The sequence below is a fragment of the Sinohyriopsis cumingii genome, chromosome 5 (assembly GCF_028554795.1).
Source record: "Sinohyriopsis cumingii isolate HCF-2022 chromosome 5, ASM2855479v2, whole genome shotgun sequence".
Classification (NCBI taxonomy): Eukaryota; Metazoa; Mollusca; class Bivalvia; order Unionida; family Unionidae; genus Sinohyriopsis; species Sinohyriopsis cumingii.
Window position 1 is genome coordinate 110816862 of NC_142965.1, and position 72089 is coordinate 110888950.

The 72089-nt window shown below is 38.1% G+C and overlaps 1 protein-coding gene across 2 annotated transcripts; it reads right to left on the reverse strand.

Annotated features, from left to right (window-relative positions):
- Positions 1-4958: 4958 nt before the first annotated feature.
- Positions 4959-38779, reverse strand: LOC149799989 (uncharacterized). Of its 2 annotated transcripts, XM_089959522.1 has the most exons (8): positions 38375-38779; positions 35750-35871; positions 33878-33986; positions 32619-32742; positions 15181-15340; positions 11183-11306; positions 10583-10640; positions 4959-9244 (listed from the first exon to the last, which is right to left on the reverse strand). In XM_089959522.1, the coding sequence occupies exons 5-8, from the start codon at positions 15273-15275 to the stop codon at positions 8175-8177; spliced, it is 1347 nt and encodes a 448-aa protein (XP_089815648.1). In that variant the 5' UTR covers positions 15276-15340; positions 32619-32742; positions 33878-33986; positions 35750-35871; positions 38375-38779; the 3' UTR covers positions 4959-8174. The 2 variants fall into 2 exon arrangements, with proteins under 2 accessions (XP_089815648.1, XP_089815649.1); XM_089959523.1 differs by lacking the exons at positions 15181-15340; positions 38375-38779 and having other exon boundaries at positions 35750-36519.
- Between the last annotated feature and the right edge of the window lie 33310 nt (positions 38780-72089).

A 72089-nucleotide genomic window follows, 5' to 3' on the forward strand; every position in this document is an offset into this window, starting at 1 on the left:
GGTTATGTACATCGGTATTATTTACGCCTATCAAAATATATGTAGTGGGATCAACCATTTAGTTGCATTCGGGTAATGTTTGTGAGGATTTATGTATATAAATTATTCGTTGGAATTACAAAATGATTAATGATAATTTGGGAGCAAATCACTATTTTGGATTATTTGTGAATTCAATTAAATACATTTTGGAAAATTTCACTGATACATCAAGACTGTAAGCACTTCGTCATGTTCCAGGTTCTTGGCATATCAGCACCTTCGAGATTTTAATTCTTCCGGAACATCATTTGAATTCTTTCGGAATATATATATATATATATATATATATATATATATATATATATATATATATATATATATATATATATATATATATAATTTTTGTAATAGGTATGCAATTCTAAAAATGAGACGTAATTGATGAAAGTACCTTAAGACTTTTCAAAATTTTCAAATTATGAAAGTAAAAAATGATATGATCAACACGAAGTGAATGGTTACTTATAGTAATATCAAGCCAGGATTGTCGTAAATGTACAAAAGCGTGTAATCGACAAGTATTCGGAAATATCAAAAGTTACATGGGTGCCAAGTTGCCTATCAAAATATATTGTTGTATCCATGTTCTGTAACATTTTGAACCGCTGATCAGTAGGGACGATTCTTTCATAGGCGTTTTGTGTAGAAAATGTGTCATCTACACATTAAACCATTATGATGTATGATTTTTGTTGGCAAATAGTCCTATGACTGGTAGAATTCTGCGCCCTACGTGAAACCCGAAACAAAGGTGAGATGGAAATGATCAGTAAAAGCGAGCTTTAGACCATGGGCCACCGGGATTCCTCAAGGTATATAAATACACTCATTAAAACATGACGTGTTTTTTGCCTGTTTAGCTGGGGTTTTTTGCATACAAAAAAGAGATTAACAATCCTTACCAGAATTTATTCTTTATCTGTCTGCTTAATTGACCATATATATATATATATATATATATATATATATATATATATATATATATATATATATATCTTTGCTTCGACTTTAGCTACCACAGATGATAATATATTTTGCTTGTGTCACTCGTGTATATTTTTGGACTATACTATACTATCATCGATGCGGGTCTCAGGTAATTTTCGTGCATATTAACTGTGCTAACGTTATTAAATTATGCATTTATTATTATTATTATTATTATTATTATTATTATTATTATTAACTTTGAAATTTCCAATAGTTGGCGATGTAGTCAAATTAGCTAAGCAATGCCTAGGATTTGTCACTAGGATTGCTACATTACGTCTGTAAATACAGAAGAAATGTTTTTACGATATGTAAGGGCGATGCACTTGGCTAAATCATCAACTCTATTAAGCCTCGAATTACAAACAGGCAAATATAACGCGACAGAAAAATAAAGACTCCAGATAGTGAACTTATGGAAGAAAGATATAAAAAGGCGCACACCTCTAACCCTATTAGCAGATCTCGACGGACACTTAACACCGGGTAAATCAAATCTGATGGCGTAACAACGGATATGGGCATTTGACTATACTAGTCTCTACACATGAAGATTAGGAAACATACGCCTGAAGTTACATGTGAAAAGATTTGATTTTATCTTCCGGGTTGACAAGAATGGATGTTTATTCAAAACCAGTTTCTATTTTATTTTCTTCTTTTAAGTTGTTTGATGGACGATCCTCATATTATGGCGATTAAAATGCTAACTCTCTCTCTCTAGATTTGGATTTAAAAAGCACGAAACAGAACGACGTTCGAGGTTTCACCGCCGCCGGTTTTATTTTTATAGATAAAACGATAGATAGTTACTTACAAGAAAATATTTACCTGCCATTATCCTTGATTTCGTCTAGTGTGCCACACAGCCAAGTCGTTGTCACTATCACAAAATATTTTCAGTTTGGTTGCTTTTTATTTTAATATTAAACTGTAAATTTTCTTGTTTGCATAGGTGTTGACAGTGTGGGCATCCACGTAAAAAAGAGATACGTTGATATTAGAGTGAAGTATTTCAAGCTGAAATTATGAAGAATTGATGTAAGCTGAATATATTAACAGAGAAGATGTTGCTATTCAATAACAAAACCACATATCTAAGCTCAAAATAAAAAAGGTCATTCCAAAATAAACACGATTTTTTTAGGCAATGACGGTGACCCCATAAAAGGTATCCAGTATGATAGATCTGTATTTAAGACTTCAATCAACTCGATCTTTTGCATGCATAGTAAACGTTAACTCAAGGTTCCTTTTGTATTTTTGATATATTTATACATCTAATAATGAGATGTACTTGACACAATAAATTACAATAAATTACAATAATAAACAAAAAAAGAAAACACTAAAGAAACACGTGAAGTGCAGTGGTATTCACAAGAAAGCCAGTGACCTGCTACTATATAAAAACAATTAATCAGCAAGAAATCGGACATCACCCAAACTGGAAATCTACCGTTTCGCTAGTAGAAATGACATGGTGCACACTATAACATTCGACCTTTGATCTTTGTCATGACCGCAGCCCTGAAGGAACGATACTTTGATTCAGCTGTGCGAAAAACCTGATGATATTCTGCTAAATGAGCGGAAAAGGTCACATCTGACAAAAATACATTATCTAGGCTGATTTTCGGATTAAAAACCTAAGATTTTGTGCAAGCGTTAAATTCTGTGAAGTGTAACTATAAGAGACGTTAAACACAATTACTTAGAAAAAAAGAATTCCGATTCCTTAACATATCGTATTTTTTATTAAGCATAGTTGCTCCCCCCCCCCCGTCTCACTCTCTCTCTCTCTCTCTCTCTCTCTCTCTCTCTCTCATACACTTCCTCTCCCTCTCCTTTCTGAATGAATATATCTTAAAATGTGCGACCACTGTTGACCCTATACTATACATATTTATTATCAATGAAAACGCGCCGTCATAAATACACAAATATGAATTCCAAACAGCACGATTCAGGCTTCAAGTATAAACCTTTTATAATTAGTTTTCCACATGGGTTATGAAAAAATGTGATTGAATGAACTTAGATGACCTTTGACTACTAGATATTCCGTCATCCGTACGGTATGGTATGATAATCATGTCTGAAAACGATGCAGAAGTCAGGTACTGAGTAGTGTCGAATGCAAAGCGAAATTAAGTAAAAATCAAAATTAGAGTGCAACGTTTATTAAATAAATAGACTGCAAGCCTCCCAACACATACAACAAAAAACAAATAAAGTCAACCAATATCCTTACAAGTAAACTCACAAACTGTAAAATCTTATGTTTAAAGACATTACGCTCAGAAGCCTGTCGGAGCGTTGTCATAATGGTGTAGTACATTCACCCCAGCCAGGAATGTACACTGTAACAATGAGCGCAAGAAATTATTCTGTTCTTCATTTTCGTTTAAAATCGTTCATTAATTTGCTAAAATACACAGTAATATGCATTATATGTATAATCTAAATGTGTTAAAGCCGCTCTCCTAAAATTATTTAAGTTTTCAGAACTTCTTTTTATAGATGTAGTAATATGGTCGTTAATCGTAGAACTTTTTATAGATGTATTAATATGGCCGTTAATCGCAGAACTTCTTTTTATTGATATAGTAATGGAGCTGTTAATTGCAGTGGGATAAACAAATCAATGCAAGTCGATGGTTTTGTTTTAAACATATAGAAACAAAACAAAACGTGTTTTCAGTAGATATAAGTAAATATTTCCCCCTTGAAGTAGAAACACAATGTCCACTTTACTCGTGAAATATTTCCTTATATCTACTCAAACAACGTGGATATCCTCTTTGTATTATAAGTATCAGGAGAATAATTAGGTGAAAAAAAACGAAATTACAATGAACATGATAGAAAGCTGTCTTGCTCACTTGATTGCGAGATACACATATTTAATTAGTTGGGTAAGTTTATCTTCTGATTGAGAAGACACGAGAGATTCAAACTTTCAAAGAAAGAAGTACATACAAATGACATAAAAATTTTATGGATAGAAAAAATAAATAAAGAGGAAGTGGTACCCTATTTCAATCATATCATACTTTGATTACATATTAAACAAAACCTTAGTTCTCGTATATTCTCGTAATGCGATCTAATTCTACAGCAAGATATTTAAAACTATTAATTTCTAATTGTATCCTTCGAAATAAATTGTTTTATTCGTACCATAATTGTGAAGTTTACTAGAATTAGACAGGGTTCCTTTATATGCTAGCATAAACTAACAAATTCCTCGCTAGATTAGGATTACACCCCCGGACTCGCTTTAACAGTTCCCGGACACATCCAATTCCATGTTTCCATCCAATTAGTATAAACCAAATATAACGTTTAAACATCATTAAACGTATCTTTCCGTATTAAACGGATATCAATGAAAATGTAAACGTATACACTTGACGAGGAAAGTTAAATCCGAATTTTAATGTTCAGCATAATACTCTTCATCTAACTCTCATGTGTATTTGTATGTAATAAAAATAAAATACATGCATACTATTGGTTGTTTTTTCTTCTTAGGTAAACTGCTTGTTGCATACAAGTGTCATTATAAGGAAGCCATTTATGCAAGTCATAATATAACAGATACTGGGAAGTCAATATATTTCGTGGCTTACCCATTTCTAAGAATTGCGTAGCAGTTAGACCCCTTTCAAAATCTACAAATAGGTAAGTTCCGGCGAGAATGTCATTTCTCAGCTCCTTCCTCTCACGAAATTTGATACTCACAAAGATACACAGAATTAATTCATTGTATGCTTACGAATCACAATATAACACACACACACACACACACGCACACACACACACACACACACACATGTGTTTTGGAGAGAGGGATATATAGAGAGAGAGAGAAAAATAGAAAAGTTTAGAAACCATTTTTTGAAGCAACAGTAAAGCCAAAGGAACATATTACATTTACTTTATTGAGGAATAAAATGAATGAAAGTGATAAATATGCACTAAGCCTAGTACCAGACATATTCAAAATGAAGAGATACTAAAATATTACAGTATACCTTCAGGTCTATATATAAGAAAGCATTGAATTAAGTCAAGTATTCCACGACTGGCAAAGTGATTGGAGTAAAAAATAAATAAATAAAATAATCCAGAGAGCTAATTACTTCTAAGTATCTAATTTTATGTTTACCTTTTATATACTCCAAATTTTCGTCCTGACACCTCATCAGCGACGTAATTACTGGCGCAAAAATAAATGTGTTTGAATGACATGGACGAAATTTCTTTTCTCTGTATCACTGCTTCTCTGGGACGCCTGGCTTGTTGGTTCTTAGTAAAATATTTGTCAGATAGGATGCTGTTATATTTCATACTCTGTAAAACTGTTAATTAGTCTTTCTTTAACTTAAATGTAACATTTGTATTCTAATTAGCCTTGCATGTTTAAATACCACACATATTAGACAAACTTCTTTCGTTTTGATCAATGCCTTATTAAGACGAAGCTCTTACATATTTTGCTTCTACAAAAATGTTTTCTTCAATGAAACGTTCTGACTGAATCTGTTTTGTGCAAGTTTTCCAGTTATATTATTACTATTCCATGATGTGTCACTAGCCTTAAGCATCTCTTGAAGACAGTTTTTTAAGCTCTATTGCTATTGTTAAATGACGTTTTGCTAACTGTCCGCATTCTTTGTAGACAGTTTTTCCAGTTATATTGCTGCTGTTAAATGACGTTTCACTAAATGTCCTCATCTCTTGTAGACATCTTTACCAGTTCTATTGCTACTGTTAAATGACATTTTACTAAATGTCCGCATCTCCTGTAGACAGCTTTTCCAATTTATTGCTACTGTTAAATGACATTTTACTAAATGCCCGCATCCCTTGTAGACAGCTTTTCCAGTTCTATTGCTACTGTTAAATGTCGTTTCACTAAATGTCCGCATCTCTTGTAGACATCTTTTCCAGTCCTATTGCTACTGTTAAATGACATTTTGCTAAATGTTCGCATATGTTTTATGCATCTTTTCCAGTTCTATTGATACTGTTAAATGACATTTTACTAAATGTCCGCATCTCCTGTAGCCAGCTTTTCCAATTTATTGCTACTGTTAAATGACATTTTACTAAATGTCCGCATCTCTTATAGACATCTTTTCCAGTTCTATTGCTACTGTTAAATGACGCTTTGCTAACTCGCCGCATCCCTTGTAGACAGCTTTTCCAGTTCTATTGCTAATGTTAAATGACGTTTCACTAAATGTCCACATCTCTTGTAGACATCTTTTCTAATGTATTGCTACTGTTAAATGACATGTTACTAAATGTCCCCATCTCTTGTAGACAGCATTTTAAGCTCTATTGTTACTGTTAAATAACGTTTCACTAAATGTCCGCATCTTTTGTAGTCATGTTTGCAAGTTCTATTGCTGCTGTTAAATGACGTTTCAATAAATGTCCGCATCTCTTGTAGACATCTTTTCCAGTCCTATTGCTACTGTTAAATGACATTTTACTAAATGTCCGCATCTCTTGTAGACATCTTTTTAAGCTCTATTGATACTGTTAAATGACGCTTTGCTAACTTGCCGCATCCCTTGTAGACAGCTTTTCCAGTTCTATTGATACTGTTAAATGACGTTTCACTTAATGTCCGCATCTCCTGTAGACAGCTTTTCCAATTTATTGCTACTGTTAAATGACATTTTACTAAATGTCCGCATCTCTTGTAGACATCTTTTTAAGCTCTATTGATACTGTTAAATGACGCTTTGCTAACTCGCCGCATCCCTTGTAGACAGCTTTTCCAGTTCTATTGCTAATGTTAAATGACGTTTCACTAAATGTCCGCATCTCCTGTAGACATCTTTTCCAGTCCTATTGCTATTGTTAAATGACATTTTGCTAAATGTCCGTATCTGTTGTATACATCTTTTCCAGTTCTATTGCTACTGTTAAATGACGTTTCACTAAATGTCCGCATCTCTTGTAGACATCTTTTCTAATTTATTGCTACTGTTAAATGACATGTTACTAAATGTCCCCATCTCTTGTAGACAGCATTTTAAGCTCTATTGCTACTATTAAATGACGTTTCACTAAATGTCCGCATCTTTTGTAGTCATGTTTGGAAGTTCTATTGCTGCTGTTAAATGACGTTTCACTAAATGTCCGCATCTCTTGTAGACATCTTTTCCAGTCCTATTGCTACTGTAAATGACATTTTGCTAAATGTCCGCATCTCTTGTAGACATCTTTTCCAGTTCTATTGCTGCTGTTAAATGACGTTTCAATAAATGTCCGCATCTCTTGTGAACATGTTTTCCACCACTTTGACTATTAATTCATGAGGCATCACATATAAATCATACATTAGTCAGATGATTGGAATAACTATGAAGGAAATAAACCATCTTTGATCAAATTTGCTATTTCACAACGTGATTACATAAATAATACACACATTCTGCTAATTATTAATATGGTTATCTTTCTCCGCATTTTTCAAAGCTGTTTTTCAAGGTTAGGGACTTTTTATTTTTCACCCTTATAGTTTTAGTTTTAGACATCATTGCATCTATACCTTGCGTATACATCTGTTTTTCTGCTCTTGACTAAATCCAAATATGCCTTCAAACAACGTGTAACGTCAATATAATGATTTCGACCCAGGCACTGATCTCAGACAACGTGTAACGTCAATATAATGATTTCGACCCAGGCACTGATCTCAGACGTGTAACGTCAATATAATGATTTCGACCCAGGCACTGATCTCAGACAACGTGTAACGTTAATATAATGATTTCGACCCAGGCACTGATCTCAGACAACGTGTAACGTCAATATAATGATTTCGACCCAGGCACTGATCTCAGACAACGTGTAACGTCAATATAATGATTTCAGCCCAGGCACTGATCTCAGACAACGTGTAACGTCAATATAATGATTTCAACCCAGGCACTGATCTCAGACAACGTGTAACGTCAATATAATGATTTCGACCCAGGCACTGATCTCAGACAACGTGTAACGTCAATATAATGATTTCGACCCAGGCACTGATCTAAAATGACTAAATGTAGCAAATGTTAGCGCAAATGAATTCGAACAAAAAGCCCACAATCCCCACCGATATAGTTAATGTATCATTCCACATACATGTGCATGGCCAGTGAGTTATCTAAAACAGATGTAATTTCTCGTACAAACTCCTCATAATACATGTACTCGACGGGAAGATCCAGTTGGTTGGAACAAGTATGGGCGATGGGACGTCTGAAGACTCCTTTCAGATCATGGTTGAAATTAATTGTTATCCCTTCTTCTGGAAGCCTGGTGTAACCAGTCACAAACTGCAAAAATGTTCTCAAAGACTTCTTATTTAGACTCTCTACAAACTGTACAAGATAGGAATACACTTCACTTTCTTTATCCGACAACTGCCTAGTCGGAACCAAAATGCTTGCAGCTTTTTCTGGAGTTGGTCTTAGCTTTTCCGCGAGCTTTCTGAGAGCTCCTTTGGAAAGGCAGCTCCAGAATACTTCTACGTGAATCTCAGGCATCCCTTCTTTTATTTGTTGTAAATGACGTGAAGGCTCGTGAATTAGAACTTTTACAGCTATGTCAGTCAATTTCTCCTTGATATTTGCTTGTGTTGGTAAGCATCTATGTCCATGTGTGTCGAATATACGTATTAAAGATTCCTTTTCGTCCCCTGTAAGACTCGCAAATTTCGTCTGAGCTTTTTCCATTAACAGTCTCTCCTCGCTGCTCACGAACATTAAATACTCTTCCAGCAAAAGGTCCAGATCAGACATCCACGATTTGCCGCCATGAAATGCAGAAATGAGACACGCTGCTGATATGTTGAATGGTAGAGTTCCTGTCAGCGCAACAGTATGGGACAAGATTCTCCCTATGACTTTTAGATCCGTCTCTACTTTTCGAATTTGATCCAGATGTACATGAGGAACTAAGACGTCCTTGCCATGGAAATATTGACTTGATGCTGCCGTCCAAAACGAAGCTAGCAGATCCTTTGTTACGCCACCATAATCCCACCCTCTCTCCCCTTCAAAGCTCACGCATAGTTCGTACATCGCAATACCGGGATGTTTGTCATACAACTCTATGACTTCGTTTAGAATGGTATCTCTGTCTATAATGGTAATCTTTTCTCTTCTTGGGTTTAGAACATGTCTGAATCTTGAGATAGCTGAAATAGGTGCAAAATCCATGATTGATTTTGTACGTAGGACAGATATGAATATTATGTAAGCACATGCTGTAGTTAGATACATTCTGCTGGTTTTAGCCACATTACCGCTACTTATCAACAGCTTAATATCCTTTTTGCGTCGATAGATGTAATATCTGTATTACAAAAGCATGTGATTCTCATATAACTGTTTATGACCCAGTCATGGTAGTAATGTGGGAATTGAATCAGAAAATTATCCTTTAAATTCAAACATTCCAAAAACTAACATTAAAATGGTCACGCTCATATTTAGTTTTAAGTCATTTGTATTTTGTATCAACGATCGAACGGAAAAGGTTAAAAGCTTCAGCCACTTATTAGATCTGACTGCACTAATTATTTCTGAGAGAAGGAAACATTTTTTATTGGAGAACACTAAGCTACGGAGAAAACCATTTCCATTTTTATTAGATTGAAGTTAAGCTGAAAATACAACATTAAATATATTTATTTCGTTGAAGCCATACTATTCGCTATGCAACAGGAACAAACAAATATGCTTGCAAAGTATGCAACAAATTTCAAATGATAAAAATTCGTCTGATCCCCTTTAGTTGGGCACACCAAAAGTACAATGTATAGAGTAACATACTTAACGCATGTGCTTCACGAAAAGTAAAGGCGGATAACATTCAATATATCTCTGCCAAACATTACTTTAAAGATAGACGTCACGCATTCATGATCAAACGCATAAGATGGCAAGCAGTGTCAAATACATAATACAGCATAGCATTAAAAGAATAAGATGGCATACAGTGTCAAAAGGGATAAAATAGCTTACAGTGTCAAAAGGCATACAGTAGCATACAGTGTCAAAAGACATAAGACAGCATACGATGTAAAATGGCATAGGCCCTCATATAGTGCCAAAGCGCATAAGATAGCATGCCGTGTCAAAAGGCATAAAACAGCTTACATTGTCTGAAGGCATACGATAGCATACAGTGTCAAAAGGCATTTTCAGACACATAAGATATATATATATATATATATATATATATATATATATATATATATATATATATATATATATATATATATATATATATATATACATACATACATGGACTGTTGCGTGCAGGCAAGGTGGATGCGAAGACCGTGACTTAATATAAAGGATTTGACTTAGTGCTGTAGGACGTTACCGTGTTATTACGTGGGGATTAAGTAACGTTTGAGATACATTTTAGTTTCGTGATTTTTAGAGGTCGTTGAAAACTCACTGTCAAAAGCGATCCAATTGTCTTATGACATCGAGAGGAAAATGAGAGGAAAATGAAAACAATATACCTTCACTTAGTTCTGTGCAGTCGGAACTCGATTCGGTAAAACCACATTCTTCCAATTGCTTTGAATGACACCAAGAAAAAAACTAAAGTAAGTTTTGCTTTTCTGCATACTAAATGAATGCTCTTATAAATACTTAAATGTGTGCGATAAATAGAATGTATCAAGTATCTGGTGATTAATCCATCCATAACAGACTAATGGCATATACATGCAATATCAATATTCTCTGAGCAAGATGGCGTGAGTGCACTATGGGATTTCGGGACCAGTTATGGTTCAGAAAGCTTTACGATTTAGTGAAATATCTAAATACAGAGAACCCAAAAGTCCATAGAAAATGTGCCGTCTGTAGGAGGCATGTAAATGTGAGTTTAATTATGCAACTACGACACATATTGATTACTACCAAGAACTCGAAAGATAGGGCTTTATATATATATATATATATATATATATATATATATATATATATATATATATATATATATATATATATATATATATATATATATATGAAACATCTGAATTCATTAAACATTAATGTGGCAGTACTCTTGTTGAAGTCGCCTTATATGTAATAGCATGTAATATGCAAAGTACCTGACTCTGAGGCAGAGCAGATGCCACCATAGCTAGTGCTAGTGGCTCGCTTGCTTCCGTCAGTTGTGCTTCACTGATCTCGGTTGGTTCCACGTCCAGCTCTGTGATCTCGTCAGAAAGGGTGCTGGTGAAAAGTTAAGAAATTAAATGAACTTGGTGGCTTTGAAATGTGTGCATCTTTTAAGTTAATGGCAAAAGGCTTCAAATAGTACATAATATGGAATTACGCATGAATATTTAGCTGTTTATTAAACATAGACTTAAGGCGTAAAACTTATATATCAGCTACTTAACCATACTTATACAAAAAGGTGTACAGTTTACCAAGAGACCTATTATATTTAAATAAAATATTGGTGGTGTATATTTTGGGGTTAAAATGTTTGTAATTACAATAAGCTGACAGAATATTTAATGTTCCCTACATCACTACCTGACTTGGTCTCTAGGGCATTGCCTTAATTTGATTTGCATCCTGATTTTTATATATGATCGCTTACTTAAATGGCACCAACAGAGACACATACATTCATACATATTGTACAAAAGGCACTCACCATTACAAACCCCAAGATGTTATTGAATTACCTGCTTGCTTGTTGCTTTTACAAAAGAAATATAACATTGTTATATTTTCTCACAAAGCAAAAGTCATGGAAATGTAAAACAGCTAGAAATTTGGTTTTAATATCGAGTTCCAAAAGTTAATAATCGGGTACTTTGTCTAAAACTCATCAATTATGTTATTGATCATGAATAAACAATTTACCAGCCTTTTATATGATAAAGCGAATTTTAATTACAAAGTGAAATTTAGGATTTGTTGGTACACAACATGAACTGTATATACCTTTTTGCAAGCAAATTTAGGAAATCAAAAAGATCATCAAAGTGTATGTTTCCTGAAAAAATATTTTTTCGTTCTATTTTAAAATTTGGATCATAAGTTTGGGTATATTCCACAAATAATTTCTAAAGCGTTCAGGAACATAACAGCCGCATAATACATGCTCAATTTGTCCTATTCCCTTCTCATAAGAAAGATCATTTTTCATTAATATTTTAAAGAATTTTGTTCCTGACACTGGTGAGAAACGTGGTTGTTATCAGTTCTTTATAAATATATTTTGTTACGTCATAGGGGCTTAACTTTGTAACGAGACAATGTCAAACCCAACAAAATATAAATTTATTTCCCTAAAATATAAAACCAAACAAAGTGAAAGAATTAAAATCAATTTACTGCATGGTATGGATTCCTGTAAGTTTTCCTACATGTATTATCAATTTCACTTTAATCTTGAAACAATCTAAAATATTCCGAATGAAGGTTCTAATGTGCTTATGTGTAATATTGGCATCACTGAAAAAATACTGTTCTAATGTCAAAACATTTTATTTCAAGGTAAATCAAATGGAAGTAGAAAATCACAAATGTCCTTGAATTTTTCACGGTATTCCATAAAATTATTGAATATCGAAGTCCTTAATGTTCTCACAATAATGCAGCAAGGTAATTGTCCATTTAGACTGTTTTCCGTTCAGCAATTTAGCGAACAATAAAAAAATATGAATCATCCCGTAACGCTTACAAAACTGAACTATAGCTTAGGAATGAAACACTGTTTATTCAATTCCTTTATATAGCCACTATATACGCACCAAATCAACAATTCGTAATCAATATAAAAGATTTCAGGTATTTAAACTATTCTGTATTACGAAATATCTTCAGCAGTCATTATCTGACATATTTTATATTTGGGCCAATCAGCAACTTTGATTTGCATGATATCTCTAGAATACAGATGTCGTCCTAGGTTCATTTCATATTGGCATGACCTCCATTCAACTATTTTGTCGCGTGATTTGATCCATTTAGCTGTTGACGTGAACTTAGCAACTCGATTCTGATTTATGAATAGAGAAAGTACAGACATGTGCTCTTCTTATAGTACAGGCCAGACAAAGAATTTAATAATTAAAATTATGTCATTAACCGAAAGGACTTAAATCAAAACAATATTATAAAATATATATGAGATAGCTGTCCATTACAATTTATTCTTTTTTCTTACCTTAAAGTGCTAAGTTCATTTTTTTAAACTGCTTGACAACTATTTCCACTTTCAAAAACATGAATGATTTTTTCTCCACTTCCTCGACATCTGAGATCAAATCAAATTACTGTGAAAAAATATTAGGTTGTGTTTTGTGTTTTGCTTCATCAAACATTAATAGTGATCCTTGTACATACATATATGTCGACTAAATACAACATCGTTTGTGTTCTTCATCTTGTGTATGATTTCAAATTATCAGTGACAACTAAATTAAGAATATATGGAGGCAATTATTAGTAGCTAATGTTCCATAGCGATATAGCATAAAAATACATCACGCCAAGGTTTTTCAATGTATACAAAAGTTTATTTCAATTAAGTTCAAACCCCTATTATGAATAAATAACGTGCTAATTGACCTCCCTGGCGACAACCACTATTCAGCTTAAAAGACGGGAATAAAAGTCCATTATTAAAGACACAGTTTTCTGATTTATTGCAAAATACTCTACACAGTGACAAATGGATTAACCAAAGTTAACAGATTTCAGAGCATTGTCCAAACAACGTCCTTCTCAGCCGATTATGGAGTTTTTCAAAGCCTATTCATATGAGAAGACCCGATTCAATTTTCTTCTCAGGACAGTTCATTAGACCATCTACAATTCTTTTATTTTCACCAATAGATCTTCCTTTCAAAAGTTCGTTCTGGAAGTCAGAAATGATAAATCAGAGGACATTCTGGACCCTATTTCAAATAGATGCGATGCATTATTGTGATCTACATTAAGAGTGAGGTTGGTCTCCATAAAATCAATTTTCTGTCTTTAGTTTCTATTGGGATGCAGTGAACGATTACCTGAAACTGAAATGTTAAAACAAAACTTTATATAACAAACCCAGCATTTAGATACATAAACGGAAAAATCATCTTTCCGAAAGAATAGTAGAATTTAACTTAAAATCAATCGGAGCCAGGACTAATTTCATGTTCTTTTTATGACGAATGCGAATCCGCATTCCTCAAACATTGGGTAAATTTTGGTTACTATGTAGAAACATCTGCAGGGTCGATTTCGCAAATCAATAACGCTACATGTTCCTCAATACGTTGCATATTCACCCTCATATCCCTATCACACATTAATAATGTTTAAATCACAACTAAATAGCCCTATTATACGTTAATGATGATGCGATCACAACTAAATAACCATATTAAATGTTAATGATGTTCCGATCACAACTAAATAACCCTACTATACATTAATGATGATGTCCTTGCATTTCAAAGTGCAATGATGCATCTCGATGGTTCCATGTCATTGCAAGGTTTACCTTTTACGACTAATGGCAACTCTTTGTAAAGAGTAATTTGTACTATATAAACCCAATGTACATTTACGCTTGCATATACAGTAATTATTTTAATTAATGTTACTTGTAAATTGTAATAAGTGACAGCTAGAAGGCTGAACTGTTGGTTCTCTGCTTGCCACTTTACACTGAAGGAATTCTGGAGAGAACTCTGACCCGTACTGCAGTTTGAGTGATATATTTGGGTAATATACGTACGAATTATTCAGATATTAAATTTACTGGTTTAAGAAATATAACTTATTAGTTAGGAAAAGATCTCAAGACATATATTAGTTCAGTATTTTATGGTTATATATTCTTTGGCAACATTTTGCAAGATTTGGTCCATACCAATCTGTCATTTATACAAATCTAATTCTTTATCGAAGTGGAACTCACACTGTTTAGTTCAACGAATGAACAAAATTCACCATCTGTTAATGTTTAATTGGTTTGATTTATAAACCTAAAAAATCACAGTAATAGCTATGCATCTATAAGAAATGAATCAGTTTGATGGTGATGTTAAAACATTCTGTCAAGATACGTTTTCGTTTACTAGTTAAAATTGTTTACTGTGCACTGATCAAGGCGACTGCATCCGCCTCTGTTAGGTCGAACAATTGGGCTAAATCAGCAACCGGAAGTCCAAGCTGACAGATGATATCCATCTGATCTAAGTCACTTTCTGGTTCCGAATACTGTTCGGATATACCAGTAGCTTCTGCTTTAGATCCTGCAAAAAGTAACAAGACAGGGAATACAAGTTATATGAAATACACCAACGAGTCAGGTTTTCCCTCCACCATTTATACTGGCCACCATGTATTGAAAATGGCGTTAAACCCTCCTCCAATTACAACAAAAACAACAACAACAACAACAACCATGGGTTGTGAAGAAAATATACTTAATAAATACCTTTACTATGGTTCATTCTTCACATCTGTATGGCCATAGCATCGATTTTCATAACTTCAGAAACAACCACCTCTATGAAATACCACACATCTCGTTTTCCACGTGGAAATTTACCTAACAGTTTATCTGATCCTAATCCGGCTACTAGCAATCTGGCTAACTCTGTCATTTGACACAGATGTATAAGGTTTAATTTAGATTGAGTTATCTCCCTTTCGTCTTGATTGACCCGACCGTGTACATCTCCATCTTTTATATAAATAGATACTTGAAGATGACTTATATCGCTATCAAATTAGATAAAATCTGGTTCAGGACTAGTATGTACACTGAAATCGCACCTAATTAACATTTTATTCAAAGCAAGTAAGCTGTTTTATTTTCTACAGCTGTAAATACATTTTTGTCAGCGTGAACAGAACAGCATTCGTGTGTTACATGGATACACCAAAAGCAGCAGGGGGGGGGGGGGGCGAATCCGACATTTTGTCCAATCGTTATTTTGCTTAATTAATACTTCTGCACTCAGCGGATCCGGTGTAGTCAGCGCCTGGTAAAAAAAAAACGACGACGGTCCATCCTACACGACGGTGACGTCATTTGGTTTAATACACTTTTCTGCGAGCCGATCCCAGTTTTGTCAGCGTCCGGTAAACACAGCGACGACCGCGTCGATGTCATTGCCTCCCCCTGCTGCTAAGAAGTTATTTACAATGAAAATTATTTACAACTAACCGAATATTTGGTCAAGTCCGATACGATATCGTGTCCGAGGATCATGTAAATTTATCGTTACAAATCCATCTGGGGTCGACTGAGCATGACTAAAAAAGTTTCGAAAACCATTAAAGTCCATGTCACCGCCGCACCATGTCTGCCAAATATTTCGTAGCGTGTGTGTATCAACGCCGTTGAATACAGCAAGAATATTACAGTTGTCTCTGATTACTTTTGGAATCTGAGTGTATCGTTGAGTGACATATATCACGTCGGTGTTTTTATGCCTGCCTCTGGAAAATATCCTAGCTGGGTTTTTTTGATTGTCTAACATAACATCATCGTAAACGACTAGATTGTTAACGTCGCCATCAATATCATCAATGCCTGGTGCATCATTGATATCTGTAATAAACTCAATAACATTTTTTTCAGCGATCGCTGATGCATTCTCGTTAAAATCTTTCAACACCTCGTAGCATCGTTGATCATCCACGCTAGGGGCGATTAAATACAACTTATCCCACTTCATCCATCTCATTATTAAATTGAGTAACAATTGCGTCTTGCCGGATCCAGATGGTCCGATGATAATCATCCGGATCGAGTTTGGTAACGCTGCAACATGCTTAACTGGTTCTCTCGTTTTAGTCGCCGAAAAATCAATTATATTCATATCTCTATACATAAATTATGGATCTATATTGTGTGAAGTGTAGAGTGCGTACTGGCACAAATGATATGACAACCGTTACAACGAGAAATAACAGATCGGCGCTTACTGGTAAGTGTGTACAATGCGGTACAAAGAAATTTAGATTTATTTCTGCTAGACCCGGGGATGCTTTAAAAAAAAGCGAGGAGGTGATATTGCAGCCAAGTTATCAAAACTCCCCGGAACACCGTGGGCAAAGTATCCAGGAGAAAAGCACCTCCCAGGATATAGCTACTGTGGCCCCGGAACACGATTAGATATCAGACTCGATGATCAAAATCACCCGCGACCCGGTGAGTATCCAATAAACGCTATCGATAAGGCGTGTCATGCTCATGATGTTGCTTACTACAAAAGTAGCGATCTGCAACAGCGTCATATCGCGGATGTAAAATTAATTCACGCGTTAAATGCTATTCCTGATAAATCATTCAAAGAAAAGTTGGCTTCATGGTTGGTAAAATCGGCTATGAAAGGTAAATTAATGATTGGAAGCGGAGCTTCTCGCGCTGGTAATTGAAAACGCTAGCGTTTATAATAACAACATGGAATCCATCTATTATTCTCCGAGAGGATACTGGAAGGGGAAGGCCGCAATTGGTAAGCTTGCAAGCGCTGCAAAAGTAACGAGGGCCACTGCGGCTAATTGGTTATCTAAACAGGCTATATGGCAAATTTATCTACCACCGCCTAAACAAATCAACTTTTCGCGCTTTGATGTCAGCGTACCCAATGAAGTTCATCAAGCTGATATACTATTTCTGCCGCATGACAACGGTTACAAATACGCGCTAACCGTAGTTGATGTTGCGAGTCGATACAAACAAGCGGAGCCGTTAAAAACAAAGTCAGCAACTGAAGTGGCCGATGCGTTTGGGCGGATTTATCGAAGGGGTCCTCTGCGCTGGCCAAATCTATTACAAGTTGATCCTGGCAATGAATTTCGCGGCGCTGTTCTATAACGCTGAAACATCATAGCGTCGCGGTACGACGAGGTCATACTGCGCTACATCGTGATCAGGCAATTGTTGAACGATTCAATCGGACTCTTGCTGAACGGTTATTTGGATATCAGTACGCAAAAGAATTCATCCAAGAAAAACGATCTCGTGAATGGGTCAAAAGGTTGCCAGGCGTAATTGCAGCATTAAATAACGAGATTACCCGAGCAATTAACATGAAGCCCAGCGACGCGATTAAAAAAAAGTATATACCCGGAAGATCAAAAATAGATAGCGTTTCCAAGCCGATTCTCGGCGATGTCACTGTTAGATATCTGTATGAACCAGGAGAGCTTGAAGGCGGTAAAAAAAGAGCTACTGATCCTATTTGGAGTGTTACCACACATAACATATCAACGATAACACGATCAACTGGTAGACCACCGATCTATGGACTGGATTCAACTGCTCCTCAGCGCAGATTTACTCGCGAGCAACTACAAGTGATACCTGACGATACTCAATTACCCCCACGTGGCCTTAACTAGCGCCGTTGCGTCTATTGCACTCAAGACAAGTTAACCTCACATTACCACGGATATGACCGAGACTGTTATCGATCCTGTCCACGGTAAATTGGCGAGCGTCTTTATCCGAATAACGTCAGCGCATTACACAATTGCAACTCGCGCAGTGATTATTCTGTTGTTGTCGTAACTCAATTATTAATTCGGCATCAATATCAAAACGCCGCTGTTTTTTTTTATCCTGTTGGCGGTAACCCGAGAGTTTTCTATCAATGACGCTAGCATCAATAATGTCATCGTTGTCACTGGCTTCGTCAATAACAATTCTTCGAAGCTGATTTATCCTCCGTACTCTGGACACTGCAAGATAGACTAGATTTGACCATTCGATGCGATTATCAACCATCCAAACAATTGTATCCGTGATAGTCAGTCCCTGTGAGGAATGTATTGTCGTTGCGTATCCTAGCGTCCACGGGGATTTATCAGCACGTAGCGCGTCCTCGACGACGCTGATATCAACGAGCACAATATCATTCAGCACAAGAATTTGTTTTTTTGTCCCTGACGCTGTCGGGCCCGGGATTTCAACTTCAATGTTCTGCCGCCGTGTGTCCGCGGGTCTATAACATAACGGCACTGGGCGCGTTGGAAACTTTTCCTTATGCAACGTAAACAACTTTTGCTGAAGTGTGTCTCTGACTATCTTTCTACTCGCTACAATCAAATCGTTTGGTCTCCATGTTTCCCAGAATTCATTTAACGGCGTTTCGGGAATCACCTCGCGGATTATTTCACATTGAACTCTATCCGGCTGTAATCTGATTAATTTTTTAACCTCGCGCAGTTGTTCATCAAGTGCTCGGTAATCAGTATCGGTTTCTTCATAATAGTCCACAAAACCCTTTAACCAATCATGTGGACCCTCGCCGACAAATGGTGGTGGTTGGCCATGGTCGCCACACATGATTACCGCTGTATTCGCGCGCAGCGACCACTCAAGAAACAGTTGTAAAACATCTAATGAAACAGTACATATTTCATCCCAGATGATAACCTCAGGAATAAATTTTTCCCCCATTCGATCAGGAGTCCACTCACCGCCGCTGTATCGAAAAAAGCTGTGATAAGTAACGGCGTCAACACTTCGTTGTTTTATCTCTCGCGCTAGTCTATGGGTCGGTGTAAGCACGATTATACTTGCCCGCGTTCGAAATAATTCAATTGCCCGAGTCGTCTTTCCTGACCCGCCACAGCCGCTTAAATAAACTGTTTTGTATTTACAAATTGGATCAGAACACGGTGGTGCATTAGACCATTCTGACAATTTATCACCGCGTAAGTAATTGTTTTCAACGGTGACATCTGCTGACGGGGAATAATCGCGTCGTATTTCATTTTTAATTCTCCATATACCCCAACTCTCGTCCGGAATAGTAAACTCGGCTAAGTTTCCCTTGTACTTTACGTCTATATAAAATGAATCAACGGCTACTCTAACCGCGGTGTCGGGAAATCTATTTATCATCGAGAATAAATTGATAGCGGCGTAACCCAGCATAGACGCCCTCAAATGCGGATACGCGGGGCTGTCTCCATCGCTGTAGGAAACAACTGTACCCAACTTTGTTCCATTGGACAAGAAAGCTGTTTTGCAGTTCACGTATCTATTTTTTGCCACTGCGTCCTTGATTACGAAATCATATTCTGCGTCATCTATAATCAGCCGTGAGCAATATCGTTTGTAGTCGCAGTTTTTTCCACCTTGTGTGAACTTACCGATTATTCTTCTACCGAGATCTTTTGCCTCGCAGTTTCGTTGGTTGAATATCTTTTTGGACCATTCGATGATATATTCCTCGTCGGCATCAATGTGTGCTCTGGATTCGTCAATTATGCTATCTAGACGCTCTGGTTCTGGTAACCAGACTTCAGTCTGCGCCCGATATGATATAATCGCGTCACTGACAATCAACGATACAAGCATGCTACAATCAATCATATACCGTAGCAGCGCTATTGGCAGCCACTTCTTTTCAGCCATGTGTCTACCGATCCAAATATAACAACAGCGATGAAGTCCTGCCGCGAATTCAAATGATACTATGCGAGCGAATCCGGTTAAATCAAAATCAGGCAGTGGTCCATTAATAGCAACACGAGTCATTTCATGTCTGGGGTGTCCAAATCGTTTGAAGTACTCAGCGGCGGATCCATACCCGAGAAAACTTGCTGGATAACAGGCAACCATATCAACGGAAATCATAGCGTCGCGGTTGTATTCAGTGTTCCATAGTCCACCGTGATAATATTCCAAACAACTGGATTGTACATCCGGTAGAAATTCCTTGCGCGTTGGTCTCCACGCATTTTTCCTTGCTGCAACATGAGCCGCAACCGATGGAATCGTAAAACAATTTGTTAGCAGTTGTTCATCATGCTCTTCAAATTCCATGGCGGTTTTTTTCATTTTGTTGTGAAACGCTTCAGTGCGATATAATTCACCGTTTGGTCTTACAAACTGATCAAAGGTATCCACATCGTTTTCAGCGCTGCGAAGTAACCACACTGATACAGGGTCATTTTTACACAAGCAGGCAATAGCATCAAATAGTTTCCTCTCCGCGAGAAAACCATCCTCTCCCAGGAATTCCCCCGGGATATACTTTACTGTTCTATCCCGTGGAAATATTGTGACCGCGGGCGTCCACGCGTGTTCGTTATGATCAATAATTTTGATTGGGGCTCCATTTGATTTATACTTTGATTCATATAATACTTCACCGGTTATTGTTGTAACGGTTATTGGAAATCTCAGCGACGTTTCTAATCTCGCTATGTCGCTGATGGTTGCTCCTCGCTCGCGCACTGTCTCCTCCCATTGGTTTATTTTGCTACGTCGTAAATCAGTCAATTTGTTTCCTCGACACGCATTTGTAAAATGCTCTATTACTCGTTCTGCTACACAATTTATCCCCGTTGACTGTTTCATCGGCGCTAGTTTTCCGATATCAGGTTTCTTATTTAACGGGTATATTCCATAGACAACTGCTGTTTCAGGATACGCTCGTTCATAGTATGGTCTGTCAACTCCGGTTAACAGCCCTGGCTTGGAGTCGCGGCTAACAATAACTGTTTTCTTGTCGCTGAGAACCGGTTCAAATTTATCACGTATGATCCAATTACCTGATTCCACCCGGACAATGAATTTTACTCTGAAGAAATACTTTTTACCGTCAAGTTGTGATATTATCGTTGCTGCGCGGTTGTCGTTCATGGTAGCATCAACAATACCATCAATTCGAAATGTTGACCAACTATGAGATGCGCCATCACGCTTGAATTCATTGATACAATCGCGTATTTTATTCAACAGGGTTCTATCGTTTATTAACGCTTTTGGTGCGTCCTTGAGGACTCTATCGAGATTGAACTTAATATTTTTCCAGGGCTTAATTGCTGCTAATCTCTCGAACTCCTCCATATAATTAAAACAAGTATTTAAATGAAAGAATATAGTATAATGAATCACTGCAAATGGTTGATGATTGGGTCGACAACCCCTTGCAATAAATCATGTAGAGGTGAATTCTGCGGGTATCATTTACAAAGCGTTCGTAATGGTTCTCTTGGCCCCCTACCGTGCTTGGTTTGCCACGTTGGTGTAAGAGGAAAATCACAGTTGTGTATCAATTGTGGCGGAAAGCGATACAGGGAGTTAAAACGTTATTACGACAAGCGAATTAAAAACGCCGTCATTGACCCCACCGCAGACTTCGTCATCAAAACTCCTCAGGACTACATTGCAAGGTTTATAATTAAACCAAATAATGAATTAGACAAGTAGTATTATTATACAAATGAACCAAGAATTTCAGCCGCATCCTGTGCTCGTTAATTACGAGGCATCTCGCGACGGCGTTGTTAGAAATTGTAGACTGAAGAAGCCGATTGGTACCGTAAATAATCAGGGGTATTTGATGTTTGGTGCCGGAAAGAAGAATTATTATGTTCATAGGGTGGTATTTGAAGTATTTAACGGATTAATCGAGGACGGTCTCGTTATTGATCACATTGATGGATGCCCTCAAAATAACAGACTGTGTAATTTAAGAGCTGTTAGACCGAGTCAAAATTCCAAATTTGGAAAAACAGGGAAACACGCAAAAAAAGCAAAAAGCGTAAAGTCATTTGATACAACAACTCACGAGGAAAAAATATTTCAGTCGATGAATGAGGCAGGAAAATATTTCGATATTTGTAGAGCCTCAATACGATTTGTTGCAGAAGGAATACAGAATTCAGCGATCTCAAAAAAGACGGGTCACAGAATTCGATTTTCATATGTAACAGAAATCAGCGAGTGACAAGGTCACCGTGACGAAGTCGCCATGACGAAATACTTCATACTAGATAACACACCTCGGGATTGATACGCGGGGTTCATTTTGTAAAATAATTTTTTTTTAATTTAAAAATAAGATGTTTTATAAGAATATGAATATCGAAGACATCAATAATATATTAACCGAGATTTTAAAATTAAAAAATCAAGGAATGGAATTATCTGATAAGCTTGATAACCAAAAAATATTGTCCGATTATGAAATTTTTAATGAGCAATCAAAGAAAGGTCGATATACCTTGCCACGCGAGTATTCTTTTATAAAGCGATTACAATATACGATCAATGAAAACTTGTATGGCAATGACGTAAATGCATTTATTGGACTATTTACTGCCGTTGAGACAGTACGAAAAAAACTCGGACAGGCTTTTGAACGACGTCGAGAAATCTCTAATAAAATTAAAAACATTAGAAGGATTATAGACGAAAACTCCCTGGAGCCCCTGGGACATATCCCCCCCGCCACACTCGGCGGGAAATTAGAAATTACGGAGCAATTGCAATAATGGTAGGCGAATCACTTACTACCCGGCTAGCCAGAGAGCGGCTAGTAGCGCTTAAAAAGTTCATACCGTTACGAGACAGGGTCCGAAAACAACTTCAAACGCGGCAACAACTACAAACTGATTTTGCTGTTGGAAGCGAACAGCTCTTTGCTCCGGTAACTAAAGCGACCAAAGATGTTACGGCGGCAACTGTGCCCGTCCTCGGTGCGCTTGAAAAGATAGCGGCTCAGACCGAGGAAACAAAAGAGTCTCTGGAAACACTCCCTGCGAAAATAGCGGTTGCTACAACACGGAGGCCGCCACCACTCGCTATAACGGACCCACAAGAACCTTATGTTACAATAGCCGATGAAGAAGAACTAGGCGCCACCGCAAGAGAACCAGAAGAAGAAATACCGGAAGAAATACCGGAAGAAATACCGGAAGAAATAGAGAAAGAGGGGAATATACCCCGTAATGTACTTAAAAAGAGCACAATAGATAAAATTAGAAATCTCGGCTACGAAGAATTAGTTGATTTTACTGTTACAAATTTTGCTAAGGACACACGAGATGAGCACATCAATAGCGGCTACGAGAAAAATATAAGGTCGTTAAAGGACTGGACAAGAATAGTGTATTTGGCAAATAAATATAAAAATGAATTACCACCGCGTGATAATAATTATATAATATTGCACAATAAAGTAAAAAGTGAAAGACCAAAACACGGAAAAGGATACTCTGTTGGTAAAGACGTTACTTGTCCTGGTAGTGTTCTCAGTGATATATCACGGCTAGAAATACTAATCGGAGGAAAACGAGCCGGAAATAACTCTCCGGAAATAATCAATGAGGCCGCTAATATTTGCAGGCGGTTATTTGCCGGTGGTATCATGGACATTAATGTATATCGAACGCTCATAGACGAACTCGTGGACCACGGTCATTACAGCGATTGACCAATCACTGGTGATCAATCACTGGTGATCAATCACTAATTGGAAAACACTGATGTTTTTTATAATAAAGATGATTATACACTACAACCATGATAAACCAGTCAGCGTCTACGTGGTAAACTCACGATTGCCTGTATACCGCGCGTGGTACGGAGACGGTCTCGGTAGCACCATTGCGGGGTTATTTACAAGAATGGCTCCAAAAGTGGCGCCGTTAGCCAAACAATTAGGAATGAAGGCCATTGATGTTATTCGTGATAGGGGCATTAGTGCTATTGGAGATGTTGCCGGAAGGGCGTTTTCTGCCGCACGAGATAAACTAATGTCGTTGGTGAGAAAAAGAAAACAGAAACCACCGGTGATGCCATCAACGACAGTGATGCCTGCAAATGTCAGTAAAGTAATAAATAACGCCGTGGAAGAAAAACTAGAGTCGTTGGCGGCTCTGGCAAAGCCATCCACCGATGCAACAACCAACGCGCTCATGAACGCGATAGCGGGAAGTGGCCTACGACGAAAACGACGTTGATGAATTAAACATCAACATGATAAATAATAAAATGTTTGCGCAAACCGCTGATCCCGCGTTTGATATGGACGCCCCAGTGCGCAGGGATGATTCTGTCCGTGATTATCAATTTTATTCCTATCAACCACCACAAGCCAACCTACGATCGCGAATTGAACTTCAAGTCCAAGATACCAGTAAATACTTTTTGCCGTGTGAAGCGTTTATCGAAATTGAGGGAGAACTTGTAACAAATGCTGCCGATAATGCACCATACGCAAATAGCCCTCATGTTCGAGTTGGCTTCGTCAACAACGGCATTATGGCGTTATTTGAGAGTGCTAGATATCTCATTGATGGGCGAGAAATTGAATCAATAGAAAACGATGTTGATGTTGCAACAACGATAATCGGGCTAGCGAGATACTCAGATGATTATACAAGATCGGCGGGCCCATCTATGATGTTCGCAAAGGATACCACTAATAACGCTGATCATATTCAGTACATTAACGTGCTGACACCACAAGATACCGCAGTTAACCCACAGGCTGAAGCAGCCAACCCAGACCGCAGAACAAGACCAGGCGCTGATTTTACTATTATAAAAAGTACTAACGATAATTTTAATCTCGGGTTTGCAACACGATTAGGGATGTTGCAAGGACAACGCCGACAGTTTTCATGCGCGATTCCACTCCATCACATATTCGGATTTTGCAGAAATGTCAGAAAAGTTATCTATGGGGCTAAGCATACAATTGCGCTATCGCGAAGGGGCGATGATAACAATGCAATATGGCGTGCTGCTGGTGTCGATGCCGGTAAAGTCATTTTAACTAAAATAGCATTGTGGATGCCGGTGTTAACTCCATCATTTACCACGGAAGCACGATTGTTATCATTTATGGAACGGGGGGAAAATCGTTGTTGAGTTGGCTAGCGGTAACAACTGATGCTAAAGAGGATAATGTCGGCGATACATTTACATGGCACCTAGCATCAAAACAAGGCGTTTCAGCCCCGCGTCATATATTTGTTGCGTTACAGAATAGGAATCGATTGAATAATCAAGAACACAGTCATATGATATTTGATCGATTAGGAGTCAGGGAGGTTTCGCTGAGAATAAACGGACAACAGGAACCATCCGAGGATATACAGCTTAATTACGGCGACAACCATATTGCTCGCGTGTACCATCGGATGCTGTCATATATGGGTCGTGATCAAAACGTCGACACCGGTTTGCAAATATCACAACTTGATTTTAAAAACCTGTATCCGATTTATTACTTTTCGTTGGAACATCTTGATTTAACGAGACAGTCCGTCGTTGATATACACTTCCGAGCTCGTATAGCCCCGGGTGGTGTTAATTATAGAGCGGTTGCTGTCATTCTCAGCGATAAATCAATGCTGTTGGAAGGTGTTGGTGGACGAATGAGAATCGTTGATGCACCAGTGGAAAACATGTAATTGAAAACATAAACGCGTTTACAATAAAAATGTCGTATAATGTTGTCGGTGTAGAGTTGACCGATGGTCAAGTCAAGAAATTACGATCAAAGTCGGCTAAAGAATGTGGAACCACAATAACGTTAAAGCTGTCACAGATGGCAGGTGGTAATCATAAGATATCGTTGACGGCGCGTCAAATAAAACATTTCAATGATGCGATGAAGAATAAAAAGGGTGTTCAAATAGATTTCTCGGCCGCAGCGATTAAAAACATGGAAAAGACCGGTGGGATATTTCCGCTGTTAGCTGCGATTCCAGCGTTGATTGCCGCGGTGGCCCCAGCAGTGGCGAAGGCGGCGGCGTTAGGAGCCGTTGGTACCGCGGCGGGAATGGTATTGAAGAAGGCAACCGGGAAAGGCTATAAAAAAAAACGAGCCGTAGCCGGAAAGGGTCTAAGACTACCGGGAACCCCGTATTCATGGTACTCGGGGAAGGGTCTAAGACTACCGGGAACCGTTTAATGACTCCTATATCTAATTTTGATTTAATAGATGCCGCAAACGCGTTAGCGATAAAAAAAACTTCAGAGGTGTTTTTATGAGGGATCAATTACCGACAAAACCAAGGAATATTGAAACCGGTATAATTAACCTCGAGAAATCCTCCGGAGCGGAGACTCATTGGGTTGCATACGCAATTGATCCGCGTGCGATCGTCTATTTTGATTCATACGGGTTAGCCCCGCCAAACGAGTTCATGCGGTATATCCGGGCGTGTTCAGCCCCGGTTTTTTATTCCACGCTGCCAACACAACAATTAAGTGACCCACCGATATGCGGCCATGAGGTATTGAACGTACTCGCGGCGATTTCATCATCGCGGAAACCACCTCATGTGGTTGTAAACGAATACACTAGTGGGGTCGTAGAGGCCCGGCGTTTTAATTAAAAACTGGTTTTTTTTTACAATAATAATGATTGATATCTGGGGACGACCGGTTTCGGCGCTGAAAAAATCCACGGAAACGCTCGCCACCGATGACATAAAAAAACTAATTGAGGATGAAATCGCTGATACGTTAAATTTAACCAGTGTTGACCCGGGCGAAATAGTTGTATTTCAAGACCGCCAGGGTAAACTGAAATCCAGTAATGTGTCGCTGAATGACGTTTTAATACGACAGCGTGATGCCGCCGAGAACACTATCGTGTTGTATACCGATGACGGACGACTTAAATCAGGTGAATCCATCTTGACGATAAATGGAAAAATAAGTACACTTGGCGACAATTATATATCCGTGTCGGATTCGTTAAAAAATTTGTATGATAAATTTAACGCGCAAGCAAATCAGTTCGAGGGGATACAAAAGTCTGTCACCGATATACAACTCACTACTGCTAGTTTTTTTGGAACCCCGACGGTAACCGAACCGAATCTTGTGGGGATAAAAAGTACTATTTCGGAGTTTACAACGCTGTCGGGCCAATTTTACACGTTACGAAAAAAATTTTAACAGGGCTGATAACACCATTGATAAATTCTTTGGTAAAAAAAATACCAGACCGGATGAAATTACAATAACTATAAATGATATCACTGCGTATAGACAGGAAATAGAAACAATCAAAACTGATGTTGAAGCGAACAAAAGGAGTGTAGACGCGCATAAACGGGAAATAGAAATAATCAAAACTGATGTTGAAGCGAACAAAAGGGGTGTAGACGCGACACAGGAAATAGAAATAATCAAAACTAATGTTGAAACGAACAAAAGGGGTGTAGACGCGCATAAACGGGAAATAGAAATAATCAAAACTAATGTTGAAGCGAACAAAAGGGGTGTAGACGCGCATAAACGGGAAATAGAAATAATCAAAACTGATGTTGTAACGAACGAAATGAGTATAGACACGCATAAATGGGAAATAGAAACAATCAAAATTAACGTTGAATCGATCAAAGGGAATGTATACACATATGGACAGGAAACAGAAAAAATCAAAACTGATGTTGAAACGATCAAACCGGGGTTATACGTTCATATACAGGAAATAGGAACAATCAAAACTGATGTTGCAGCGATTAACAACAGACTACCGAAGGTGACAAAAATAAAAATCCCTCATGAAAACACCATCAACACAGTATACACGATTCAGCATGAAACATTCACTTGGACTCCTACACATAATATAATAAATATCACCGCAACTGTTAAGGGTATTTATCGATTTACATTGGTTTCAATGATGCAGTTTAATATATCATCGTCAAGTTCATCCGGGTTTAACAATACAATATCAACAATTATAGACAAGGGCGCAACTGAACCGTTTACAATTAAAACCCATAATAAAAGTTTAACCAGTGCAATCATTCCATGGTATGTGGAATTTGTAGCGGATCTAAGTAATTAAAAACACTAGCTCTTTTAAAATAAAAATGACCACCAAGGTAATTGAATCAGAGGTATCACCGACGTCACATCAGTATCGATTCAATACCGTAAAAGAATTCTCCGCGAATTTGAAAACGCTTTCCGAACAATACCGTGTAAAAATAAAAAAATACCGTCGAAAAATAACCACCATCGACGCGGTCGTGTACTCGGTGTCGGGTATAGTAGCCGGTACCGGTGTTATTTTATCCACGGTGACCATGATGGCCCCGATCGCTGTTCCAATCGCTATCTCCGCGGCGACAACAATTGCTGGAGTCGCCAACGCAATCACTAGAAAGATATCATCGTGTTCTCAGAAAAAACTCAACGAGTATACAGTAAAACATCAAATAGTATCCGACGGGTACTCGAAATTATCCGGGTTGATCTCGTTGGCGATAGATAATTCGTTTATATCCGATGCTGAATTCTCCACGATGGTCCAGTTGTATGACTACGCGATGTCAAAAATCGAGGATTTTCAACTGGAAGCTGGAAACCACGTGGCTGAAACCACTTCAATGGGCTTAAAACATTCTCCTGAAACCACTTCAATGGGCTTAAAACATTCTCCTGAAACCACTTCAATGGGCTTAAAACATTCTCCTGAAAACAAGCAGGTTGTTAATATTCGGTGTTGAAATTAAACACTAGAAACGACGAATAATAATAATGTCGCTGAACCCCGAAGGGTTTCAATTACTTCAACGGATCGCGGAGAACACCACTCCGGTACAAACAAATATGATATCGATAACATCAACGAAGCCAGAATTCAGTGTAAACTTCCCTTCTCCGATTCCAGTGAAGGAAATAGCGCTGGCAAAATTGCGAGTATATCACAGTTGGCCTAATATCCGAGCGGAAGCATTTAACGGACAACAACCTAATAACTCGCTGGTTTTTGCATGGACAAATAAACCCGATGGGACCCCAGACTGGAAGGAGGTTACAATACCAACTGGGTCATACCAAGTAGAACAAATCAATAAAGAATTTCAACGCAGGATAAAATCGATCACAGGAAAAGAATCAAAAATCGCTATTACGGTTCATGAACCGACGTTATCGTCGACGATTGAAATAAGCACACCGGGGTATATGGTTGATATTTATAACAGTTCAATAAGAACCATACTAGGTTGGCCCGAGAATCCACCTAATGAAATCCCCGCGGATTTGCACACGAATGCGCAATCGTATCATGAAATTAATCCCAGTTATCGAGATAATTTGTCTATTATGAAAAACACGTTATTACCCAGTTGGTTTATATTTCAAGACAGGAATGCCATGCAGTGGTATTTTCGGCATGACAAAACCCCTGAATCGATCGTCATATTAACAGTTAATTTAAATGATATCGCTAATGCTTTTAGCGAGATTAATCGTAATTACCAATTGCAACTAGAACAACTGCGGAAAACAAAAGCACGAAAACACGTCGAGGTGTTAAATCAACTTATATCAGACATGGAATATATCAATGAACGAATCGTTAAAATAATATCCGATAACAGCGATGATAATAAACAAAAATTCCTAACCGAGTATAATATCACAGAAGCCGATTTACCCGATTTCAAGTTTCCAGAATACAACGCGCCAGAACTAAGAAAGTCTCTTAATGATTTTCTCGGTCCATCAATTATCCTCAAACACGATAACGGAGATGGTGGTAGGCATATTGCTCCATACAACGTAAATATCGCATCGGTGATAGCAATCAATCTAGTGTGTGATGTTATCGAAGGGAGTTACCAGGTAGATACCAAGCAATCAAATCAAGCTCAACAGGGGTATATCCTTTATTCATTTTCGCCAACAGCCCCTCCCGGATTCTTAATCGTTGAGAGCCCGATTAATCCGGTCTATATGCGATGCCATAATCGGTTTTTAACGAGAATTAATTTTAGACTGACAAAACTGGGATCGGCTCGCAGAAAAGTGTATTAAACCAAATGACGTCACCGTCGTGTAGGATGGACCGTCGTCGTTTTTTTTTTACCAGGCGCTGACTACACCGGATCCGCTGAGTGCAGAAAGTAATAATTAAGCAAAATAACGATTGGACAAAATGTCGGATTCGCCCCCCCCCCCCCCTGCTGCTCCAAACGTTAAGATCCATTTTAGCTTTGCTTTGCGTTAATAAAAATGAACACCCCAGTCCAGATAAAAAGCTCATGGATTTCAGCGAAAGAAATTCATAAACATCCATGAATGATTAGGCAATGGTCTTGAGGTTGCTAATGATGAAAGTTGCTGACAAAGTTTAGGATCACCTAGATGAGACAGGACTGTTTCCAGAAAAGAAGAGTTGTTGTCTACGAAGTCGAAGGGTACAAAGGACACGCTATAATGAATCACTTGTACATCCGATGGATATATTACAAGAAAGCTTGTGACTCAGTAGCCCAATCATGGCTCTAGGAGTGTTTGGATCAAGTTGAGTTAGAAGTATTAGCAACTAGCAAAATGTTTCAGAGCTCGCAAACGACGATTCAAGGAAATATATATGAGGAAGTTAAGATCAAAAGGGCGTCTTCCAAGAAGGTCCACTATCACTACCACCTCTCGTGATCGCAATGGTTCCATATACAATAGTGCTTAGACCGCCTTATCCAACCACATAATTCAAGTTTCAATCATCTGCTGTTTATATAAAAAATGGAACTCTCCGGATGAAATAACCCTGAAATAAACTCCATGGTCCAGACAGTGAGGATTGTAATTACTGACATCCATATGATATTTGTAATCAACTTTATCGCAGCATTGATCATCAGACGCGACAAACTAGAAAAAAATTAACCCCCCCCCCCCGAAATTATAAAGCTTTAATACAACCAGATAATGAAATAACTCTCGGTAGGGTTGGACTGAACACTTCGAATGCCAAAGAATTCTTGGGCAAGCATTATGTGAAACATGGCGAGATGAGGAGTAACACCAGAAGAAAGTACTTTCACAAGGGTGAATAATGCATTTGGCTCAAAAACTAAATGAAAGTAAAACAAAAGGAGCTATCAATACCTGGACAATATCCGTCATTATGTACTTGACGACAATTATGGAATGGATTAAATAAAGGTTTGGAATGGATTAAATAAAGGTTTGGAATGTATGGATAGAAAGATCATACAGCTAATGATCATTCACGATGTTCTGCACTCTGCTGTAAACTAACAGGACTTGATAACCGCTGAAGACTGTTGATGTGGAAAAGAGGAACTTAAGCATGTGTGTCAGGGACAGTCACGTAATTTCCAAACTTTAGACAACATTAGCTTAGAACAAAGTTTTATAGAAAGTGAAAGAAGCACAGAACGATTACCTGCAGATAAAGAGCAAAGAAATGCCAATATAATGGAAGAAACAAGCAATGAATGGGCGGTTTGTAAATGGCGCGGAAACAAAAATTGAAGAGCGCAAAAGAAAGTGTCCTCAGTTGGAAGAACTAAACAAAGACGGATTAGAAGAAGCAGAATGAAGTAGGCGAGGGCAAGTGTACAAAGTCACGACGTGTCACCAGTGTCAAAATGTGCATGGACAAGGGTGAATTAATCTGCATCTATAGGTACAGCAATTTACCACAATCTGAATGGCAACCTGTCTCTAAGCTTACAATGACAGCTGACTAACATATAAGGGTTTGGGTGGGCACACGATTGCAGGAACATGTAGGGAGTGGAAGGAATTGAAAACAATTAGGAAGAACATACTGTGTCATATTGCCATCCATACAGACACAGAGGAAATAAATGGTGGCCAGACAATACTGGTGGATAAGTAAAACAACCAGATATAAATTTAAAAAAACATTGTAATACATAATAACTCCAATCATGTTTACAATAGTTCCTCCATTTTATATTAATAACTACCAACCCAACATTTATAAGAAAAGAAACCGTGTATCAGTCTACCTGTTTCCGCTTGGTTTTCCTTCTTTACGTTCTGAATTTCTTGGATGATCTCCAATAACTTGCGAATGATATCCTTGCTGACAACGTCAAAAACATTTTCCAGATATCTTCGAAACTTTCTGCCCTATACGAGAGAGAGGGAGAGAGGTATTACAATTTTAACAATAAAAAAAAAAAACACTTTTGCTGGGATTTCGGCGAATATTATAATAATCAGTGGGTTAATAAGGATTAACTTCCAACTTCCATTCAGATTAAAATTGAATGTTATTGGAACTTGAAGAATGCTACAATTGGAATCGCTGACATTTCACAAAACCATTTAAAGACATTCACTGTTTTAGTGCAACCGAAAACAAATACATGTACGCTAGGTAATAAAGGTATAATTTTGCAGTTTCGAGTGAAAAAAGAATGAACTATTTTATACATTTGAACTGCGAAACGTCTGAATTATCCAAATAATCTTTATTTTCCTCATCCACTTACTATTTACGGATATGAGCTTATTATCCATATATATATATATATATATATATATATATATATATATATATATATATATATATATATATATACACAAAGTGAGAGAGAGAGGGAGAGAATATTTTCGTTTTCTATGTTAATACCAGATATATTTCATCATTTGGTACATAAAATGTGAATTGCTGATAAAGGGGAAAGGAAATATATTATTTTAGAGATTAGAGATTAAACTCACTCTTCAGTACACTATCCCCCTCCTCATCAACACACCGCACTTTCAACCACTTGTATAGGCTGATCATAAAAATATCAGCGATTAAAGAGTGCTGTAGGTTTGGGATGACCTGCCATGTTACAGTAAACTACGTTTGTGTTATCTTGCAAACGATTTCAACCTATCTGACCACAAAGCAAATCTGACTGCGCAAATGCACCACCCCAAGTTTTAAATTGTTGGCGTTTTAGGACCGTGAATTGCTTCGAAGTTCTTCAGGAAAAAAATGTATTGCTTGAAAGGTGCTGCTGTAGCACAGAAATTTCGCATGTTAGGATTCTGTGGTAAATATTGTATTTGTACATGTGAAGATACAAGGATATACTTTTCATATTTACTCAGAAACTAAGTACGAAGTTCACGGCGAGGGAAATGCTGCTTACTTAGAGCTGACGATATAATTTTGATAATAAATTAACGTGACTTATTATGTAGCAAAAAAACCAAAACAATAAAATAACTTCCGTTACCGAACAAAATATAACAAACTTTAACTCACTTCAATACGAGTCGAACTGTTGGCACTGAAACACCCAAATTAAGCGCTATTTCCTCTGGCGGAAGTCCACCCTTTGTAACGGCCGATAAAAAATGGTGTCTCTCTTTGTCTAAAAGCAATACGTTTGAAAAAGTAAAGAGACATAAGCAGAAAGAGAATTATGCACATTCTTATATATATAGAGGGTCTGCAAAAGTTTCCACACGTAACCAATTACCGCACGGTCATTATTTGATATTTTTGAACATTTAGAATGCAACATCAGCTCGTAAGACAATATATATTTTGAGTTGGTTCGATAAATATGTACTAATTCTGATGGACTATTTGCGGTTTGATCTAAACTTTTCTTATAACCATGGAATCGGCCCAGATTTTTCTGCCGGCAACATATCTGTGTACATTTAAATACTTTCTTTAGATGATATTTGCAAAATATTTCCTTTCTGAATTTCACGTTTGACAACTTGTAAAACGACGTGCTAAGGCACAACCCCACATGATGTCACCATTTCGGATTAATTCGTTAATTCTGACTGCTCCACTATATTCAGGAGTCAAGTCAGATGCGACTTTCACTCATTTGAAGGTTTCGTTTTCTTTGGTCACCTGACTCGACACGAGAATCCTAAGACTTGTCATGCGACTGTCACGTGAACTTAGGAAGCGAGCATCTACACATAACATAAGACTATTTCAAATTACGCGTTATAGTGGATTTAATTTTCAGTTCATAAAACATATTATTAGACCAACAAAAATGTGGATATTTGTCAAGACGTATCACACGGCCAATGTAATCGAAACTTTAAAATGAGCATTTGATTGGATGCTGTATCTGATTCAACAACCGAGTCACGCCATAAAATTAATAATGTTGACAGGAGATGGGACTGTGTTAATCGTCGTGAAATATTACAAGAAATAACACACATAATTTGATCTGGAAATATTATGTATGTATCGCCGAAGCGTCCTTTCAATCCTTCATTTCTTAAAATACCGTCCGAACATTTGGTATATATAAATAATTGTGTGCACTTTATCGTGTACACTTGCGCTATTGTTCCTTGAAAAAACGAAGATATTATGGTGCTAAAATGTTTGAGACTTTGAAAGCAAGAATAGGCTTGCTAAATTAATACAATCCTTAACTGGCATTTATATAAGATGGCTGAAAAGAGATGACAGCTCCGGTGGCCTAGTGGTTAGAGCGTCCGCTTGGATGCGGAAGGTCGTGGGTTCGATCCTCGGCCGAGTCATACCAACGACTTACAAAAATGGTACTAACAGCTGCCTCGCTTGGCGCTCAGCATGAAGAGGTTAGTGTTAGGACTGGTCGGCCTGGTGTCAGGATAATGTTACTGGGTGGGACATCATGCTACATGTCTGCGGCATGATGCCCCAGTGCTAGACATTACTATAAACTGCTACACTGTAGACATGACTGAAAAGTTGTTAAAGCTACGTTAAAAATCCAAATCACACACACACACACACACACACACACAACATACACACACACACTGAAAATAGATGATGTTGCGTTAAAATGCCCTTGACATTTAGAATCCAACTGGCTGCTCTTTTTATTAACCTGTACCGACATAAATCATCTAACATTTTTAAAATATATATGTACCTCGATACATTGATAAAGAATGTTTCAGCGAGGTTTGACAAGGATAAAGCGTTATCAATAAGGATACATAACGATTTGGCACGTTTGACATTTTCAGCTGGGCTTTCTGTAAATTTAAACCAAAATTAGTGTCATACATCCATATATATGTATATAATTGTCCACGCATTTACACATTCATACGTTCAATAATTTAGTATATGAAAGATAGTTCTTTCCTTTCATCTTACCATTGATAGACTCGAGAACTTCTTCAATCCAATCCTTGATTTTCGCCAACAGTGGTTCAACAACTTTCCTTTTTAGAAATGCCTCCATACGTTTTGGCGCTAACGTAATTTTTACAAGTTATCTGTTGATATAGAAATACTAACGCAACAGTGACATCATTTCAAATTCAAACTAACTGTTTAAGCCTGATACTCTTTCTACACTCACTCTTTACCTTCCACGGCGCAAATGGTGGTTTTTTTCTGTAGCACAAAGTAAAACATGCTTGAGAATCCGAAACGAAATAACAGAACTTAGATGATCAGTTAATAACTCTGTTGGACACATACACACGCGCGCGCACACACACACACACATACACACGCACGCACGTACACACACACACACACACACACACACACACACACACACACACGATAAAAGACGAAAGTAAGATGCATCTAGTTATCTAGTCGGGAAAACTGAGCAAGCTCTTTCCAGATCTGTATATCATTTTTGCAAGACGGAAGACAAAAGTACAGAGCAATTGTCAGCACAACAATGGTTTTACATACCGCTTCATTATGGTAAAGCCTAAACTACAGACCGCAACCCTAATACACCCAGAAAAAGGCATATATTGTCTGTTTTGAACTATTTGCATTCGGCAAAAAAATAATCCATTTTGGGAAGAAAATATTTTAGTGCCACTTACTTGAAGGTAATAGTTTTTCTTTTATTTCTAAAAAAAAGGAACCATGGCAGATTACGGATGTCCTACCGTGATATAACGTCCCTAAATTTTACATTGGATGATATATATATATATATATATATATATATATATATATATATATATATATATATATATATATATATATATATATATATATATATATAATACAATTAGTACCCATTAAATTAAATAATGTGTTTCCAAAGTTAAGGATGAGTATAAATGTATGGTTAAAAATGTTTTCGGTTTCTATATTCTTTTTTTGTTGTAATTTATGGCGCCTTCGTTGAGTGTTGCGAGGCGGTTGCTCCTCTTCTCACGTATTAATTATTTTTGACGTTGTTTGTTCTTTATTTTAAAACTCATGGTATTGAAGAGTTTATTGTTTCAGTCATTTATAGTGAAAAAGAAGAAAATAATTGTCGAGTTGAAAAACATTTTGTTCTATTAAAAAATGCACGCCAATAAATTCATTTTTGATAACATTTAGTGCTGCATTTTGACAACCGATCATATATGATTGGCCATAAAGCTAAAATTGTTGCAAACACGCCTCAACCATTGACAAGACTTAACCTTTCTTGCGAGTAAGTAGGTTGTTCATTAGAACATTTTACTGTGTCGTAAATCGAATTAAATTAGTATATATAGGATTTGGTAAACAGGTATTTATTCCTATTTTAATATCAGCCTTTGGGATCAGAGTTTATAGTTGTATTCGGATATAATTTGAAAGGAATTAATTATTCAAATTATTCATTGGAATTACTAAGAGCACATCGGCTTTTTGGACTAGAAACTACTTTGGGATTATTGAGAGCTCATTCAAAATCCAGCGCTGGATAATATCATTGTTGTACATTAGGACATTCAAGACTCATGGTACATCAGGACTTTCAAGACTTTTCGTACAACAGGACATTCAAGACTATTTGAATTCATTTAAAACATTCCGAACTTTTGGACTTGTGATTGGACTTATAAGATAATGTGGGATCTATTTGACAATACTGTAAGTATCCCTTATTTGTTCACTTTGTGACTTATAGAAAGGAATTATTTGTTGTTTCCGCTAAACTTGTTTTCGTTTCGTTCTGTTACATAAAGTGGCAACAACAGTGTGAATGTGTGTACATATGTTTTTATGCGTATGGAGAATGATGTATTTCCACTAATCCCCACCCCCAATCCCATCCCACAGCCCCAAAGACCTCAAACTTTATTGCTGGGAAAAACAGATCTAAATAAAGAAACACGCTATTTTACTATGGAAACACGCTATTTTACTATGGAAACACGCTATTTAACGATGGAAACAAGATTTTAAAGGCAAAGACGGGAAGAGAACTTATTTTCGGTAACACCAACCTTCCTAAAACAAACATCGGTGACAATAAATACATAAAATAATTGTTTGATTTTTGCAGAAGGAGAACCCAGAATGCCACACATTCGCATGTTTTTCCACGAATTATGGCGACCCATACACAGAAGAGGATAATGCCAGGGGTACATAGGAAGTGCAAGAATCCTTGGAATCCATCACTTGCATGTAAAAAAAAAAAAGAAATTAACGAAGAGAACAATGTAATTATATGTTACAATAGACTGACAGTGACATAGACGGTTGGACAAGTAGCAAGGCAGGCGAATAGGTCGATAAACAGGCAATGAATAAGAGAAAAACACCGGAATTCAGAGAATAAAAAGGACGTATGACAAATAAATATTGACAGGTAGAAAAACATAAACTAATAAACAACAGGAAGGGACGGATAGCAGAGAGAGAGAGAGAGAGAGAGAGAGAGGGAGAGAGAGAGAGAGAGAGAGAGAGTACGAACACAATATAACATTGGAAGAAAGATATATTAACATTGCTGATCTCTTGTAGGACTGTAGGTGAATTTACCTGATGTTGCCTGGTTTCTGTTTTATAGTCAGTTGTACCTTGAATGTACATTATGCAAATTTCAAACCTGTCGCGTACTTTTAGTTTCTGTTGTAATCCAATCCTAATAGGTGTACGTCACTTTCACCTTCTATCTTCCATCAGCTGGTTCTGTTTGCCTTCTGGATTATTCGCGGGCAGTTTAAGTCAACCTTTTGCAATGAAATGTAAAGGTAATGATGACACACAGGGCCGTAGAGGGCGATCACGAGCCCTGGAGTAAGAAATATCCGGGCCTCTCCTAGTTCTTGTTCAAACGAAATTTTTCTTTTATAAAATTAAAAAGCGTTGTTCGGCCCGGGCCCCGGTGATATATTATATCCACGGTCCCCCCTCCCTCTTGTCAGTCCTGATGACACACATAATTTTTCCAGTATTCCAGTAATGGCTGCCTTTATGACATATTCGTTCGAACTAATTTAGTGTGTCCGTTAGGTATATTTAATTAAAAGTCAGTCAAATATTTTTATTGCAACAATTCAGTACTCAAATTTGCTAGTGAATGAGTAAATAACTAACTTCTACTAAAATATAAGAAAGAAATATCATCTTGGTCATTTGTATCAGAATCGCGAAAGGTATACGTCTATTGCATAAACTAAACTTGATGTCTTGTCACTACGTTTAAATAAGGCGTACACCGATAGATCGAACACTATGTTAGGTGTTAATCCTGATGTGCGCTTTGGTTTTTAGCCTATGCCATCCTCTTTGTTATGACTATACTTGCTTCTGTGTCATCAGACAACATTTATTGTATGAATCCTGATATTGTAATGTCCAATCATTCAATAATTGATCATTTCATTCAATTGTTTATTTCTTATTTATTACATAAAATTACGTAATTTTGAATCAGATGTTATAATTTTTGTATGAAAAACGAAACCTTGACATGAAGTTTCTCACTATATGAATATGCTACAAACTGAACACCTTGCTTGATTTATTTTTCATTCTAACTTTTAGGCATTTGAATAAATACACAAATAAAAAATAACAGGTATATAATAAACGCAAAAACCCCACAAAAAACAAACAAACAACAGCAAACAAAACAAATGAACTAGCAACTTTATGTGCGCAAATTATACCTTCATTGCTAATGACACTGGATAAATAAATACCAATTTTGCTCCATTTGATTTTGATATTGTTAGTTTAAAATGAAGTAACCATGCTTTTGATTTGTATCTGATACTTTTCTTAAGAACTTGTTAGTTTTAAATTAATATATTTTATGTCAAGCTTATTAATCGTATTCCTAATGAATAAAATGGATGGACAAAGACTGAAAAGTGATGTAAAAATAAAAATAGGCTTTTCTATTTGACATAGACTGTTTTTTTATTTGTAAAATTGTGACTATCATTTCTTACCAAACAATTATCATTAAGAATTTATTCAGATTTAAGACAGAGAAATCTGCATAATATAGTCGACCTATTTTTTGTCTCTTGAATTTTATCAGAAGATTGTTTCTCTTAGACCACCCAGATAAACCCAGATAACACACTCACCGAAATCATTAGATTGATAAGAGGTTTGAAAATTAGTTGGGGGGGGGGAGGTTGTTGTTGTTGTTGTTGTTGGGTTTAACGCCATTTTCAGCACACGATAGACTATACATGGCGGCCAGTATTACTGATGGAGGAAGATCCCGGGAAAACCCCGGAAAGAACCACTGACCCGCGAGAAGCTACTGGCAAGCTTTCTCACATACCCACATTAGCCGAATCCGAGACTCGAACCCACGCAGACAGAGGTGAGATGGCAATGATCCGTAACGGAGAGCGCTTTAAACCACTCGGCCACTTCCAGCACCTGGGAGGGGGGGAGGTGGTCTATCAACTATAACCATTTAAGTTCCCAAACAGTACATATTCAAATGAATGCTATTTATTTAGATCTATATGAGTTTATTGGGGAAAAGGTAATTTTACTTTTGCTAGGTTATTCCTGGTGCCAAATATGTGTAGATATATCCCATAAAATAAACAAGATACTGAAGAATGCCGCAATAAACAACGTCTTTCCTACAAAATCAGTCCCACCCATCTCACTACACACACACACACACACACACACACACACACACACACATATATATATATATATATATATATATATATATATTCACACATCATTGTACTGTTATGCATGCCTGTTCCCTCAGGTATTATTATAGTACTTGTGTTTACACCCAAATGTTTTCGTACAAAAGGCACGCTATTAGCAAGCCATTGACTTTGGGTTATATCGCTGTTTAAATCATTCTTGACAGGTATAAATCTACATAGCTTTAGTTGTAACTTGTACAAATGTGCAGCAAAACTGAGTCTAACATGGAAAATATGTATTCAATTTCACAATTTAGAATTATCAAACCTTTTACACTTCATTGGTGGTAGTTAATAATATATAATTTTATTCATCCTCAGATATTAGAGCGTCTGCGCAACTATGATCGTTTTATTGTGTCATATACCAATCAGATCGTGCTTTTTGCTCCAAAGTATTTAACTCAATTGCCCCTTACCTTGAAACTAGATTCCTGTCCTCTCTGGTATTGTCTATACTCTAACATTGACTGTTTCTGCAAGCCATACTCATATGTAGATCTTGCAAACCACACCCCCAACCCCACTCCCCTAAAAAACTATCTTCGAAGTAATATAAATGGACGGGATTAATATTGGCTGACACCTATGAAGTAACATAAATGGACGGGATTAATATTGGCTGACACCTATGAAGTAACATAAATGGACGGGATTAATACTGGCTGACACCTATGAAGTAACATAAATGGACGGGATTAATACTGGCTGACACCTATGAAGTAACATAAATGGACGGGATTAATATTGGCTGACACCTATGAAGTAACATAAATGGTGGAGATTAGTATTTGGTTAACAGATTGGAAGCAATGCAGATGGTGGTGATTAGTACTGGTTAACACATTGAAGCAATATAAATGGTGGGGATTAGTATTGTTTGACAGATCGGAAGTAATATAAATTGTGGAGATTGGACTGGTTGACAGCTTAGAAATAATGTACATGGAGGAGATTCGTATCGGCTAACACCTTGACTGAATGTCATGGGGCCATGACTTTGATTTATCTTGGTCTCAGGTGTGACGCAGTATGACTAAAAACATTCAGCTTCAATCAGTATAGAGTCTTAGGCTTCGAAATGGAAATGAACGATAGTAATGAATGGTGGCTGTTTAGGAACAATGAAAATCGCTGCCAAAAAGGTCGTGGGTGTTACTAGGGACAATGGGAATTTAACATGGGGAAGTTTGGGGCTGTATAGAGACAAAACAATTATTGGGCCTGTTTGGAAAGGGAAAGTTTGGTTTGTATAGGGACAATACGAATGATGACGTCACGTTTTTGGACATTGGTAATAATGTTGCAAGTGGTTGACCTCGATCGAGCCAAACAGTGACAGCCTCGAAAAAAATAGAACGCTTGGCGGGTCGGGACATAGAACTTGATAGAACGCTTGGCGGGGCGGGGACCTGTACCGTTCATAGAAACTAAACATCGCTTGCCGGGGTGGGACATATCACTGGATAGATATAAACATCTCACACAAACATAACAGAGACACAAACAAAAAAAAAATGCAATTACACAAAGATGATAAAAGAGAACAGCTATCTTTTCCAGGTAATGAAGTGATCCTGAAAATGGCCTTTGGGTTTTGTCTTCTAATTTCTTCTTTGTCTGCACCAACTTCTTATTTTTTCCTACATTCTTCTTTTTCTTCACATCTTTCTTCTCCTCTTTCTTCTTCTCCTACTCTTTGTTCTTTTTCGTTCTCTTCTTCTTTTTCTATTTTTTCTTCCATGCACTCAATCTCTGTCTATCCTCTTCTTCCTATAAAAACTCTCTTAATCTTTCTTTTGTCTTCCTTAAGTTTTTTATTTCCATTTTGAGGCGGAGGGGACTTACGCTTCATCCTCTGTTCTTACCAACATTTCCTCCACTATATCTAGATCGATCGTCTACTGCCTCTTCCAACGTCTTCATTTTCTCAAGTTGGATCGAAGCCATCTTCTTTTATTCGATTTTGAATGGCGCGAATGACGAACGCTCCACTTCGCAAGCACGGACGTGAAGGAAAACATCATCTCTCACTAGCTACCCATATCACCTACCAAACAGCCCCATAATGATGAAAGTGCTAACTTAAAATCAATTTTAATGCAAAACAACACACTAATACCAAACTTTTGTGTTAAGTGATTAGGTTGTTTTGTTATTTTCTTAAAAACTTACGTGCACCCATAAAAATACAAATATACACACCACCAAACATGCGAGCAAGCATACAAACACACAAATACACACACCAACAAACGTACGCGTACGCATACAAACAAACGCATACAAACGCAATTACAAACACACAAAAAATCCGTACGAGGACGTATACAAACACACATACCCACAAACGTAGGAGCGTACAAACACACACACACACACACACACATCTACATGAATGGCAACTTTACCAGTCTCTCTTTTCTAGAGATCTACTTAGTCATGCGAAGGGCTTTTTTAAAACTCCAAATGCACCTTGCTAATGGTGACATCTCCCAGGTCGGGCACCACAGACATATAGCCGGTTCCACTCCTGCTCCAAATTTAAGCGTGTGGCCGGTAGCTCAGAGGGAGGTTGGTTAGCCTCATCATCCTAGTTCTGATTTTGTGGGAGAGTGAAGACTTCCCTTTGTTTTCTATTCCACACCCGGGGATGATAATGATATATGTGCGGCTCTCACTGTCTTTCTATTTCGTCCCAGTTTTCTGTCTAGGGGACAGTGACTCTTGGTACTGGTACTGGTAATAGTACTGGTAGCTGTGGCTGATGTTGTGTTTGTGATACTGGTAGTGGCTGTGGAGGAGTCCTCACCTCTGGCTTCACCTCACACAGAGGCCTTAACATGAGCTATGGCATGATCTTTTGTTTTCCTTCTCCTTTTATTTCTTTTTCCTCTCCTCTTCCTCTTCAAGCCTGGCTTCCTCCTGAATCACCTCCAAAGCCAACTATTTTAGAATACGCCTGGCATATTTCAGGTGCATCTGGAGTTCTATCAGTTTTGAAAATGTACTCATTTTCGTCGCAGTTGACTGGTCAACGATGGGTAGCCAGACTGACGAACGCTAGGATTTATATATCTGAAGCGAGGACGTGAAGGAAAACATACCCGGATACAAAAGCTCAGAAGACCCATACCATGACCAAAATTCATGGAACACACGGACTTAAAAGAAACACTTAGGTTCACTTTTTCACCAACAAACACTAATTGTAAACACAAACACACAGTACCTGACAAGACAGGGAAAAGAACTGCTTATAGGCACACTTCTATTTTATTCACATAAAACAAAGAAAAGAGGTGTTTATAGCCACACTTCATTTTTTAACCTACGCACAAACTCACAAAATTAAATGGTTGGCAATTTGACTAGTATCTCTTTTCTAGATGGATGGGGTAGCCTTGAAAATGGCTGTTTTTATGACGGGGATTATGGCAATCTCTTATCGTCTAACATTGTGCACCCGTCTGGCTGCATGATTTCCCACAGGATAAGGTCAGGTGCTGCGGAAGGAGAAAGAGAACTTCTTGGTATTTACTCGACAGTCAATAAAGCCTCTGTGTGGCTTCTGCTGTTGCTGGTTCTGCTGATGCTCTTCTTTCTGCTGTTCTCGCTTTTCTTGTTTTCGTCTCTAAACACCTTTTTAATCAGGTCTTGAGCTAATTTCAGCATCCTGGCATTCTATATCTCTTCAGGCTTGGGTATCGGGCTTTGCCTGTAAAGATGCAAATGCACGTGGGCTTCGTTCAGCTTGGCTAATCCTGAACACATCTTTATAGGAGGATAAGTTGACAATGGATGGTCAGACTGGGGACCTTATACCTACGGTTTTTTGGGAGTCGGAACGCTATAGAGCTTATCTTTATGGTGAGGGACAGAGAGAAGTCTAAGAGCATGTAAAGTCACTAAAAAGTTGAAAACAACCCATCAAAGCTTTTTTTTCAAAACAGAATAGTTTTATTCAAACAACAATTAACCATCATATAATTTCAAACAAACAAACAAGCAAATTAATTTTGACACGGTTGACAACGTTGTGTAATCATGTTAGACATCCACGGATGGAAGTCATTAGGCCATTGGTGTACACTACGTTTCCTAGTTAAAGACAGGAGATATCCGTAATAGTCTCAAAACCATATATCAAATACCCAAGACTTCGTTGATTAAGAAAATACACACAATATTGCCCACACACCATGAAAATTGTGCCTTGTAGTTTCACATTATTGAATCGTGTCGTTTGGGCATTTCTTTTCATAAAGTCAGTGATGTATTCTTCTAACGGAGGTAATCCATACGAATCAAAATACTCCACACAGGCATCGTGGGGAAAGAAGGCGTTCACCCGTAGGGTTCCTTGAAGATGACTGTTGTCCGTGTTGATGACATAAGCTTAATGGCCTTTAGGTTGGTTTGCGATGAAGCAGTTCATATTTTGCAGACACGACAGGATTCCAAGAAGCAGTGTACGAACTGTTGTTCAAAAGTTAATAAAGTTCCCAGGTAACCATTGTGTTTTGTTTTGTTTTTGTCATCAATTCAATCCTGACTTTTAGCTTGAAAATCTCGGACAAGTAACCGTTTCTTCGCTTCGTCTCCGCACTCTGATCCAAGAGAGCTTCGATGTGATCGATCTCTAGAGCAGTCAGTGGATGTGTGGAATGATCACGCAAACCTTTGTACAACTGATGCAACACTGTTTCTTCCGAGATGAGACCCCAAGCGTCCTCCAGATACTCGTCAAAGTTATCTTCTTGACTTATCATCAGACATTTATCGTGTTGAATTTGACTGGGATGTTCGTTTTGACATCCATAACAACCTTTATTGGTCAATTCCGTAGTTTAACCGCGAGGTCTTTTTCAAAACAGGATATGTTGTTCTTGTTCTAACCATTGTGATATCACCATTCCGTCTTCGTCTTTGTCTTTTTGCATGGATGGTTCTGCTTCTACGATCTCCTCCCATTCCAAATCCAAAGAGTCTGCATCTTTGAAAGAGGGATAAGAGTCTTCCATAGCTTCTAAATGTCTAGAATGACTTCTCTCAAACTGTTGCCGCCTATCGTATTATCAAATTCGGCATACAAGATGACGTTCACCGTCTCGTTCAGTTATTTTGCAAACTGATGTTAAACATGAATCTGGCCTGATTTTATAGGGTGGAAATGTACCTCGTCGCTGCCTTGGTCAGGAATGAAATGAAAAGCCCACAACGAGCAACCTCCATCATAATCTTCGTATGATATGCCGTAACTGGTGCTGGTTCCTAACTATCCGGTAGCTACGTACATGAACAAGTACGATTTCAAGTAATTCTTCTTCCCTAAGTTAGGTTCGAAAGTTCTTTTACTCAAGGTTTTGCCATCGCGACTGACTTCGATCTTGAACACGTCGAAGTGATAAAATTTGAGAGGATGCTTGGTGCGGAATCCGTTGAAGGCCGCATTTTGCTAACGATACCATTGATTAAACGTTTGAGTAACTGTCCTTGGAACAGATGATCTCCGGTCATGGATAGCTATCTTCCAGGAATGGTGAAAGTTTTCACTTCCACGCATCGTATTGGATACTTGGCGGTCGTTCTGCTCAAAGCGTGGCTGATGTAGTTTCCCACTTCAACGCATCTCACGTAGAGTCTTACTTCTTCTATGATGGTTTTGTAATCGGAAACGGTACTGCTTTGATTCAATCTCAGGCGGACATCCACTCCGTTCAGTAAACACCTCTCTTGTAACCACATGTCCAAATGCAAGCGATCCATTATTTCTAAAATCTACCCATCTTTTATTTTGTTTTGATGGTCGTCAAATCCATTATTGTCATCCGATTTTGTGTCGAACGTGCCTCCTTCATCAGGTTTCAATAGCACACAGGCATCCAGATGAGTGTTCTTTGCTTCTGTTCCATACGTCAAGAGATTTTCCTGGTGTGCTCGGTAATGGTAGGTATCCATGCTGTTGCTGACTAGTTTGTTATTCAAGTACAATTTCACTCAGCTGAATAAGGAATGAATGCAATTGTTGAAGGGAGCTACTTTCCCATCGACGTCTATATTACCGCCATTCCCTTGAAATTTTACTTTCAGTTACAAGTAAGTGCTATTCAGATCAATGTAATCTTCGGGCTGTTCTTTGATGTCAGACTCTTTGGGAGCTGAGGTAGTTGTCAACGAAAAGATGGGATGATATTCCAAATATTGGGATTCATGTATTATCATCATGGCTTGTGGCAAGGCAAACAGATCAAGTTCCGAATTGTAAAAGGCGCAAGACTCTTGGAGCACCATTTTTTTTTTCTCTCTCTCGTCTAAGTCTTCATTTCTTGATCGTCTTTCTAGCTCCATGAATGCGAAGTCTTCTGGAAGGGTGTCTTCGTCGTCTCATTCTTCATTATCCTTGTTATGGAGTCGGGCAAGCAGGAATGAATGGCTCGGCAGCGTCCAGGGCATTTATAGTAGTTTTTCGTCGGCCCATAATGTCTTTGCCCGTTTGAAGCAAGACATTGTTGCCAGCTCTCAAGAAAGCTCCATTGTGGTTTTGTGTGGCGATAATGACATTTTAGAGAAATCCTTCGCCTTACGTCAACGCAGCATCTTTCAAGGCTAGCCATCCTCGTGTCACCATCGGTTTCAAAACGGGAGCCACCGAAGGAAAGGTCGATAGCAGAATATCTCCTGAGCCATGTCATCGCTTTCGAACGAATACTCAGTACACTAGATACATGACGTACGAGTTTTGAGACAATCGTTTTCTAAAATGCAGTCGCACTGTAACTTTCACTTTAGAGAATGGAATATGTTTTCCAGATCTCCTTTTATCGCAATGTTGGCAGCGTCAAATTACGACAAAATGACAGTTAAATAGTGATGATGTGCAAACTTGCGGTGAACGTGATAGGTGTTTCCAACTACCCTCGTCAGTGGTCGTGGCAGAATCCACTTTGAAAGTAATGACACGTAGTACCATGTTGTACTCCACCACATTGGAGTACTCAAAGATCAAATTTAGTCATTGGGTCAGATCTACAGGGGATTTAAAACTCTTGCAAAATCGATCGTTGTTGGTAATGTCTCTGGAATTGGGCAATAATTTTAGGTCTCCCACCAAAATGTCAAACATTTCAGGACCAAATGTAATGGACAACATTTTGGCATCATGAATTTTCATCAGCAGGCGACGAGCTACTTTATTGTAGTCAATAATGACAGGTTTGATTTGTCTGGTCATGACATTGCTAAACTGAGCATGAAAAATACTGGCAATCGTGTCCTCCAAATGTTGAACGCTAAAATAATTGCCTGCCGGACTTTTCATCATAATGATGCTTAAGGTAGCTTTGGCTGGTGATAGGTTTTTGTTTTCGCAAATTCTTTTGTTTTCGGTAATCAACCCTTGTTGCACTTGGTCGTTCAGGATTTTGACGTGAAAAGGTTTTCCCAATGGGATTCGTGATCCAATTGAATGGCCCGAGGTAATTTGGTCGTGAAACAGCACAAATTATTGTTGGGAAACACCTCCATGGAACTGTCACTATGTAACGTTATGTAAAATTGGTTGTTCATAATTCCATGGTTCTGCTGTCAAAGAGGTAAATGGGAGTCAGAGGAGTGTCTAAAAGAGGATTGATGTTATTTTTGTTTAGGTGGAGACTGTTAGGAGGATGACAAACTTTGGGCAAAAGACTCCCGTTGTTAACGTTAGAGGAGTATTTCAGGGAAGGATTGGGACGAAGGTTAACGATCCAACTGCTCAGTAAAATGGTCCACAATGTTTTGTCTCCTTGTTGTAAACTCAGATTGGCAATGGCAGCACCGATGACACAATACACCACAACGATTTGGCAGAAAAAGACGATCTGAGTTTTAGGCACACGTTATCTACACCACACCCACAAGGGTTGCTTTTGTAGATCTTGCACAGAAGAACTGATTGAAGGAGTGGTCACTGTGGTAGTGGTTGAGGCTGTGCTGAAGGGCATGATGGTCACTTCAGTTTATAGTCGAAGAATCAAAACAGTGTGGATATCCTTTCCAAAGTACTTTGACTTCTTTGACACGTCTTTTTCCCACTTTTCGTTTCTTTGTTCGAGAACGAGTTTAATGTCGGAAACTTCGTCTTTTTTCGTTTGATAACGCATTGTAACTCAGGCAATTAAACATTTCATTTTAACACTTCCCCGTTCATGAGTTCCTATTTATAGAAGGCAGGATGAGGGCCACTCACTGATCCAGTAACACGAAACAATTCGATGGTCCAGTTGGGTAAGTAACCTTTGTCGAAAGTGCTTATGATTTTGTCAGTGTACACCCATTCTCCCGGCGTCAACACTTTTCTTGAGGACAGTCACAGTCGTTGGACGTAGCAAACAGGCTCTCGAAGACAGTCACTTCATCGTTGGGGGACATTTCTGTGGGGGGGTTCCACATCTGATGTTCAGATCGTAAGATTGGTTGTACGCTGAGACCAGGTGCGGTACGACGTCGATGTACTTGAGAGTGTGTTGATACGTAAAACATTTCCACATGCGTTCCTTCAAGGTGCGTTGAAAACGTTCCACGATGATGGCTTTGGTTTCGAGATTCTCGGTGCTGAAAAAAATGAATGTCTCGTTCCTTTAATTCATTTTGGAAAGCTTAGTTCAGAAAGTCTGTGTCTTTGTCGGTTTACCATCGAGGAGGGTGACGACCATTTTGTTTCAACACCAGTTTGAGGGCATGCACTAACTCAATGCTCGATTTGGAAATCAATGGCACGACCCAGGCAAGTTAGGAAAAGACGTCGATGACACGAAATAAATATTTGAAGCCACGATTGAAGGTGGCCAAATGAGAGACATCGGCTCAATCGGCTTTCCACTGATGAACAATGCCCTCCACTCGGGTGAGACGTCTGGAAAATTTTCGACGAATGGGTTTGTGTAAGGTGTACACGGTTTGTTCTTGTAGCCATCGTTGCGCTTGAGGTAAAAGGACTTTTCCGAGTCGGGTTCTGGTAGCACGATACATTTTCTGAACTCCTCCGTATTCCGCAGGATGGTTTGGATCGTAGTAAATGCTGGTTAACACATTCTTCATCTGGACAGTTTTTTTAAATACGTCACCCACTCTTCACTGATGCTACTTTTAATGGGCTGAGTTGGTGATTTGGAAACGGCTTTACGTGTCCGATGCGTCACGGTAGTAGAAGTCGAGGGTAGTGGTGGCGGTAATGGAATGGTTTTGGTCTTACTTTCTTTTTCCGCTTCTGGAGGACATCATCTTTTTAACGCAAGCTTTACGTTCTTCTCGTCGGGGTGAGTAGGAAGGGACCAATAAGAACACTGAAATATTACTAGGGCTAGGGACTGCTGACGGCGTTAAAAGACTTCTCGTGCCTCTTCTTCCTGAGGCATTTGTGGGGCTGCGTCTGTCCTGGTCACTGGGACTGGTGGCGGGGGTGGTAGTGATGGACTTTTCATCAGGGCCCTGAAATCTTTCAGAGTCTGCTGAGCTGTTTCGCCTAAAGCTATCATGTGAAAGAGTTGAAGTCGTTGCAACACTTGAACGTACCAATGCGATTTTTTCTTTTCTGTCAAATAGCTGAGATCCATCAACGATATTACAATTCGTGTTGTAACTGAGACATCTAGGTCAAATGAGGAATGGGAGATCAATGCCGGTCCGTTGTTCTTGCCAGCAATGGAATTCCATCCATCGTTTGTAAGGTACTAAAGTAAGTTTTCGTCCTTCCATCAGATTCCAAAGGTTACGTCTGAGATCTTATGACTTCAGAAACCTTCTTTTATCTTTTTGGTTCTTTTTATTTTTCTCCCATGAGTCCTCCCAGCATGGTTCCCAATGGTCCTTTCATCAAGGGTCCTAGCAACTGGGGCACATTGCCTCCGCGTTCTACCAGCATCTTTTTCTTTTGACGGATGGGTATTTTCTTCTTGGACCATTTGGCGAAGAACGTGTCGTTGCTTGACTAAGCACTGTTTCTGACGTGGAGACAAATGTATCGTTCCTTTCAAGACATTCAGACAACATTCGTACAAGGTATTGACGACGTCTTTGGATGCAGTTTGAATCATTTGTTTTCGGATGGCTGGATGGGACTTTGGACAGAACGGACAAAACGTTCCAATGTTTGACTAAACGATTAGGCTGTCCTTTCCTTTTCTTTCCTTTGGAGATAGAGGTGGGTTGGCTTCTGAGGGATGGCATCTTGTTTGCTTGTGCCGGAGCACACATAAAAATACACTGACGTCGACGACGTGTCACGCGTCCTTTTATCTGTGTGGGTATTGTTGATCAAGTTGGTTGGCTTATTACCCAGTTTTTTTGATAACCACTTTTCATATAAAATTGTCAATCCATCCTTCTTCCCTTTGGTTGCTCCTCTTTTTCTTTTGACGACTTATCTTTTCTGGGGTAGCCATCGATGCATGGCTAAGCATTTATTCGGATGACGAGAATGTTCCTTTCTTTTCCCTTATTCTTTACGGACAGTAGAACGAAGATGGTGGTGGTGTGCATTTCTTTGAGATTATATCTTGTGGTGGTCAGAAGCACAAAAAACACTGATACCCGTCTTTACCCCCAGATCTCTTTATTCTGGAATGCCTAGACATTGATTGTATGTACGTCGTATCAACTTGATGACAGGCATCGCGCATCGTAGAGGGGTTCTAGGGTCCGGAAACGCTGAATAAAGCAGGGCATGTGTAGCCGAATGAAGACACTAATAAGCCATAGGAAAATTCATTCGTAATTGAATAAGTAATGTTTCAAATATAATGTCACATTCGCCTAAACTTATCAAGTTGAGTCGACTTCAACTTGAAAAGATGTCAGTCTCGATGTAAAAACAAACCGGAGTTCGTTTGAAACTTTCCCGGGACAATTAATCCAGGATCATCTTGATGATGTTGATACCGACGCAGACGAAACAAAAACACCGAGTGGTAAATCTCAATTTGTCTGCGTCAAGTGTCGCTTGTCACTTAGGAAGTAAGCTTAACAGTGTATGAAATGTACTTTGATATTTACATACACTGAGCATGCCGACGACGCGGTACTGATGTGGATCTAATTAGATTTGCTACTTTGTGAATTCAAACTGGAACACTTAAATGAACCAACGTCGAGATTCGGTATCTTATTTTAAAGCTGTGAGGCACTGTCGCAAAGAACCTAGCCGAAATTAACGAAATCGATAGAAATAGGGAATGGCGCGTGGGTGGCGTTTATTAAAGGCTACGTCGACACAGATACAGTTAAAAGAGTATGAACCGAAATCGACTCCAGCTGAATAGGGCATCGATGATGATAATGATGACGATGATGATGATACTGCAAGGGAGGAAAATGTGGATGTAAAGATAGCTGAATTACCCTCACCAAGATGCACAATGACTTCTGAATGCATATTCACTGTTCCTTTGGCAAACATTTTCTACAATTGTAAGACAGTCGTACCGGTAAAAAATGAGTAAACGGTCAGAAGTGCGTGTGCACGTTGCACCTGAAGAAGGCAAAATTGTCGAGCAATCATTCTGCAATATCACATTGTTAACAGAAGAACTATGATGCGATCAGCTCGAGAAAATAGTCGAACCGGAACAGCAACAACTGAAAGATGAAAAGACAAGTGATCTGCGCTACATGAGAAATAAAAACGGTTGTTTATGGTCGTTTATATCATTTGTGACTCGCTGTAGCAACAAAACTTTGCTTTCTTGTGGCGAGATTCACGACTATCATGGCCAACGACGACTAAACAATCAGTATAGATGAGTTCGACACGGTGTTGGCGGAAATGGAAATCCACCATCGTCTCCACGTACAGATACATTCATCCAGCAAATCGTCCCCAGGAAGGCCTGCTTCCCTTTTAAAACATAAACAATTTATAAATGCCAATAAAATAAGCAGACCTTCCGCCACGAATACAACGCCTGCATGGTGTCGTTCCGGTAAAAGATATGTATAGAATTAGTTCAACCAGTTATATCAGATATATAGTGCTCTCGAAAATCGCCCAGCTGTTAAACACTTGGTATCAACCAGGAGGATATAAAGCGTATAATAGACAGTATTAGGTCGATAAATAACATCTGAGATCGTCATTATAGATCTACAGGTTATTATTGAGAGTACTACGTCAATGAAAATCATCTAGTGTTGGCAAACAAGATCTACAGCCCATAATGGATATAAGTAAATCAATTTAAGCACCGGATATCGACAGCGGAGATCTAAAGCCCATAAACGGTATAGCAATGGCTGGATTCATTGCCGTAGAAAACAAAATATAATAGCTGAATAAAAATTATCAGAAACCAACGAAGATATTACAAAAGCTCATAACACTTGCAATGCTTTCAGCACTACCCGGACGCTTTATACAAAAATCATGTAGCATATAATATAACAGTGATGTGGAAAGGAGGAAAACTGATTGAACAAGGCAATTCACAACTGGTCGGTGTGTTTGCTTGCCACCTAAGCGTTGTTTCAATATCCTTGTAGTTCTATCGTCGTATTTTCGTCATAATCTCGTCATGGTTTGACCATAATCGCATCATATTTGTGTAATGCTCGTGACTGTATTAGTCATGTCGACGGAAAATCTTAGAGACTTGCTTAGTAGTAATAAAATACAGGTTTGGTTTGGTTTGGTTACTGATATAACTTGAAGTCTTCTAACCCACATAACTTTCCTCTGGCATGGGCGCACCGTGCTAACGTTCGCACGTGGATTCGCATGCATGAGTGTGTGATGCATGGACAATGTCTTTCACTCGCCATTTAGTTTCACCCGCTGTCTTCTGATCCTTTTTCAAAGTTTACCGTTTCTTTCTTCTTTTTTTTGTTGTTGTTGCTATTCTTGTTGAAGAAATACGGACCGCTCCAGTAACCTAGTAGTTACAGCGTCCGCCACGGATGCGGTAGGTCGCGAGTTCTAACCCCGGCCGAGTTGCACCAAAGACTGATAAAAATGGTAGTAGAAGATGCATCGCTTAGCTCTCAGCATTAAAATGTTAGTGCTAGGACAGGTCGAACTGGTGTCAGGATAATGTGACTTGGTGGGACATAATGCTACATGTCTGTGGCATGATACTCCAGTGATAAACATCACTATAATCTGTCATACTGCAGACGAATTAGCGATATGACTGAAAAAGTGTTTCGAGCTACTTTAAAAATCCAAATCACACACACACACACACACACACACACACACACACACACACACACTGCAATCAAACTAGACTGGTGATGATGACAAAGGAGATGAAAGTAGTACTTTTGCAGAGACGATAGAAAATGACACAAAGGTACATTGAAGTCATTTCCTTCTGGAAGAATTCTTCACATATCAGCAAGAGTAGTAGTAGCGGTATTTGCATGCAGGAGCATACTAATACATCGTATTTTTTTAACCATTGTTAATGGTAAATCGTAGGAACGCTTGACCAATGGCAATGGTAAATCGTGGGGACGCTTTACATACATGCACATATAAAATGACGTCACTTATCCGCTGTCTACATATTGGAAGGGTGCCTGATGGAGTTCTTATAAAAGCCAACAACAACAAAACCAACAGATATATAATGAAAAGAAATTCACTCATACAGCAACTTAAGGTCTCTCAAACCTGGATAATACCATACAAACCATTTTGACACACACACACCCACACACACACACACAAACACACACACACACACACACACAAACACACACACCCTTGTATTCATATACTTGTGAGGACCTTGACATACGACTACATTTCAAGGACCAAAATAAGGAATGAGAGTATATGTTAGAAATTCGAAAGTAAGCTTAACTGCAACCCAGGCAATATCTGTATCACTTAATTTTTGCCGTATACTTCTTTAACCAGATGCACGCATACACATACGCACGCAAACACACACACACACACACACACACACGCACACACACGTCAAGCTATTTATTAGTGATCCCGACAGACAGGCAATACACATCACTGTGTTATATCAAACTTTTTTCTTCTAACATTATCGAACACCCAACAATCCGCCCCAGTTAACTCGAATATAATAGCCTAATGCGATTGCAAATGAACACCGCATCACTTACCAAACAGAGTGGTTAATTCGTCAGTATATATCATATTTCGCGTAAAGAATTTTATGAACAGTATCACTGAACTAGAAAGTCATGAATTAGAAACTTCTGATGTCACCACACACTTGGTTAGAACTGTACCCAGTAGGGATATAGTACTGTACATATAACGTTTTCAAATTAGAAATGATGAAAGTTTAAAGTTGACCATATAAAAGATATTAATTATTTATTGTTAGTTTCATATGACATGCATCATTAAATTTGATAATACAGTAATAATATCAAATGTTTTTATGTTTTTATTTTCTCATGCGCAGAACTTGTGTAATTCATTAATATATTCGTCTTAATGCTCAGTATTTAGTAAAAGCAACAACAAAACAAGTAGCTCGAGACGCTCATTGCGTAATGCTTCCAAAAGAAAACAGTTATACATTTGTCTTGTTTTTCTTCCTTTTGTTAGAGCGGCATATTAAGCTAATTTTACTTCAATAATTATTCAGATTTTCACAATAGAATAAAAATCCTGATGACTTTTCTATAGAGTGAGAAGCAATAATAGTACCTAATGAATACTGTGTTATGAATCTGCTAATTAAATTGCAAGGGGGCCGGATTTTTTCAATTTAGTTGGAACAATTTAGAAAAATATTCTATATCAGTGTTAGCACCAAGACAAGGAAATTCTAATTGCGGAGGTGCATACCCTCGCGGGGTGACAAACAATATAACCCATTGACTGGGGTCTCCTTGTCTCGGTCCAAACCCCAACGTAGATTCTATTAATCTTTACATCGAAAACTAACGATGGTGATCTTATGGTAGAAAGTGATGGAAAACAAAGTACATACCTTAAATCCCAATAGAAGGTCTTGGTGGGCAACTAATACCGGAACAAAAACAAATCTGCCCAAGCGACGAAGGAGAAGGGAAATTCCTACGCCAGTCTTCACACACGATAACAAGTAAACACGTATATCAAATTGCAGGTATAATGATTTGATCTTCCTTGTTGACCATAATGGCTTGCTATTCAAAACCGCGACTTGATATCATTTATTTTGTTAATTGTAAAATTGTAGCTTGCCAATCCATGGTAAAATAAAATGTATTTCTCTACTCAAGCCTGATCTGTCGGTATGTCTGTCTTTCTGGAATCACCAGGTCATCAGTTTAAACGAATCAAATTAATGGCCAAGAATCACCTATAAATCATTTACCTTGTTATGATGGTTAGAAAGGTATGTAGGTATTTGTTTGCGATTAATTCAAAACATTGTATTACATAGCTAATATGTGTCTGTCATTGCTCATTAAGTAACTTTTAGTAAGCATGTTTACTTGGATCTAATATCAGGATATATGGGTTTTTCCATTGGAAAATCATGTTTTACTTGACTTTTACCATGTTCTTTATTAGAATTTCAGAAAATAATCTCACCCCTTTTAACAACTATTAATGCTCTGGAAATGAACTTTTGATCCTCATCCTGGTCTTCATATTGTGGTCTTAGGTTTTCGTGTTACGGTTATGTACATCAGAATTATTTATGCCTATCAGAGTATCTGCAGTGGGATCAACCATTTAGCTGCATTCAGTTAATGTTTGTGATGATTTATGAATTTAAATTATTCTTTGGAATTACAAAATGATTAATGATAATTCGGGACCAAATCACTATTTTGGATTATTTGTGAATTCAATTAAATACATTTTGGAAAATTTCACTGATACATCAAGACTGTAAGCACTTCGTTATATTCCAGGTTCTTGGCATATCAGCACCTTCGAGATTTTATTTCTGTCGGAACATCATTGAAATTCTTTCGGAATACTGAAAAAAAATATATATATATATATATATATATATATATATATATATATATATAACCGTCGATGCGTGGCTAAGCATTTATTCGGATGACGAGAATGTTCCTTTGTTTTCCCTTTTACTTTATGGACAGGAGAACGAAGATGGTGGTGGTGTGCATTTCTTTGAGGTTACATCTTCTGGTGGTCAGGAGCACAAAAAACGCTGATACCCGTTCAGTCATTTTATACTGGAATGCCTAGACACTGATTGTATGTACGTCGTATCATCTTGCTGACATTCATCACGCGTCGTAGAGGGGTTCGCAGTGGACTAAATCGGGACAGTTATTGCTTGGATAAATCCAGTAAACATTGTAACATGCCCGATCTCTTTTGGACTTTGATTTTGGGAGCAGAAACTTTGTGAGCAGCTGCTGAAGTATCTAAAGAGAAAGAGGAGGGTGTCAACACTTGAGGAGAAGTTTCTGGAGACACTTGTTTCCATTTGTTCGTCCAATGAGGAAGATGGGGTGTCAAATTGGGTTTGGCTGGCATCAATAGCGACGGAGAAGTGGAAAAACCTGACACTACTGGAGACGTGGTCACCGTCGCTGCAGGTAGTGGTTTGGGATGTAAAGTTGCGTTTTCGCCAAAGTGCCTTTTTGCTGGAAAATTTTGCTTTCTGAGGTCTATCCTGTGTGTTTTCGTTTTCTGGGGACTTTTCTTTTTCGGGGGCTGTGCCATGGTCTTGACAAAACAAGTCTTTTTTCTGGATACGTTTGACATTTTTGGGAGTGGCGTTTCTCTTGGGATAGTTTTGGGGGCATTGGGATCCCATTTTAAGAGAGAACAAAAGATGACAGCTATTAGAGAACCGCTACCTCCAGGTTTCAAAATGGCTTTCTTTTTGTTTTGAGTGTCGATACGAGGATCTGCCACTTGTGTCAAAGCTACTTTGTTACTCTTAAAACAGGGTTTGTATTGTTGAGCAATATGAATGATGAATTGTACTTATTAACGTGCTAACACCGTAAACCATCGTAAGACTTCACTTAGACTAGCTTCTAAGACACAAGCCCCTATCTGTGGATATTTTTCGAGACTGATGCCGTACAAGGCACGAATCAATTTGACGTTAAAATGAGACTGAAGGGACGTTATGTTGACGATGTGTGAGACATATCAAAAGTGTCCGAGGCTTTTATAGATATTTGTTGTTGTTAAGTTGACGACGTAGACGTGTACGCGACATTCCTTCTGTCATGGTACCAGCTGTGAAACAGATCGGTACGAAATCGCAAATAATCGGGGGTCGTGGGTTTCAAATTCACAAGTAAATAGAACTTTGGGGTTTGAGTGGGATCGTCGTGTGCATGGGTCAGCCAAGATGTTCCTAAATGTTTGGCTAACAGTTGCACTTGCGATTTATCTCTAGAGCTTTTAAAAAAGACCACGTAATGTGCGTTGAGACTGATGGTGCGATGGGCTTTATATTGTTGAAACAAATTTAGGGTAATATAAATAACACTAGCATTACGATGATGCTCATTGCGCGAAAATCACAGTTGTATTTCTTCTTCGTCTTCTCCTAACATGTTGTCGAGGACGACCAATTGAGTTTGATTAGAGTCAGACAAGATCTCGTCGTCTTCACCAGGAATGCCTTCCACAAACACGATGTAATTACCTTGACCTTCAAACAGGAGGGTGCATGCCGTATACCACTCTTTTAACAGCACACATATGTTCCGTACGGTAATGTAAAGTGGTTGGGAAGTCGGACTCGCTTCTGGAACACGATCTGATAAATTTTCTCCAAAGGCCGACTGACGATTTGGTGTGTGGCTAGACGTACAATCTTGTGTAGTTGGTAGTGGTCAAATTAAAATCTTTATCCTTTTCAGACTGCAACCTTTCATACTGCAAGACTTCTTTCCGTAACCAAAAGTTCACCTCTTGACTGGTGTGGTAATGAGAGTCAATCATTTCACTTTACACTCGGTATGCTCTTCTTCTTGTTTGCCCTTGTATTTTTAGCCGTAATTTTTTGGACCGCCACTAGCAAAACTTAGAATTTTTGTCGTCGGTATGCTCGTCCGCCCAGGCTCCTAAACGGTCTCCCTCAATATCAGGGTGACGTTGACCCAGACAATCGATGTAGATGCAACTGTCCGTGTAAAAGTACAGCACATGATCTCCTAATTGGTGTAATGGCACAAGGGAAACATCAGTTTTCCTTGGTATTGATGAGATAAATCGGGATGGTACAAGTCTGTGGGAGACAAGACTTTGCATATGATCAATCCTTTGTATTTCCGAATGTTTTCAACGTCGATGTGTTTCGTCAGCAAGTGTAGGTGACCTGCGAAAAAGTGACACTATTTGCGCACGTAAGGATACAGTGAACACGCGTCCAAGTATTTGATTTCTTCTCCTTTCGTGGTACAGCGATCAGGTGGCATTCTTCCGTCCTCCATACAAACTGTCTCCGCGGGTTCAGAGGATCCACCAGCTTGTAACTTTCCAAGATGCGTTTAAACACGGGATCGATTTTCAAACTGAGATCGTACTCGTATTACCACATTTCCGCCACTTGGTATCCATGATGTTCTAACTTCAAGCGCCTCTGACAACTGGTCTGGTAAAAGTCTACCATGGTACGTTGTAAAAACTGATTGTTAGTGCCATCTTGAGGGTAACAGATGGCACATCCTTGAAATAAGCAACGGCTAAACTTGTACACTATGTTGGGGTTGTCTAAACCCCAGCCACCCACCGAATACTTTGTGATAGTCATTTTGCCTCCTCCATTTCGGGCGTATTGGATCCATTTGTCTTCCTTGTCGCACACGTAATGCAGCCAGTGTAGAGCTTTGACCGAGTATTGACGTTTGTCAAAGTTGGTACTTTGAAGGCTTGTGACAGCTAGGGTGTTTTAGGGCATGAATCTTTTGCGGTACACTAAGGAGCACACTTTGGCAATGGTGCAGGCTTCTTTAAAATGATCGCTCCCTCCGTAATCCATGCTGTCGGTGTTGTAGTAAGGAACATCAGGCAAATTGGGTAGAACGGCGTGTTGATTGGCTTCGGTATTGAAAATGTGTGGGAAATAGCCTTTGGCGATTTCTATCATTCCAGACGTGTTAGGCATTTGGCTCAATGGCATGGCCAAGTAACTCGTCGAAATTTTAAACTGCACTTGTCCATCTTACATGGAGATGATTTTAGCTCCATTCAAAGTCACTTTAGGATGTTCAGTACTTTGTTCCGTATAGTATTTCAGAAGAAATTGTCCATCGTACCCCGAGAGATTGTGAGCCATCACCGTGGCATAGCGATGGCAATAGCCGTAATGTCCGATGTCCTCTTGGCTCCACGCCTCGTCTATGTGGTCTAAGATCCGTTATGCGAAATCAGTCAGCGTTTTCGGACCCCAAAGGATTTTTTCATGTCCTCCAGGAATCTTGCTACAGTGAAGACAATGACTAAAGATAGGCTCTTGGGTAAACTTCTCGCACGCTCGATGGTCCACCCAGAAATTAGGAATGTGAATGTTGGTCTCTTGCATAAATTCGAAATCGGAAATGATGAAATTCCCTTTCTTCTGCTCATCTTCGTCATCTTCGTGCTTGGAAAGGTATTTTTTTAATGTAGCATTCGTGTTCCAGGTCCACGATTTGGCGACAAATGCGACATAGTTTATTTCCTCAATATACGTGTGCATCGGCACTATGAGTACGCATGCCTTGTCCATAGGTGGGGCACAATTTCAGGAGCTGACAAGCACTTTTCCGCTGTGAACTTTGCGTCTTCAAACGTTGTTGATAACAGGTAGGGCTGACAAACGTGCGCTGACAAGCTGGGCAATGCACTCGTGGTTGTCCTTCGTCAGGACAGGGTTGAGAGACTAAGCACTTCTCACATTTCGATTCACAATGCTTGTGTTGCTCTCTGTATTTCTAGCCATTGTCTGATTTCTCACGGTAACAACTGTATCACAGGAATGGAGCGATACTGGTAATGGTATAGAAATGTTAATCGTGATGATAAACATGAATGTTTTTTCCGTCTTTAAAATTGCTGCTACCACGCACTTCTTGATGGTGAACTTTCAAGGTGTAATACGGAGCAAGACGTCTTGCAATTTTTGCATTTCAGGAATGGCACAGGGTGAGTCTTTGGATATCCCCGCTTGCTGTAACAGGGCTTCTGCTTCTCTTTGTTGTTTTGCTGGGTTCGATTTTCGACTGTTCTTCGAGGCTTCTAAGTTTCTGTCATGTTATAACTCTGCCGCATTGATACACTGCACACAGAAGCTAGCGGCACATCAATATAGGAAATGTGAGGTCACATGCAGCTCTCTTCGGATTTGAAGACAGACTCCGCCCTGTGACAAAATTTTGGCAACGCGTGTTTGGATTGGTGAAAGAGTTCAATCTGTTTCGATCCGCTCTTCTACTATAAATAACTACGGTTCACTTCATTCCTATCACCTGCTTTCACCTGTTCTCGTCACAAGATGTGGACAAACGTAGAATCGTCTACCCTCGTATCGTCAATGCTGTTCAACCCAGTCTATCATATGCATGTCAGTTCATCATGGACAATCACCAGACTGACTGATACAGCAATTTGGAAAAGAAGGATCGATGTGGAGAGACACAGCTGTCTGAAAAGAGTCTTAATCTACGGACCAGAGTTCAGAAGAAATTGTGGAAGAAAAGAAGATCCGTGAGATGCCGTCAATGTTAACGGAATAAAACACCAAAGGCCCTTATAGTCGATGTATTGTGTGATAGATTTATGTTCATCTATGTTTGTGTGTTAAGTAAATGTCTATATGTCTCTAACCCTAACACTACATCTATGTCTCTAACGAAGTTTTATGTTCCTCCCCGCCACACCAAACGATGTGTGTGTTTTTTATATAAACCGTACGTGTTCCCGCCCTGCCAAGCGTTTTATCAAGTTATATGTCCCGACCCGAAAAGAGTTCTAGTTTTATTTTCCCGCTGTCACTGTTTGGCCCGATTGATGTCAGCCACTTGCTATATTGTTGCCAATGTCCAGTAACGTGACGTCATCATTCGTAGTGTCCCTATACAAACCCAAGTTTCCCTTGACCCTATACAGGCCCAATACGTTTTGTCCCTATACAGCCCCAAACTTCCCCATGTCAAATTCCCACTGTCCCTAATCATACCCACGACCTTCTTGACTGGATTTTCCATTGTACCTAATCAGCCCCCGTTCACTACTCACGATCTTGTTTGATTACACCATCGAATTGTGATGGTTTGGGAACTGAAATAAAAATAGAACAATAATAAGAAGAGAATTATAAAATTCAACAAATATAAAGATTTATAGTGAGTACGGTGTTTAGCTTGCTCTCAGTGGAGATTCCATCCTTCCCTCCTGCACCCCTTATACGCTATAAACGCCCAAGCCGAGTGTGCCCCCTTCTCCAGTCAAGCTACATTATATGCTGGCAATATTCTGTTGATGCCAAAGAAGTTGCCAGTTTGCTTTATATTTAAACATCTGTATATGGTAATATGGTCTTCAATTCTCACGCCAACATGTTCAATAAGAGCATAAAAATACCATGGATTCTTTACTTATGTTCAGTTACTGTTTCATTTATGACCGATTAAAGTGAAGCCGAACAACACGCAGTGGGAAGAAGCCCCAACAATAATGGCGAGTCTGATAGGTCTAAAATAAATTGAACACTTAAGGGTGTTGCAGAAATGAGTGACTCATATGTTTTAAATGTCTACGCTTTATTCGAAGCTTCACTGGGAAGTAATATCACAGCTTCCCTAAACATCCTTTCTAGGCATTTACACGCCACGTGTAAGCCACGGCTATATGGTCTTAAAGTAAGAAACAGAAAAAACAAAGCCAACAATGAAGTCAACTCTGCAATGTGCTAATGTACCAAAAAATTTTAAAGTACCGATGTGCTATTTGTCTTGATGTATCACATTGATATAATCCAGAATATCTTTGAATTAATTCACAATAAGCCCAAAAGCGTGTTTAAGTTACAAAATGTCAACGAGTGCGTTGTAATTACAAGGAATAATTAAAGAAGTAATTCCACATAAATTATATCTGAGCACAACTAAATGTGATTCCATAGAGACTGATATTAAAATGTGAATTAAGTATTTTGTTTACTTGCGAACATTGAAAAATCCAAGACACAATTTTATGACCAAGATGTGGGTCATTTTTCCAAAATTTTCATACACAAAATCAAGTCTATTTGTTTACAATTTTGCAAGTAACCTGACGAATATCAGATAGACCATATAACAACATGAGCCTGGGGACATACCACTAGATTCCAACATCAATACCAACAACACCAGCGTGGAGGCATAATAATATATTTCATCATACCGACAATATTAGCCTGGGGACATAATTCTAGATACCAACATCACACGAAAACTACCAGTATGTGGAATAATACTAGATTCAATCGTCAATCCTAACAGTACTAGTCTGAACACATAATTCTAGACTCCAACATCAACACTAACAACACCAGACTGGGGACATAACACTAGGTTCCAATATTAACACTGACAGTACCAGCCTTGGGAAAGAATACTGTCTTCCAACACCATCACTAGCGACACCAGCCTTGGGACATAATACTAGTTTCTAACATCAACACTAACAATACCAGCCTGGGGGATAAAACTAGAATCCAACATCAACACTTCCAGTAGCAGCCTGGGGTCATAGTATTAGATTCCAACACCAATGTCAACAGTACCAGCCTGGGGACATTATACTAGATTCCGATATAAACACTAATAACACCAGCCTGGGGACATTATACTAGATTCCGATATAAACACTAATAACACCAGCCTGGGGACATTATACTAGATTCCAACCTTTCCAACATCAACGCTAAGAACACGTTCCTGGGACCATAACACTAGATTCCAACATCAACGTTAGCTACACCATAATGGGTATAGAATATTAGATTCCTACATCAACGTTAGCTACACCATAATGGGTATAGAATATTAGATTCCAACATCAACGTTAGCTACATCATAATGGGTATAGAATATTAGATTCCAACATCAACGTTAGCTACACCATAATGGGTATAGAATATTAGATTCCAACATTTGCACTTGCAACACCAGCTACTGAATATAATACTTAATTCCAACATGAACACTAACAATACCAGCCTGTTGACACAATACTTGATTCCAACATGAACACTAACAATACCAGCCTGTTGACACAATACTTGATTTCAATATCAACACTCACTACACCAGAATGGGGACATAATACTAGATTCCAACAACACTATTAACAACACCAGAATGGATGTTGTGGTCATTTCAGACCATGTCTTGGAATATTGGTTTGTATACAGCGTTCTTTAGAAACATTATAAAACCAGTAACTTTCGTTCGAAATATTTTAATATTAATCATATCGGTGATCATTACAAAATACAGTATCAAATCATACCACGCGAAAAATATAATTTACGTTCTAAAACAGAATACTAATTTGTTCTTGTGTACGTCTTTGAAGGTGACACGGTGGGTATGTAGTTAGCACACATAATTCGCAATCACTTGGTTGCGGGCTCGAATTCTTAACAGACTAGTTATTGTCGAGAGAATAGGTAGGCAAGAAAATGTTCCTATCATGTCTTAGCGCTACATGGTCTTTCGTGTGCCTGTAAACACCAAGCAAGCAACCAGACTTATATGTTGACTTCAATATAGCTAAGATCATAACACTTAAATATTTAGCAGACAAGTATATGAGCAAAACGAAATGTTTCTTCTCTCTCCCTCTCCATTTTATGTTGAATTAAAAGTCTCCGGTTAAAAACTAGTGTATACTCACCTTGTTTTAACAACGTCCATTATATTCTAGCCTCACTGAAATCAAATTGTTGTAACTTCAGCTCTAACAACGGCTATAAATGTCCTTAGCGGTTAAGACGTAAGCATTAAAGTACCATAAATAACCTGTGTAAATGAATGCCAAAAGATAAGTATTGCTTTAGACAAAAGGTACAATAACCTTCCGAAGCAGGAAGTTTAAATGATTGCTAGGTAGGTATTAAGCAAATTGATCAGATAAAACCATTCGAGAAAGAAGCGAATTCATAGCAAATGAAGTTATTATCTGGCACATGACATTAGGCGCGGACGGATTTATCAGAAAGCGATGTCATTAAAATTTGCCTCTAATTGTGACGTTCATTCTAAAATGTACGTTTTGATTGCGTACATGAACTTGGAAGCAATGATAGGAGGCGTTTTAGACGTTTAATTTATCTGATATACTTATATCATAATTTGAACCAAGATGGTGATCACATGAACAACCGAGAACCAATGAGAACGTGTTCTTAGTGTTTTGGCGAAATCCCAAAACAGGTGGCTTTAAGATGCCCTTGTCTTTTGACCTTGAGAGCTCAAAATATGCATGATCAAGGAGGTAATTATATACCATATTTCGTTTCTGAGAGTTAAAATGCGTATCGTAATACAATTTTAGGGTATGTACTTATGTCACCATTTATAGACTCTATAGATTTTAATGGCTCTTTTTTTGATTGTTACAGAACCGGTGTAGGGAAGATATTTCAAATCCGGGAACTGATTGAGTAATATGTACAATAGTCGTATCACAGAGTATTCACCAGACGAGTCGTCGTAGCAAACTATATTGACCGGACCAGTCATCATATCAAGCTGTATTCACCGCAACAGTCGTTGTATCAAACGGCATTCATCAGACCAGTCGTCATATCAAACCTTATTTACTTTACTTTTATGACAGCGCGAGTTACGTCCTTGTCAGATATTTTAATATAGAACATAAGGAACACACAAACTTTACAATCAGCTTGTATCTACATACATGGGAATGCAAAGACGTCATACTACAGCGGATAAGTAATATAATTCTATTGAGTATCAGATACAAGATATACATAATTTAATGAAACAAGCAGTGTTGATGTTAAAGGTAAAGACAAGATTATAATTAATTTAGTTAGTGTCAGAATGCAATTTTAAAAAAATATAATTAATTATACAAAACAAGTTTTCTTCCTAACTTTCCTATTGCGCCAGATATCAAAATGTAGGCAGGTCATTTATTATTGCTTTGAATTTCCAGGCACAATGTCTTAACATTTTGTATATTCGGCGGCGAACAATTCTATTCTGTGAATATTGTCTTCTCCATTCCCTATAAAATGGATAAAGAAACAAATAGTTATATTCTTTTTAACAGCTCATCATTTACCATATTACATGGTCTCTAGTTTCTTGGTAATTCACTGTATACAATTTATGCGATATTGGGTGCCGTAAGAAGAATACATTGGTATAATATCTCCAATAATTGTTTAGTACTTAGAGGCAAGAATAATCATGTGTGTTGTGTCTGGGGCCTGTACATGGCACGAAATACTGATCCACCGTGTTAACATGAGCTCTGATATAACCTATGAATCCATACACGTCTCATGGATGTAGCCATTAGTTTAGTTAGAGGAAAATGTGGTATTATCGTGTTTTAGAACCATTCGTTGAAAACGACTGTTTTCTAAGGGTTCTTGAAAATGCAGCAGAAAGAACGACTTAAAGCCGTCCGCGTGTAGTATGTTTGACATCATGTTTTTGTGTTTTTCTTTTGTTTTCATGCATATGTTTTATGTGAACATAAGGTCTAGAGTGATATATACCCGTCACAGCTGGTGTTGTTTACTCGTCACTGTTGCTTTGAGAAACTGTATTGTTGCAATATACATGATTGTGCAAAACAGCGTGAAAGGATTTTCAAAAAATATGGAAGGCAAGTAAACTTTAAAATATTTAGATGACTTTTCGATTTTCATTACCATCTACTATATTTCCGGCTTTTGGTTCTTTAAGTTTAATTTCTTTACGTTTTCTGAAATACAGTTACAAGGGTGGGGTGGGTGTCAAAGCAACGTTAACTCGTCTAGAATTAAAGACGACAAATATAAGCAAACAGACAGCAAAACCATCCGCTATGATGGCAGAGAGACCTATACTTTCCTGAACCTGTAATGCTGTCGTCCGTTAATAGCATATACAACACCATGTCTACAAAGGAATCAAGGTCTGGAGTATTTTATTCAAGACTGGATTCGTATATTCAGACATCTGTGAAGAAACAATATCTTCGTGCAAACCCGAAGGTCGATTGAGTTGTTCAGATTGCATATATGAACGCACATCTTCCATGCGTATTGATATGCGCAATCTGTGAAGTTTTATCAATTCTTTTTGTTTGTTTTTTCATTCTGATTTCTGATATCTGATCCCCGCTTAAATTTCGTTGCACGTAACCACGAACTTCTACCTCGAAAGAAAATTAGTCAATATTTTCAAAACCTTTTGTTCCGATGGCGCTGCGATAAAACCCTGGACTTTAATTTGTCATGACTCTAGCAATTTCTAGGTTTTGAGCGTCTTGTTCAAGTTCCTTATATAATTCTATTGCTGGAAGCTACTGACATCAAGAAAGAAGTTGGGACCTACGTTGTGAGAAAGAAGTCATATTTAGTAGACCGTGATGCATGTTACTACACATCCAAAATATAATTTACCTTTAGGCATGAATACAACATTTATTATTTTTGATAGCAGAGATAAAAACAAGTTACCTAATAATCAAGAGCAAACATTCTCACCTCCACCTTAATATGTACTATTCATTTGCTTCTTACTGGTACACATTATAGACGATCACCAACGCTTTATGAGGATTGGGGTTATCCGCTTTATGGTGTTTTGCTTCGTGGATATGGATAGTTTATTTTTGGCTATGTGAGTAACGTGTGTGCTGCTGAGGGATTCAACATGGCATTCGAACCAGCCTGGTATGGGAATCGAATTAGGTACTAATGTGAAGGAGTCTTGCACACTACTCCTTTAGCTACCACGCATCTCTTTATTTACTGACAATTGCTACAAGTAAAATAGGGTAGAGATTTGTTTTTCCTTATTACGGAAATTTTCAAAAATTACCAGAAATAATCCATAGTAACCTTGATGAATACTCTAACTTGCAAGTCAGCGTGGTACTATTTTAAGATCCGTTGCAAAATTAAGACAGTCACTGATAACATCAAACGCTGTGTGCGTTTGAAACGTTGTTTCTATTTTGGCCACTGATTCATTGTGAGGTTTCTGAGTTATTTACCAAAAAATATTTGTGTTTGTCCCCTTGTTGTTGACTTTTTTTACAACAGTTTCCTTAATTTTGTGGGAACAACCGCCCACCACCACCACAAACTTACCCCCCCCCCCCCATCACACTAATTTAAGATCTTAGTCTTTGAACGATTTAAACTGGATTAATTAATGTTACTTTGGGAAAGATGGGTTCAAGTATTCCTTGCTTAAATTCATGTTTAAATGTTTAAGCAAAACTCAAGCTCAAATTTAAGATCAGAACATTTAGAATTATTATCACTTTGATTATACTGATGTACTCGTAGAACTCGCAAGATCTTATAAACGTCGGCTTCTCCACTAGCATGCAATACTTTGATTACGTTGGCTTCCTCCTCATATAAAATCTGCGCATGATTTTGAGCTTATTACTGAATATCCTGTTTAAAATATTTATAAAATGCTGCGACTGGTCTTCTTTGCGGTTTTGTAGTATATATCTTATCTGAACAAAGTAGGCCATTTTGATTTAAGTCTAAGACGGTAACATTACAAACACTCTAAGTTGGCTCAATAAAATAAAATGAAACAGGTAGAATTCGTGTAGTTTTATCAAGCTCAGGTTGACATACTTGCAATGCGACAAAGTAGTGCGACAGTGAAATATATATGTATTCAAATATTTGATTTGACAACCGAAATGCTATATCTATATCACGTGAAAGATAAATACTATATATTAAGGATCCACATGTAATCTTTGCCGTGCAAAGTGGTTTTGCTTTCCCGGAAGTAGTCCACTTGAAGTAAAATGATAGGCAAACAGTTATAAAATGATATTCTAATGAGCAAAGTGAAAAACATTACCTAAATATATATACACCTATATACCTCTTAACATTACCGAAGGTCAGGTCACAGGAAAAGGTTCATTTGAGTTCTGATCATAGCCAAACATTTATAAATCGCTTTCTGATGAGCAGAGTGCAAAACATTACATGTATCCATCCACACACCCATTTCATGGTGTTGACGCTATTAAAACAGTCATTAATGCTTCGACGAAACTTGAGACCGTAGCCATTAAAAAAATTTAGTCTTCATTTTTGACACGATGATTACACCTTTAAACGAGAAGCCCTAAGCCCTTGTAACATGAGCTGTTAAACACTTGTGGCACATATTACATGTGCTTTATTTCAACGAGAGAGAGAGAGAGAGAGAGAGAGAGAGAGAGAGAGAGAAAGAGAGAGAGAGTTGTTGTTGTAGGACTCACGGTACTAATTCCACTCCAATGGTAACCATATGGAAACACTGTCATATTCAAAATTCAATAACTTAAAATTTATGGGTGCTGATAATGACACCTATAATTTTTCGTGCACATCTAACCTTGGTGCAAGCTTATGTGTGGAGAACACCATATGACCCGCGGCAATTTGTTTACATACATGTGCATGAAACACGTGTTATTGATTCTGCACCAAATGAATCAGGTGCTACTTTCAGTATTGAGTACTCCTGAGTCAAGCCTGTAAAAATGCTAAAATTGCATCAGTAGAAATTTGTCAATATTTTTTTTACATTACATATAGTACAAGCTCTCAAAAGATATTTTTCCTAAAATTTTAATTTTCATTATTAACCAATTATGGACCACCAAACCTGTAAATACTCTATCATTTCTTCACCCATTTCTAGACTGGTTCACAGTTCTTCCGTATAATTAGTACCGTGTGTCCTATAACCAGATTTAATTTTTTTTTTAAAAAGTTGTATTTTACTCCTTGATATTAGAGCATAATTGTAAGAAAGAATTGGCCATGCTTGTGCATGGATAATAGTGCAATAGCATTTTATGTGATACCAATATCTATAGTTAAATTGCATCCGCATTACATGTTGCTGTGTTGTATTGTATTTATTAATGGCTTATTCTTGTTATTAAAATAAATGTTTTCTGCCTTTGTATCTTCATGTTATCTTTCTATGGCATGCATGCTACACAAAAGAAACACAAGCATGCTGACATCAGCAAGTATGACATCACAGGGTATCAAATTACATGACGCATTGTATTTTCATCTCTCACTGGCTATAAGACAAGTTTTAAATGTTTTAAATTTCAAAATTGCATTTCTTTTCTTGCTGACTCTCACAGAAATAAGATACAGTGCATCCCTATTCACATCAATCAAACAAAACAAATAAGTGTGCCACATGACAGGTCAAAATGATAAGAGGCCATTGCCCTTTTTGTGACTAAAACAAATACACACACCCATGAAGCATCAAGAGATGCTGACATTCCAAACTTATTTAAACTATCATCACATGTGATTCATGACCCCCAAATGTTAATAAAAAGGTATAAAAGCCAAGGACGAGTTCCATAAGCTTTATTATACTGAATAATTAAATAACATAGTGCTACTTTTTAGTATAAAACTATGGGGAAGGGTGAATAAGCAAAGAATAGACAGAGTAATTTCTTCAAGCCTGGTAATGTTCCCCACAACGGGGGGGGGGATGTGTATCAACCCAAATAACACATCAACATGAGGTATGTTACATAAGGACAGCAAGAGACAAATTTGAAAAAGTTATCCAAAGTTCCTATAATGCTGACATTGATGTTGGAGACAGAAAGTGTATGCACAAGCTGTTATGACTCAAGCTATTAAGTATGCTGGAGGTGGAGAAATGTGTGAAAAACTTTGCTATGCCAAGACAAGTTCATGTCTCTATGCAATATGCAGACACTGATAAAAATTGTCACTGAATACACTACTTGTTAAATTTAAGTAATAGAATTGAATTGCATATTGAAGTTGTCTAATACATAAATATATACCTACATTTACACAAAGCTCATAAAAAGTTAAGAAAAAGTCTCAAAATCATTACTGTGGCTACTTTCCACTATAAGCAGTGTTAAATTACTTACTTTTTAATATAAAGCTGAAAAAATGCATACATTATTGAACAAAAGAGAAACAAAGCAAACATTGCAATCACTCAATTACAGTCAAAGGGGAGGTAATACACCTTGATTTGGCAAGCCAAATAGCAAGCTCTAATTTACAGCTAAATGATTCCTTACTATTACTTGATGGTAAGAACAGAGCAATGTAGGTTTAATAAATAGCTTTTGTTTCAAATATGAAACCATATTTCTGACATGAAGCTTGTTTTCATTTATTCACAACAACATATATGGTGAACAAAACCCATATCACTTAGTGCATGCAGTAATCAAATGCTGAGATTTGGAATAATGCGTTCTGAGACCACAAGTTGCAACACCCTGAGTATAAAGGTTTTCTGTCATGGGACTTGGTACATGAAGAAAAAAGAGATCTGGTTTGGTGGGAGAGAGCAGTATGTTCACCATGCAGTTATACATCAAGAATGTTTCAACTGTATGAAGGGAGGTTGGGGAAGAAAAACTGCCTGTGTAAAGAATGCAATACAGATAGGACTTTTGCAGACTTATATTGGGAATGAAGGGTTGAAAACTATTATTTTAAGTGAAAATGTCCCTCCCTGCTCCCTCAACAAAAGGAATGCAGAAAAGTTCCAATACTGTTTGCCCAAAAATGTAATGTACCAATATGAGAAACATGCTGAACATAGAATAGGTGTCAAGGAGTTTAATTCTAGGATAAGAAATAAGACCGGTATAATTGATATTCAATGTGACTCGACATACAATAATTCAATTTACCAGTTGAGGCAATGCAGCATGTGCAGTTTTGTGCACAGTCCTTATTTTTACAATGTTCTCTGCTTTGATCTGCTGAGTGTGTCTCTAAAGTTAAATGATCACTACTGATACATAAGTGATTGTGACATAAGTGGCTTACATATAAAATCTACCCCACCCCACCCCATTTTGGGGAATTATTGCATGTGTTAAATGGTATTTAACCATACAGGCCAATCTATGGGTACCATCATATGAAATTCTGCCATCAGGCCATACTGTGCTCTTTTCCCTATGGCCTGAGCTATCTACTTCCACTCTCCAGTGTATAAAATCATCCCCATCTGTCTTTTGTATAGAATATTTCTCCAAAATCACATGCAAACCATGATAAAAAGACTCCATTATGATTGTCATATGTAAAAACCACCAAATTGATACCCTGGATGCACGTGGTAACCATGGAAACAACAATCTCCTATGATGGTATAGGTCGCATATAGGACTCACGGTACTAATTCCACTCCAATGGTAACCATATGGAAACACTGTCATATTCAAAATTCAATAACTTAAAATTTATGGGTGCTGATAATGACACCTATAATTTTTCGTGCACATCTAACCTTGGTGCAAGCTTATGTGTGGAGAACACCATATGACCCGCGGCAATTTGTTTACATACATGTGCATGAAACACGTG

What these genes read in the sequence shown, in the direction of transcription:
- LOC149799989 (XM_089959522.1), bottom strand. Translation starts at nt 15,275, where the DNA reads ATGGATATCATCTGTCAGCTTGGACTTCCGGTTGCTGATTTAGCCCAA. An exon ending in GTCGCCTTGATCAGTGCACA is followed by an intron (nt 11,307 to 15,180) that starts GTAAACAATTTT and finishes ACTTTTCACCAG; the next exon opens with CACCCTTTCTGACGAGATCA. An exon ending in CTGCACAGAACTAAGTGAAG is followed by an intron (nt 9,245 to 10,582) that starts GTATATTGTTTT and finishes CACCTATTTCAG; the next exon opens with CTATCTCAAGATTCAGACAT.